Source organism: Mobula birostris, chromosome 28 (assembly GCF_030028105.1).
Source record: "Mobula birostris isolate sMobBir1 chromosome 28, sMobBir1.hap1, whole genome shotgun sequence".
Lineage (NCBI taxonomy): Eukaryota > Metazoa > Chordata > Chondrichthyes > Myliobatiformes > Myliobatidae > Mobula > Mobula birostris.
The window spans coordinates 12181065-12251472 of NC_092397.1; the positions used below are offsets into that span (position 1 = coordinate 12181065).

The 70408-nt window shown below is 48.6% G+C and overlaps 4 protein-coding genes across 5 annotated transcripts in view; 1 reads left to right on the forward strand and 3 right to left on the reverse strand.

Moving 5' to 3' along the window:
• Positions 1 to 12345: 12345 nt before the first annotated feature.
• LOC140189067 (leucine repeat adapter protein 25-like) lies at positions 12346 to 17871 on the reverse strand. The gene is made up of 2 exons (XM_072245772.1): positions 17390 to 17871; positions 12346 to 16217 (listed from the first exon to the last, which is right to left on the reverse strand). The coding sequence occupies exons 1-2, from the start codon at positions 17624 to 17626 to the stop codon at positions 15948 to 15950; spliced, it is 507 nt and encodes a 168-aa protein (XP_072101873.1). The 5' UTR covers positions 17627 to 17871; the 3' UTR covers positions 12346 to 15947.
• A 4099-nt stretch (positions 17872 to 21970) lies between these two features.
• On the reverse strand, positions 21971 to 30850 carry znrd2 (zinc ribbon domain containing 2). Its single transcript, XM_072245759.1, has 4 exons — positions 30809 to 30850; positions 29642 to 29793; positions 27329 to 27413; positions 21971 to 24386 (listed from the first exon to the last, which is right to left on the reverse strand). The coding sequence occupies exons 1-4, from the start codon at positions 30822 to 30824 to the stop codon at positions 24034 to 24036; spliced, it is 606 nt and encodes a 201-aa protein (XP_072101860.1). The 5' UTR covers positions 30825 to 30850; the 3' UTR covers positions 21971 to 24033.
• Positions 30851 to 30902: 52 nt separating this feature from the next.
• srr (serine racemase) lies at positions 30903 to 56991 on the forward strand. Of its 2 annotated transcripts, none has more exons than XM_072245757.1 (8): positions 30903 to 31013; positions 37039 to 37211; positions 38643 to 38772; positions 42194 to 42297; positions 49685 to 49804; positions 50337 to 50411; positions 53996 to 54205; positions 55757 to 56991. In XM_072245757.1, the coding sequence occupies exons 2-8, from the start codon at positions 37044 to 37046 to the stop codon at positions 55949 to 55951; spliced, it is 1002 nt and encodes a 333-aa protein (XP_072101858.1). In that variant the 5' UTR covers positions 30903 to 31013; positions 37039 to 37043; the 3' UTR covers positions 55952 to 56991. The 2 variants fall into 2 exon arrangements, with proteins under 2 accessions (XP_072101858.1, XP_072101859.1); XM_072245758.1 differs by having other exon boundaries at positions 55695 to 55849.
• A 3960-nt stretch (positions 56992 to 60951) lies between these two features.
• Positions 60952 to 70408, reverse strand: part of LOC140188928 (solute carrier family 35 member F3-like) — a 23852-nt gene continuing 14395 nt past the window's right edge. The window contains exons 5-7 of the mRNA XM_072245579.1: positions 66616 to 66808; positions 64799 to 64888; positions 60952 to 61217 (exon numbers count right to left, since the gene is read on the reverse strand). Of these exons, the coding sequence (XP_072101680.1) occupies positions 60952 to 61217; positions 64799 to 64888; positions 66616 to 66808 (549 nt within the window). The remainder of the gene's footprint in view (positions 61218 to 64798; positions 64889 to 66615; positions 66809 to 70408) is intronic.

The following is a 70408-nucleotide window of genomic DNA, read 5'->3' on the forward strand; positions in this document are numbered from 1 at the left end:
AAACGTCTTTGAAACAAAGATGGGGCCGCCCTTGTGCTCTCTTGCCGGAGGCCAGTTCCCCATACAGCAGGTCTTTCGGGATCCTCCTGTCTGACATGCAGTGTAACCAGTTATAAACACAGTTTGAGGACTTGGATACAGTTTAGAAAATATTTTGGTTTATTGAGTTTTTCACTTTCCAGTCCCATTTTTTCTAACTTTTTTTTAAACCTTATATGTCTGATGTAGTTTTTAAGGAGTGGAATAGATTGGGTATTAAATGTTTTCATGATTTGTTTGTTGGAGATGGTCTCTCTTCATTTGAACAACTGTCAGTTAAGTATAGCCTACCAAGAACTCACTTTTTTCGATATTTACAAATTAGAGACTTTTTGCGTTCTCAAGTACAAACATTTCCTAAGCGTCCAGATAAAAATTTACTTGATATAATTTTTAATTAAAAACCCTTCCATAATGCATCTATATCCAATATTTATGGTATGTTGTTGGGAATGAGAAATATTCCTTTAGATAAAATTAAAAACCTTTGGGAACAAGATTTACAGATTTCAATTTCAGAGGACACTTGGAATGAAATTTTTAAATTGGTTAATACCTCATCGTTATGTGCCCGTCATTCCGTTCTACAATTTAAAGTGGTTCATAGAGCCCATATGTCTAAAGACAAGCTGTCTCGTTTTTATTCGGATATATCTCCCTTTTGTGGTAGATGTAGTAATGGAGAAGCTTCATTAATCCATATGTTTTGGAGTTGTCCGAGTCTTGAAAAATATTGGAAGGAAGTATTTCAAACTTTTTCAGTGCTTTTTAAAGTAAATTTTAAACCTAATCCTTCGACTGCCTTATTTGGTATTGTTGGAGGAAATGACATTATTTCAGAGTCACATGATTTGCACATTTTGGCCTTTATTTCTGTTATAGGCATTGTTGCTTAAGTGGAAGGATGCCACACCGCCTACTCATACTCATTAGTTACATGATGTTACGTCATGCTTAAATTTAGAGAAGATTCACTGTTCAATTTCTGAACCTAGATGAGATTTTTTAACATTGTGGGGACCTTTTTTGAATTATTTTCAAAATCTTTGATTTGCTATTAAGCACAGATGTTGGCTAATAATATGTTTTATTATATATTAAGGATTTCTTCCTTTTTTTTTTAACCTAACAGCTGTTTTTTTTCCTAGTAGTGGGTTTAAATTTTTTTGTACAATAAAATTATCTCTTTTCAATATTATGTTTAAACTTAATTTATATGGATATGGGGTAATTACACTTTATTTGTGATTTCAATATATTGTAATCGATATATATTATATATCCTACTGTACTCTGTATTCTTTTCTGTAAGAATTTAATAAAAATATTGAAAAAGAAAAGAAAACCTACAGCACAATACAGGCCCTTCAGCCCACAATGCTGTGGCAAACATGTACTTACTTTAGAAATTACCTAGGGTTACCCATAGCCCTCTATTTTTTTTCTCAGCTCCATTTATCCATCCAGGAGTCTCTTAAAAGACCCTATCGTATCGGCCGCCACCACCATCGCTCGCAGCCCATTCCACGCACTCACCACTCTCTGTGTAAAAAGTCTTACCCCTGACATCTCCTCTGTACCTACTTCCAAGCACCTTAAAACTATGCCCTCTTGTGCTAGCCATTTCAGCCCTGGGAAAAAGACTCTGGCTATCCACACAATCAATGCCTCTCATCATCTTATACACCTTTATCAGGTCACCTCTCATCCTCCGCCTCTCCAAGGAGAAAAGGCCAAGTTCACTCAACCTATCCCCAGTACAGACAACATCCTTGTAAATCTCCTCTGCACCCTTTCTATAGTTTCCACATCCTTCCTGTAGTGAGGCGACCAGAACTGAGCACAGTACTCCAAGTGGGGTCTGACCAGGATCCTATATAACTGTAACATTACCTCTCAGCTCTTAAACTCAATCCCGTGATTGAGGAAAGCCAATGCACTGTATGCCTTCTTAACCACACAGTCAATCTGCATAGCAGCTTTGAATCCCAAGATCCCTTTGATCCTCCACACTGCCAAGCGTCTTACCATTAATACTATATTCTGCCATCATATTTGACCTACCAAAATGAACCACTTCACACTTACCTGGGTTGAACTCCATCTGCCACTTCTCAGCCCAGTTTTGCATCCTATCGATGTCCTGCTGTAACCTCTGACAGCCCTCCACTCTATCCACAACACCCCCAACCTTTGTGTCATCAGCAAATTTACTAACCCATCCCTCCACTTCCTCATCCAGGTCATTTATAAAAATCACAAAGAGAAGGGGTTCCAGAACAGATCCCTGAGGTACACCACTGGTCACCGGCCTCCATGCAGAATATGACCTGGCGACAACCACTCTTTGCCTTCTGTGGGCAAGCCAGTTCTGGATCCACAAAGCAAGGTCCCCTTGGATCCCATGCCTCCTTACTGAAATCCATATACACTACATCTACTGCTCCACCTTCATCAATGTGTTTGGTCACATCCTCAAAAAATACCATCAGGCTGTAAGGCATGACCTGCCTTTGACAAAACCATGCTGACTATTCCTAATCATATTATGCCTCTCCAAATGTTCACAAGTCCTGCTCTCAGGATCTTTTCCATCAACTTCCCAACCACTGAAGTAAGACTCACTGTTGTATAATATCCTGGGCTATTTCCAAGCACGTGGCAGGAACAAAGACAATTGATCTGTCTGCTTCAACTGGCTAGACCCATTTGAGTTCAATGTTTTAAATCCACCATGGCCAAAACCTTACTCCACTCCATTACCCACAGGTCATGCTCTCTTCTCGCTACTGCCACCAGGAAGAAGGTACAAGTGCCTCACAGCACCCCTCAGCCATCAGGGGCTAACTTCACTCAACTTAATTTGTCCCATCGTTGGTATGTTCCCACAACCAATGGACTCATTTTCAAGGACTCTTCATCTAATTCAGAATGAAAATCAGGTTTAATATCACCGGCATTTGTCATGAAATTTGTTAACTTTACGGCAGCAGGACAATGTAATACATAATAAATAAATATAAAGATAAAAATTACCAAGTTACGTTAAGTATATATCTGTCTATTAAATAGTTAAGTTAAAATAAGCAGTGTAAAAACAGGGATAATAAAAGTGAGGCATTGTTCATGGGTTCACTGTCCATTCAGAAATCAGATGGCAGAGGGGAAGAAGCTGTTCCTGAATCGCTCAGTGTGTGCCTTCAGGCTCCTGTACCTCCTCCCTGATGGTAACAATGAGGAGAGGGCATGTCCTGGGTTATGAGGGTCCTTAATGATGGATGCTGCCTTCCTAAGGCACTGCTCCTTGAAGATGTCTTGGATACTATGGAGGTTAGTACCCATGATGGAGCTGACTAATTTTACAAGTTTCTGCAACTTATTTTGATCTTGTGCAGTAGCCAAACCTCCCCCCCCCCACCCACCCACCCACCCACCCACCCAATACCAGACGGTGATGCAGTCAGTCAGTCAGAATGCTCTCCACAGTACATTTGTCGAAGTTTTCGAAAGTTTTAATTGACAAACCAAATCTCCTCAAACTCCTAGTAAAATATAACCATTGTGTTGCCTTCTTTGTAGCTGCATCGATATGTTGCATCCAGATTAGGTCCTCAGAGATATTCACACTGGGAACTTGAAATTATTCACTTTCTCCACTTCTGATCCCTCTATAAGGATTGATTTGTGTTCCCTTTTGTTACCCTTCCAGAAGTCCACAATCAGCACTTTGGTCTTATTGATGTTGAGCGCAAGGCTGTTATGCAACACCACTCAACAAGCTGGTATATCTCACTCCTGTACGCCCTTTCGTCACTGTGTAAGATTCTACGAACAATGGTTGTATCATGAGCAAATTTATAGATGCTTTTTGAACTATACCTGGCCATGCAGTCATGGGTGTAGAGAAAGTAGACAGGTGGGCTAGGCACACATCCCTGAGGTGCACCAGTGTTAATTGCCAGCAAGCTGGAGATGTTATTTCCAATTCACGCAGATTGTGGTCTTCTGGTTCAGAAGTCAAGGATCCAGTTGCAGAGGCTTAATTTTCTTGTTTGTTGTTTATTTATTTATTATTATTACTTCTTCTTTCTGTATTTGCACAGTTTGTTATATTCTGCACTCTGCTTGAACACCCTAGTTGGGCAGTCTTTTGTTGATTCTGTTATGGTTATTATTTTATAGATTTATTGAGTATGCCCACAAGAAAAGGATTCTCAGGTTTGTATATTGTGACATATACAGTGCCTATAGAAAGTATTCACCACGCTTCCCCCCCACCCCCGGCTTGGAAGTTTTCATGCTTTATTGTTTTACAATATTGAATCACAGTGGATTTAATTTGGCTATTTTTGACACTGATCAACAGAAAAATACACTTTTGTGCCAGAATGAAAACAGATCTCTACAAAGTGATCTAAATTAATTACAAATATAAAACACAAAAGAATTGATTGCATAAGTATTCACCCCCTTCAAGTCAGTATTTAGTAGATGCACCTTTGGCAGCAATTACAGCCTTGAGTCTATGTGGATATGTCTCCATCAGCTTTGCACATCTGCACACTGCAATTTTTCCCCATTCTTCTTTACAGAACTGCTCAAGCTCTGTGAGATTGCGTGGGGATCATGAGTGAATAGCCCTTTTCAAGTCCAGCCACAAATTGTATGTTGGATTGAGATCTGGACTCTGACTTGGCCACTCCAGGACATTAACTTTGTTGTTTTTAAGCCATTTCTGTGTAGCTTTGGCATTAAAATTGGGGTCATTGTCTTGCTGGAAAACAAATCTCCCAGGTCACAGTTCTCTTGCAGACTGCATCAGGTTTTCCTCTAGGATTTCCCTGTGTTTTGCTGCATTCATTTTATTGTCTACCTTCACAAGCCTTCTAGGGCCTGCTGCGGTGAAGCATCACCACAGCATGATACAGTCACCACCATGCTTCACGGTAGGGATGGTGTGTTTTCGATTATATGCGGTGTTTGGGTTACACCAAACATAGTGTCAAGTCTGATGGCCAAAAAACTCAATTTCGGTTTCATCAGACCATAGAACCTTCTTCCAGCTGACTTCAGAGTCTCTCACATGCCATCTGGCAAACTTCAGCCAAGAATTCATGTCAGTTTTTTTCAACAGAGGCTTTCTCTTTGCCACTCTCCCATAAAGCTGCAACTGGTGAAGCTCCTGGGCAACAGTTGTTGCATGCACAGTCTCTCCCATCTCAGCCACTGAAGCTTGTAACCCGTCCAGAGTTGTCATAGGTCTCTTGGTGGCCTCCCTCACTAGTCCCCTTCTTACACAGTCACTCAGTTTTTGAGGACGGCCTGCTCTGGGCAGATTTACAGCTGAGCCATATTCTTTCCATTTCTTGATGATTGAATTAACTGTACTCCAAGTATTCAGTGACTTGGAAATTTTCTTGTATCCATCTCCTGACTTATGCTTTTCAATAACTTTTTCGCAGAGTTGCTTGGAGTGTTCTTTTGTCTTCATGGTGTAGTTTTTGCCAGGATACTGACTCACCAGTAGTTGGACCTTCCAGATACGGGGGTATTTCTACAACAATCAATGGAAACACCTTGACTGCACACAGGTGATCTCTATTTAACTATTATGTGACTTCTAACAGCAATTGGCCACACCAGTGATGATATGGTGTGACATGTTAAAGAGGGTGAATACTTATGCAATCGATTATTTTGTGTTTTTTATTTGTAATTAATTCAGATCACCTTGTAGAGATCTGTTTTCAATTTGACAGGAAAGAGTCATTTTCTATTGATCAGTGTCAAAAGCCAAATTAAATCCACTGTGATTCAATGTCGTAAAACAATAAAACATGAAAACTTCCATGGGGGGGGGGGAGGATGGTTTTATAGGTACCAATAATAAAATTTAATTTGAACTTTTCATACCGACGTAATATATCTGACTGAAAACAAGACAGGCCAGACATGGACGGTGTTTGCCGACTGGAAATGCACGAAGGATCTTGCATGGAGAATCGAGATCTCCGTTTAGTATGACGGCAGGTACCAAGCGCGTTTAGCCCATCGAGATTGCACCTCATGCTCCCATCCCCCACCCCTGCAAATTATTTCCCCTCAGTCCCGCTTTGAAGCTCCTGTCGTCTCTGAATCTCAACAGGCTCAACTCAACCCTAAACCACTGTGAGCTTCTGATATATTTTCTTTCCTTTTTATTTCCACAGGACAATTGTCACAGCCACTGGGAGCCCCAGTGAGATTAGGTTTACCTGTAGCGCAGGACGTGAGCGTTGCTGGTGAGAGCCAGTATTTTATTTTATCCTTCGAGCCACACCACCTATGAACTCATAGCCGCAGACGGTGGCGGCCAACTCCACAGATTCACCAACTTCCGGCTAAAAGTATTCCTCCTCATCTCTGTTCTAAAGGGACGTACTTCCCTGCTGTGGCTGTGCTCTCTGGGCCTAGACTCTCCCACTATTGGAAATGTACTGAGCCAGAGGGTGGTGAATCTGTGGAATTCATTGCCACAGGCCAAGTCATGGGGGTATATTTAAAGCGGAGATTGATAGGTTCTCTATTAGTCAGGAGAGTGGGGTTCAAAGGGATAATAAATCAGCCATGATGGAATGGTGGAGCCGACTTGACGTAAACTATGGGAGGAAGCCAGAGCACACCGAGGCAACTCGGGCAGTCACGGGGATCGTACAAGCTCCTTACAGACAGCAGCAGGCGGTGCAGACGACAATAAACCAGAGTCTGATTTCCACTTCATGCCCAGACAGGCGAGTGCCAACATAAGAGGTGGGGGCATGGCCAGTCTGCCCTGAATACCATTTCTTCCCTCGGCAGCACTACCCTTTAATACGTGACACTATTGGTCTCTGCCTTGCATACACTCGGTGATGGTACCTCTGCAGCAACCCCCCCGCCCCCGCATTCAAACTTCCACAGCCTGGGGGGAGAACCGCGTTATGGAACTGGAGCTGCAGCTCGATGACCTTCGTCTGGTCAGGGAGAGTGAGGAGCTGATAGAGAGGAGTTACAGGCAGGTGGTCACACCGGGGCCACGGGAGGCAGACAAGTGGGTCACGGTTAGGAGGGGGAAGGGTAAGACTCAGGTAATAGAGAGTACCCCGGTGGCTGTGCCCCTTAACAATAGGTACTCCTGTTTGAGTACTGTTGGGAGTGACAGCTTACCTGGGGGAAGCAACAGTGGCCGTGCCTCCGGCATGGAGTCCGGCCCTCTAGCTCAGAGGGGTAGGGAAAGGAAGAGGAGGGCAGTTGTGATAGGGGACTCGATAGTAAGGGGGTCAGATAGGCGATTCTGTGGACACAGTCCAGAGACCCGGATGGTAGTCTGCCTCCCTGGTGCCAGGGTCCGGGATATTTCTGATCGTGTCCCAAGATATCCTGAAGTGGGAGGGTGAGGAGCCAGAGGTCGTGGTACATATAGGTACCAATGACATAGGTAGGAAAAGGGATGAGGTCCTGAAAGGAGAATATAGGGAGCTAGGAAGGGAGTTGAGAAAAAGGACTGCAAAGGTAGTAATCTCAAGATTACTGCCTGTGCCACGCGACAGTGAGAGTAGGAATGCGATGAGGTGGAGGATAAATGCGTGGCTGAGGGATTGGAGCAGGAGGCAGGGATTCAAGTTTTTGGATTGGGACCTCTTTTGGCGCGGGCGTGACCTGTACAAAAAGGACGGGTTACACTTGAATCCTAGGGGAACCAATATCCTGGCAGGGAGATTAGCGAGGGCTACTGAGGTGACTTTAAACTAGAATGGTTGAGGGGTGGGAATCAAATTAAAGAGGCTAGGCGAGAGGAGGTTAGTTCACAACAGGGGGATGGGAACCAGTATAGAGAGACAGAGGGGTGTAAAGTGAGGGTAGAAGCAAAAAGTAGTAAGGAGAAAAGTAAAAGTGGCAGGCCGACAAATCCAGGGCAAGCATCAAAAAGGGCCACTTTTCAACATAATTGTATAAGGGCTAAGAGAGTTGTAAAAGAGCACCTGAAGGCTTTGTGTGTCAATGCAAGGAGCATTCGTAACAAGGTGGATGAATTGAAAGTGCAGATTGTTATTAATGATTATGATATAGTTGGGATCACAGAGACATGACTCCAGGGTGACCAAGGATGGGAGCTCAACGTTCAGGGATATTCAATATTCAGGAGGGATAGACATGAAGGAAGGGGAGGTGGGGTGGCGTTGCTGGTTAAAGAGGAGATTAACGCAATAGAAAGGAAGAACATAAGCCGGGAAGATGTGGAATTGATATGGGTAGAGCTGCATAACACTAAGGGGCAGAAAACGCTGGTGGGAGTTGTGTACAGGCCACCTAACAGTAGTAGTGAGGTCGGAGATGGTATTAAACAGGAAATTAGAAATGTGTGCAATAAAGGAACAGCAGTTATAATGGGTGACTTCAATCTACATGTAGATTGGGTGAACCAAATTGGTAAAGGTGCTGAGGAAGAGGATTTCTTGGAATGTATGCGAGATGGTTTTTTGAACCAACATGTCGAGGAACCAACTAGAGAGCAGGCTATTCTAGACTGGGTTTTGAGCAATGAGGAAGGGTTAATTAGCAATCTTGTCGTGAGAGGCCCCTTGGGTAAGAGTGACCATAATATGGTGGAATTCTTCATTAAGATGGAGAGTGACATAGTTAATTCAGAAACAAAGGTTCTGAACTTAAAGAGGGGTAACTTTGAAGGTATGAGACGTGAATTAGCTAAGAGAGACTGGCAAATGACACTTAAAGGATTGACGGTGGATATGCAATGGCAAGCATTTAAAGGTTGCATGGATGAACTACAACAATTGTTCATCCCAGTTTGGCAAAAGAATAAATCAAGGAAGGTAGTGCACCCGTGGCTGACAAGAGAAATTAGGGATAGTATCAATTCCAAAGAAGAAACATACAAATTAGCCAGAAAAAGTGGCTCACCTGAGGACTGGGAGAAATTCAGAGTTCAGCAGAGGAGGACAAAGAGCTTAATTAGGAAGGGGAAAAAAGATTATGAAAGAAAACTAGCAGGGAACATAAAAACTGACTGTAAAAGCTTTTATAGATATGTAAAAAGGAAAAGACTGGTAAAGACAAATGTAGGTCCCCTACAGACAGAAACAGGTGAATTGATTATGGGGAGCAAGGACATGGCAGACCAAATGAATAATTACTTTGGTTCTGTCTTCACTAAGGAGGACATAAATAATCTTCCAGAAATAGTAGGGGACAGAGGGTCCAGTGAGATGGAGGAACTGAGCGAAATACATGTTAGTCGGGAAGTGGTGTTAGGTAAATTGAAGGGATTAAAGGCAGATAAATCCCCAGGGCCAGATGGTCTGCATCCCAGAGCGCTTAAGAAAGTAGCCCAAGAAATAGTGGATGCATTAGTGACAATTTTTCAAAACTCGTTAGATTCTGGACTAGTTCCTGAGGATTGGAGGGTGGCTAATGTAACCCCTCTTTTTAAAAAAGGAAGGAGAGAGAAACCGGGGAATTATAGACCGGTTAGCCTAACGTCGGTGGTGGGGAAACTGCTGGAGTCAGTTATCAAAGATGTGATAACAGCACATTTGGAAAGCGGTGAAATCATCGGACAAAGTCAGCATGGATTTGTGAAAGGAAAATCATGTCTGACGAATCTCATAGAATTTTTTGAGGATGTAACTAGTAGAGTGGATAGGGGAGAACTAGTGGATGTGGTATATTTGGATTTTCAAAAGGCTTTTGACAAGGTCCCACACAGATTAGTGTGCAAACTTAAAGCACACGGTATTGGGGGTAAGGTTTTGATGTGGATAGAGAATTGGTTAGCAGACAGGGAGCAAAGAGTGGGAATAAACGGGACCTTTTCAGAATGGCAGGCAGTGACTAGTGGGGTACTGCAAGGCTCAGTGCTGGGACCCCAGTTGTTTACAATATATATTAATGACTTGGATGAGGGAATTAAATGCAGCATCTCCAAGTTTGCGGATGACACGAAGCTGGGCGGCAGTGTTAGCTGTGAGGAGGATGCTAAGAGGATGCAGGGTGACTTGGATAGGTTGGGTGAGTGGGCAAATTCATGGCAGATGCAATTTAATGTGGATAAATGTGAAGTTATCCATTTTGGTGGCATAAATAGGAAAACAGATTATTATCTGAATGGTGGCCGATTAGGAAAAGGGGAGGTGCAACGAGACCTGGGTGTCATTATACACCAGTCATTGAAAGTGGGCATGCAGGTACAGCAGGCGGTGAAAAAGGCGAATGGTATGCTGGCATTTATAGCGAGAAGATTTGAGTACAGGAGCAGGGAGGTACTACTGCAGTTGTACAAGGCCTTGGTGAGACCACACCTGGAGTATTGTGTGCAGTTTTGGTCCCCTAATCTGAGGAAAGACATTCTTGCCATAGAGGGAGTACAAAGAAGGTTCACCAGATTGATTCCTGGGATGGCAGGACTTTCATATGAAGAAAGACTGGATGAACTAGGCTTGTACTCGTTGGAATTTAGAAGATTGAGGGGGGATCTGATTGAAACGTATAAAATCCTAAAGTGATCGGACAGGCTAGATGCAGGAAGATTGTTCCCGATGTTGGGGAAGTCCAGAACGAGGGGTCACAGTTTGAGGATAAGGGGGAAGCCTTTTAGGACTGAGATTAGGAAAAACTTCTTCACACAGAGAGTGGTGAATCTGTGGAATTCTCTGCCACAGGAAACAGTTGAGGCCAGTTCATTGGCTATATTGAAGAGGGAGTTAGATATGGCCCTTGTGGCTAAAGGGATCAGGGGGTATGGAGGGAAGGCTGGTGCAGGGTTCTGAGTTGGATGATCAGCCATGATCATAATAAATGGCGGTGCAGGCTCGAAGGGCCGAATGGCCTACTCCTGCACCTATTGTCTAATAACCTCATCTCGCTCTTTATTTATAAAAGGACTGCTTTGTAAACTGTATTGTAAGTTCCTGCCATCCCTGGGAGTGGAGGTGTGCTTTCCCTTTGCAAGTAATAAAGGCACTTGATTAAGATCCACTCAGTGTTGGTATTGCGTTTCGTGAGACTTAGCGGAGAAAGTCTCACAAAGTCTCGCTGCGAAGTGGTCCCCAGTCCTGCCCGCTATTTGCCCCACTCTGTATGGCACTGAGGCCGTGAGGCTGCTCCAGGCTTTGTCCCTGCGAGCTTCGCGTTGATTTGCCCTGCTGTGTGATGAACTGACACTGAGGCTGTGGGCCTACTCTGAGCTTTGTGTCTATGGACTCAATTTCATCCTGAGTGCTGTTGCTTTGCTTCTATTGTTTGCACAATTTGTTGTTGTTTTTTCTCTTTCTCTGTGCATTCCAGGTTGTTTTTTTTTACATTGGGTTCTTTTGGGTTTCTTGTTTCGTGGCTGCCTATAGGCAGACAAATCTCAAGGTTGTATAATGTATACATACTTTTGATAATAAATGTACTCCAATCTTAGAGTTGATTTGCATTCTGGCACCGGACCGAACCTAACAAGGTCCATGTGACGGCCACCCCTGGATCAGCGTTCCCAAAGTCACACACAGGCATCCACCATTGAGCCAATCCGCCCTAACATCCCGGATTAAGTTCCGTAGAGAAGGGGGGGAGCGCTTTGGGGTTGTAAGCATTTAACTGTCATTCATTCTTTGGGGCACTCTTCTGTTTTCGTGGATGTTTGCGAAGAAAAAGAATTTCAGGATGTGTATTGTCTACACTTCTCTGACATTAAATGTACTTATTGAACCTATTGTGATGCAGACTCAGGATTGGCCTCTACAGCCACCCGAGGACCCAATAGACAGCCCCTTAGAGCAGAGGTTCCCAGCCTGGGGTCGAGGGACCCCTCGGTTAAGGGTAGGGGTCCACAGCGTTAAAAAAAAGAGGTTGGGAACCCCTGCCTCAAGGTAACATCATACTCAACTGGAATGCCCGCAATACTACCGTGTAGCCGGGAGCCACTGTTGAAAGATACGACGTTTAAGATGGGTGGCAACCCTCATCCTCAAAGGGGCCTTTAAGGCGCTGTAGGCAAGAGGCCGGACAATGACTGTGGAATTGTGGTTACACCACGATCACACCAAATGGTAGAGCGGGCTCAAGGGGTTGAGTGGGATCTTCCTGTGCCTGGGTCACATGCTCGTACAGCACAGGGAGGAGTCAGCAAAGGGGGTTATCCAGTGAGGGTAAAAGACATTGGAGGAGGGCTTCAGCATTTGGTGAACTGATGTTATCAATGTGTCTGTCAGTACTTCCAGTTGAACTCCCTTTTTGTGTGTTTCCTGTCACGTGATCGGCAACAATGACTATATCGAGTCAGGATTTATAAACAAACAAGCATTTATTAATGAAAAAAAAAACAAACGGAAACCTAACTGGAAGTAAACTGCTATGCGGCCATTCATTAAACCGCTACTCAGTACTAGCTCTTAAAGTGATAAATGAGAAACCAGTTCTTAAAGTGATAAATTCAAACACAGTTCTTCAAATGGTAAATTTTAAAGTCCAAGAGATTTATATGAGAGACTTTCATGAAGTAGCGAATTCCTCAAAGACACGACGTCACTGCCACTCCCAGCCGGATCCCGCCTCGTCCGCAGGATTCACGACGACAACGGAAATAAAACGGTTTAAAGGCACGGACCTTCCTCCTCCGTAGAATAGATCCTGCACAGCCTTTTCTGCCACTTTTAGCAGAGGCTATCTCATGCAGATTACTCTTTCTTGAACGAATTCAATAATGGTCGATCCTTTCCAAACCCGTCGAACATCTCCTTCAGGGTCCCGTCTTCACTCTCCAATGTTACTGAAAAGATACATTAACAAACCTGGCAGCAATTGGTCAAACTGCCGGCCCAGACTTCTGTACCTTACAATAGAACATAAAACTCTGTTTAAAATCAAAACTGCGTCATAATGCAAATATGCAGCGGAGTGGAGTATCTCATTGACGTTCTAACTGGAAAACTAACTGCGTCACCAGGGGTCTTCCCTTTTATACCCGTGGCGAACATGTCATCTTGTGACCTCACATCGGCGGGAAAATTACATCAGGTGACCTCCAAAAGACCAGTACATCATTCTACAAGAAAGTCACAAGATCTCCATGAGGTATGTAACATTCCCCCTAGCTGTCAGTCTGTGGGTTTTGTATTGCCATGTGCTCCTGCTCTACTCCGGCCCCTGTATCACTGAGTACTCTGTCTCTCACCTGTTTCTCATTATTACCTGTATTGCTGCCGCCTGTGTCTCATTGTGCTCCACCTATCATCTGCCTCTCTGTTTATTGCTCAGTGTATTTCAGTCCTGTGTTTTCACCTGTTTGTTGCTAGATTGTGCCAGTGAATTTTCCTGAGCCTTTCCAGCATTTGTATCTATACTCTGTCCGTCTGAATATCGACTCTGCCTGTTTCCCGATTCTGGTTTTTGGATTTCTCTGGATGTTTTGATCTCTGCCTGAATGAACTTTGATGCCGACTTCGTTTGCACCTCGGGATTTGTTACTCAGTAAATATCACAGTGCACATAGTACTGGACCTGTGATTGCATCCCTGCTCCAGCATCCTGACAGTCTCATTTAATTATTCAGTGTAATTATTTAATTATTCAATGTAATTAATTATTTAAAGATATAGTGCAGAACAGGCCCTTCGAGCCACGCCGACCAGCAACCCATCTATTTAATCCTGGCTGAACCACAGGACAATTTACAATGACTAATTAACCTGGCAACCGGTATGTCTTTGGACTGTGAGAGGAAACCCACACGGTTACAGAATGGACTCCAACACCCCGAGCTGTGACCTCACTGTGCTGCCTTAACTTGGATAAGCAAGTAGATCAAAAACGGAAATTATAATCAACATAGTCCATTTCGATGAATTTACACTCATAGGGATAGACGGCCAGTGAAGCTCCCTCTACACTGTCCCATCACACACTCCCGGGGTCAGATGCAGACTGAAGCTCCCTCCACACCGTCCCATCACACACTCCCGGGGTCAGACACAGAGTGAAGCTCCCTCTACACCGTCCCATCACACACTCCCGGGGTCAGACACAGACTGAAGCTCCCTCCACACTGTCCCATCACACACTCCCGGGGTCAGACACAGAATGAAACTCCCTCTACACCGTCCCATCACACACTCCCAGGGTCAGACACAGAGTGAAGCTCCCTCTACACCGTCCCATCACACACTCCCAAGGTCAGACACAGAGGGAAGCTCCCTCTACACCGTCCCATCACACACTCCTGGGGGTCAGACACAGAAGCTCCCTCTACACCGTCCCATCACACACTCCTGGGGTCAGACACAGAATGAAGCTCCCTCCACACCGTTCCATCACACACTCCCGAGGTCAGACACAGAGTGAAGCTCCCTCTACACCGTCCCATCACACACTCCCGGGGTCAGACACAGAATGAAACTCCCTCTACACCGTTCCATCACACACTCCCGAGGTCAGACACAGAGTGAATCTCCCTCTACACCGTCCCATCACACACTCCCGGGGTCAGACACCGAGTTAAGCTCCCTCCACACCGCCCCATCACACACTCCTGGGGTCAGACACAGAGTGAATCTCCCTCTACACCGTCCCATCACACACTCCAGGGGTCAGACACAGAAGGAAGCTCCCTCTACACCGTCCCATCACACACTCCCGGAGTCAGACACAGAGTGAAACTCCCTCTTTACTGTCCCATCACACACCCCCGGGGTCAGACAGCTGCCCCACCTACTTATATATGGTCATCCAGTAAGGAGAGGGGCACAGAGGGATGAGGATGTCCTTGTCAACTTGCTCCTGGGGCTGGCGAAATCAGCCATCCGTGGGTCTTGGGAACGGGTGGTGGGAGGATCTGCCCGGTTAGACTGCCTGGCAACGTTTAGGGGGTGTATTCGTGCCCAGGTAAATATTGAGAAGGAACACGCGCTGTCCACGGTGACCTTAAGGCGTTCCGGGACCATTGGGCTCCATGGGGAGTTATTGCTATCAATGACAGAGATGGAGATGTTTAAAGTGTATTGTCTATTTGTAGTGAAGTAATTGTGTTCGTCACTGTTTTGTATATATAGCGCTGAATTTGTAATAAAGATATTTTGTATTTTTGAAAAAGGGGGTCAGTCACAGACTGAATCTGCTCCACACTGTCCCACCAAGCCTTCCCAAGTGCCTGAGGGACCACTTCTGTATTTCCCACGTCAATCTGCTATTCTTGTGGCCTTGCCCCACCGCCACTGACCCAGAGGCCAGGGAGCGCCCAATCCTTGGGGGACTTCATTCAAATCTACCGAATCCTGGACGTAGTGAACGTGGAGAGGATGCTTCCATCGGTAGGGGAGTGCAGGGTCCCAAGGCACCGCCACAGACGAGGAGAATGTTTCAACCCTCGGGCCGTGAACCTGTGGAATTTGTTGCCACTTAGATGGTGGAGGCCAAGTACTTAAGACAGAGGTTGACATGTTCTTGATTGGTAATGGGTTTAAGGGTCAGGAAGAGCAGGTTGAGAAAGGGAATTAGCATGTTTGAATGGCCTGAATGCACTAACTCTGCATTTGATACCTTAGGGTGTAAGTTTTATTTACGTATTGAGATACAATGTGGAACAGTCCCTTTCGGCGCTTCAAGTCGAGCTGCCCAGCAATCCCCCGATTTAATCCTGGTCTAATCACGGGACGATTTACAATGACCAATTAACCTACCAACCGGTACGTCTTCAGACAGTGGGGGGCCCCCGGTGGACATGCAGGCGGTCACGGGGAGAATGTACAAACACCTCACAGGCCGCTGGTACAGGGACGCGTCGCGCTAACCGCTACGCTTCCCAGTGAAGTCAAGGGGTCAGACAGCAGAACACAAAAGGCGACCAAAACCAGTTTTCAGAACGGAAACTACCAGTCCCAATGGTTTCTACTTCATATGGTGATGTGGAAGGAGTCCTCCAGCCACTTGTCCCGGGAGTTCTGGGTGTGGGGAACCTTCAGACTGCTGCGTGGTGCCTCGTCCCCCACCTGCTCGGCCTCGTATTCCTCCTCCTCCTCGTAGTAGCTGTTCTCTGGGGAGAAGGGGCCCTCGGGGGCCGCGGCGGCGCTGGCGTCCTGGTACAGGCCCTTGTATTCCTGGATGGCCTCGTAGAGCGACCAGAGCTTGCACAGGAGGGACATGTCCAGCTGCCGGAGGCCCACCTGCGGAGGGGAGAGGACAGCACTGGTGAGGGACACGGCATGGCCTGACAGGGGGCCCAGTAGCCAGCTTGTTACCGACACAACTGCCCTGTAACCCCTCGGGGAGGGGGGAGAGAGGGAGGGAGAGGGGGAAGGAGAGGAGAAGGGGGAGGGATGGGGAGGGAGAGATAAGGAATGGGGAGGGGGAGGGAGGGATAGGGGATGGGGAGAGGGGGAGGGGGAAGGAAGGGGAGAGGGGGGAGGGAGAGGGGAGAGGAGGGAGTGAGGAGCAGAGGGAGAGGGGGAGAGGGAGAGTGGGGGGGGGGGAAGAGAGGGGAAAAAAAAAACAGCCAGGGTTCCAGCTCTCCATCACGACCGGTCCACCCCTGGGTTAGAGAGAGAGGGGAATCAGTCAGGTTTCCTGTTCCCCGTCACTGACCGGTCACCCCTGGGTTAGAGAGAGAGGGGAATCAGTCAGGGTTCCTGTTCCCCGTCACTGACCGGTCACCCCTGGGTTAGAGAGAGAGGGGAATCAGTCAGGGTTCCCGCTCCCGCTCACTGACCGGTCACCCCTGGGTTAGAGAGAGAGGGGAATCAGTCAGGGTTCCTGTTCCCCGTCACTGACCGGTCACCCCTGGGTTAGAGAGAGAGGGGAATCAGTCAGGGTTCCCGCTCCCGCTCACTGACCGGTCACCCCTGGGTTAGAGAGAGAGGGGAATCAGTCAGGGTTCCTGTTCCCCGTCACTGACCGGTCACCCCTGGGTCAGAGAGGGAGAGGAAATCAGCCAGGGTTCCTGTTCCCCGTCACTGGGTTAGAGAGAGGGTGGGGGTGAATCCGCCAGGGTTCGGCGAGGCAGATAATGATAATGAAGTAAGCAGGCAGCAGCTGCCCGGAGCGGGTAACCGTGTCAACCTCGGCACCTGCTGGGTCCTCTCTCCTTTCTCGTATCACGCTCTCACTTCCCTCAGCGGCTACTGCCGCATCCTGTGTAGGAGCTGGGAGAGAGACGGGGCAAACGCACCCCTCGGGCTCAGCTCCAGAGTTCCCAGCAAGTTCACCTCTGCTTGACTTCCAATGGCTGGGAGGGTCAGTGGTGGATGGGACACATTTCCTATCCCCCCCCCCCGGAGGTGAGAGAGAGAGAGAGAGAGATCCCCCCACTGTCTGTGTGTGTGTGTGAGAGAGAACTCACCATCTCCTTCCGCAGGGACGCGAGCGCCGCGTCCAGGTTGGCCGGTCTGCTCCGGCGGAGGTTGCCTGCGGCCGGCCGGGGACGGCTGAGCTCCTCCTGGATCATAGTCTTCTTGGTGTAGAGCCGCTCCATCTCCCTCCAGGAGCCGCCAGCCGAGTTCAGGATCCCGCTCAGCCCCTTGGGCAGCGGGGGGAGCCCCTCGATGCCGGCCGCTGCCTCGGCCTGCGCTGTCGCCATGTCCCCAGCGGGGTGAGGCAGCGCTTGGCAAGTTCCCCTAATCGTCCCGCGAGCCTCGCTGCTTCCGAGCTAATCCGGCTTCCATCCGGTTTATCGATGCCCCCTTCTCCAATTTAGTCCATCGCGGACTCCCGGTCACGATTTGGAACCTTCTCTCCCCCCCGCCCTTCCTGTGCGTTCGGTCTCTCCACCCCGGCTTTCCCCTTCCGAGTTGTGTGGTTACAGCCCTCTCGTACAAAGCGCTCCCAATCTCTTTGTTCATTGAACGGCACGCCCCGAGCTCAGCTGCCAAGACAGAGACGCCGCCACTCGCGACTTCAAAACTTTGATTTTGTTTTTCCAACACTTCCTTCGCATGGCTTATTGTTGCACTAAACGCCCAGAACTAGCGAGGGCCGTCTCGCTTATTTTTAGAAAGTAAAACGTCTGATTTTCTTTTTACAAATACGAGGAAATCTGCTGACGCTGGAAGCCCAAAGCAGGACACACAAAACACAGGGGAACTCAGCGGGTCGGGCAGTATCCACGGAAATGAATAAACAGTTGACGTTTCGGGCCGGACCCTTCTTTATTTTCTTCTAACCTGAGGCGTTTTAATTTTATTTTGAGGGGACTCTGTGGAGATTGCTTTCTCCAGTTAACAGCCGGTGGAGATCCTCGGGCCGATGCTGAGTCACTCCTCCAGTAAATTGGTGGAGTTTCTTGTCAGACGGGAAACGCGACAATGAGCACAGCAGGATCCCACCTAGACATTAGCACCATCTCTACTTGCTTAGGGAGGTTCTTCATGACATCAAAACAGTGACAAACTCCTATAGATGTGTAGTGCAGTGTATTGACACCAATGCCTTTAATGGAAAATCCTACAAAAGGTAGTGCGTCCGGCCCGGGCAATCACAGGTAGAGCCCTCCCCGCTATTGAGCACGTCTACATGAAACGCTGTCGTGGGAAAGCAGCATCCATCATCAGAGACCCCCACCACCCAGGCCGCGCTCTCTTCTCGCCGCTGCCATCAGGTTAGAAGGTACAAGAGCCTCAGGACTCGCACCACCAGGTTCAGGAACAGTTACTACCCCTCAACCATCAGGCTCCTGAACAAAAGGGGATAACCACACTCATCCCACAACCAATGATCTCACTTTAAAGTCTCTTCATCTCATGTTCTCGTTATTTATTGCTATTTATTTATACTTGCATTTGCACAGTTTGTTGTCTTCTGCACTCTGGTTGATCTTTCATTGATCCTGTTTACAGTTACTCTTCTGTAGATTCGCAGAGTATGCCCGCAGGAAAATGAATCTCAGGGTTGTATGCGGTGACATGCATGTACATGGATAGTAAAATTAACTTTGATTGTGGAGGGTTTACAGTTGCCCCACCTTCCCTTAATAGGATTTTCCCGTGAGGGGGGCAGTCATGGTGCAGGTCGAGGGGAATAGGCAGTGTAAAAGGGTCGGCACGGATTAGATGGGCCAAAGGGCCTGTTTCTGTGCTGCACTCTTCTCTGACTCTACAGCGCCCCCGTCTGGAAACACTGCAGCCCAATCTGAGTGCTCCTCTACCCCCACCCCACCCCACACAACACACCGAGAGATGTATTTGCACTATATTCTTGCCAAGATCTTCCCTGCTTGATCACTGTTCGCCCCTTCCCTCCCAGGATTTGGGAACTCTGTTCTGTGGTTAATAAGGACCATCAGGGTTCCTGAACGGAACCAGTGTGGATGACTTCACTCACCTCAGCACTGCCCACTCACTTTCAAGGACTCATATTCTCAGTATTATTTACTTTGTTTTGTATTTATAGTTTGTCTTTACATGTCAGTCAGCCTTTGTGTGCAGTTTTTCATTGTTTCTATTGTATTTCCTTGTTCTACCGCGAATGCCCGCAAGAACAGGGTTCATAGGCACCTTCTGTACAAGATAAAGTGGCCACTTTTGTGTACTTGTGGTTTTCTGCTGATTCAAGGTTTGACATGTTGTGCGTTCAGAGATGCTCTTCTGCACACCACCGTTGTAACGTGTGGTTATTTGAGTTACTGTGAGCTTGAACCAGTCTGGCCGTTCTCCTCTGATCTCTCTCATAAACGAGGTGTTTTCACTCACAGAACTGCCACTCGCTGGGTGTTTATTTGTTTCTCGCACCCATTCTCTATAAACTCCAGAGTCTTGTGCGTGAAAACCCCAGATCAGCAGCTTCTGAGATACTCAAACCACCCCATCTGGCACCAACAATCATGGTCACTTAGATCGCATTTCTTCCCCCATTCTGATGTTTGGTCTGAACAAGTGAACCTCTTGACCGTGTCTGTGTGCGTTAATGCACTGAGTTGCTGCCACACGATTGGCTGATTAGCTATTTCGATATTAGACTCCGCGGGCACGATAGCACAGAATCAGCGCGACGCTGGGGTGGCGCCTGGGAGTGTCCTCCCCGTGGAATGTGTGGTTTTTTCCCAGGTGCTCCAGTTTCTTCCCACAGCCGAAAGGTGTACCGTGTAGGTGAACTGCTTATTGTAAATTGCCCCGTGATTAGGTTAGGGTTAAATTGGGGTTGCTGGTGCGATGTAGCACGAAGGGCCAGCTCCGCACCGTATCACCAAACAACTTTGCATTAGCACGCAGGGGTACCTAATAAAGTGGCCACTGAGTCTATACATACTCAAGACAATAAATTCTGAACTTTAAATCCAAACTCTTTATTAGCTTTAAATTAAAATTCAAAAACGAGGATCGTGCTTTACATTCATTCTCGGCGGGGCGCTGTTCTACAATGAGTGGAAACACTTGATCCCAGAGGCCGATGTCCATACAACACTGAAGCTACCTAAAGACCGCAATTGGCTTCAAACTTGGTCAAGACTGAATTATGCCCCAACTTACTCTGGCCTGATCTCTTTTTTTTTTGCAGAGTAATACTTCCCGTCAAAGAGAATACGATTTAAGGTTCTCCCTCACGGGCGGCTGGCAGCCTGGATTCCCCCACGGAGAAAAGTTTCTCCCAGGAGTACTGAACAGATGCGCAAGGTCAAAGGTTACAGCCCGACTGACCTTAACTGCATCTTCCTCCCCTCCCTATCATAAATCCGCACAGCCGTGTTCAACCCTCCTTTTGAAACGTTAGCAAGTCTGCACGAAGGCAGAGTAACACATACGGACCGCTGGAGGATCTCAGCGGGTCAGGCAAGGGATGGGAGTAAAGCATTGGCGTTTCAGACTGACACCCTTCGTCAGTCTAACAGCAGAGCTCTCCATTTGAATGGCCAATGCTCCAGAATTGTCTCAGACACCAAGGAGTAAATATTAATGCCGGCACTGCCACCAATAATGCATCAAAGTCACCAACAAAATATGTTTTGACATTTTGAGTGTAGAGAAGATGGGATTAGTTGACAAGGCAGGACACTTGGTCTTGCATTGAAACTTTCATAAATATGTCTGTGATGTTGGCCGGTACACAAAAAAAAAAATTGAAGTCCACAGGCTGTCTTGAGGTAGCGAATGGGTTCGGATTTTACATCAGTCACTTTTGGCTGTAATATATTTACAAACTCTCTCAGTACCGCAACTCCGTTGTGTAATGAATGGTGCCAGAAACACACAAGACTGAGAAGAAAGGGCAAATACCGAAAGTGGAGGGAGGGGACTAATTCTGCCGTTTGCAGAAACCAACATTAGGGCGTATTCTGGAGTTATGGAATGCAGCAAATATCAATTTCAACAGCAACTGGTCTTCAGATCTGAATGTGAATTGCAGACTGAATTTAAAATGCAGCTCAGAACAATGGTCTTCCTGGAGTTGCAGGCTGGGGTCAGTTGCAGACCAGGAAACATCCCATTGACCTGAGATGTCTACATATGCATGAATGCAATAAACACCCCACTGGCCTGAGATGTCTGCATATGCATGAATGCAATAAACACCCTACTGGACTGAGATGTCTGCATGTGCATGAATGCAATACACTCCACTAGCCTGAGATGCCTGCATATGCATGAATGCAGCTCAGAGACAGCAGTAAATAACATTCAATCTAGTGCAGTGGTCCCCAACCTCCGGGCTGCGGACTGATATCAGACCGCGAAGCATGCAGGGGGGCAGCAGTAGCCGGGATGCACCCAGCACATCTTTAAGAAAAAGGCCGAAATAAACAAGCTAATTAATTAGGTGCCGCCTTGCTCTCTGTCACATGATCTACGCAATCGGCAATCTCCTCTGATCTGGGCTGACATTTATGTGCCGGGGCGGCACCTAATTAATCAGCTTGTTTATTTCGGCTTTTTTCTTAAAGATGTGCTGGGTGCGCTCCAGCTACCGCTGCACCCCTGCATGCTTTGCGGATCGGTATTGGTCCGCGGCCCGGAGGTTGGGGACCAGTGCGTCTGGAGTGTTCGTGTGAAGGTCTAGGTGTTTTGGAAATTATATGTAACTCAAAGAAGGCATTGTCAACCCAAGGTATTGAAGCAAATGATGTTATTGTAACTATTGATCCTGGTTAAGGTTTAAATGTATTGAGTTACAATTGATCTTAAGGGTATAAAAATGTGATGTGCTTTGAGTTTACGAGCCTCTGTCCAAGTATGAGAATGATTTGGGTATCCTGATAGACTCATCACTGTCAACTAGACAATGCACAGAAGCGATGAGGAAAGCGAACAGAATGTTGGGCTACATAATGCGCCCAGTGAGAGTTCAAGTCTAGGGACGTTCTCCTTAAGCTGTATAATGTACTTATGAGGCATTTTGGTCTCCATGTTGAGTGAAGGATGTAAGAGCAGAGAAGGGCGATGAGACTCATTTCGGGTCTGCAGGGTATGAGCTATGAAGGAAGATTGAAAGGATTAAATCTGTTTAGCCTAAGTAGATGTAGAATGAGAGGAGACATGATAGAAGTGTTCAAAATCATTAGGGGTAGAGGTGAGGTGGATGCCAGCTGCTATTTCAAAATTAATCCATCAATGAGGACATGGGGCCATAGGTGGAGACTGGTTAAGGGGAGATTTCAGATTAACCTCAGGAAACATTTCTTTACACAGTGAGTTGTGGACACAGGGAACAAACTACCTAGTTGCGTAGTTGAGGGAAGTAACTTAACAGACTTTCAAATCTAAACTTGAAAGTTATTTCAACACACTGTGTGAATAGGAATTTGGCTAGCTTTATTGGGCCGAATGGCTGGTTCTTGCCAAAAACTTCCCGATGTTCTAACGTCTCCGGTACGACGCCTGCTTGTGTTGAATAAAGACTTCCCGATCCACTAGTGTCAGTGTCTCTCTGCTGATTTTGTTTGCAGTAACAACACCGAAGCATACACTTACGTCAGGCGACAGAATTTAATACTGCTGTGGGTGCCCGCTCCTGCGTGAGGCTGTCAGGAAGTTTGGGCTGGAGGCACTGCAGGGCGTCGGGCAGTCCTGATGCAGAATCCCAATCCAAAATCTCCACTGTCCCTCTACCTCCACGGATGCTGCTTGTCCTCGTTGGGCTCCTCTAGCAGCTTGTTTCGTGGCTGGCCCGGAGTCGAACCCAAACTCGTCGGATCAATGCGGCTTTTAACCAGGCTTCCAGCATTGGTTACGTGATGTCTTGGTGGTGGGTGGTTGGTGGTGGGTGGTGGGTGGTGGTGGGGGGGGGGTGGGCACCTTCACTCCAGTGGCAAGAGACGCAGGGTGGGGAGGCCTGTGAAGTGGAGCTACTGTGGAACCTCCTCCTCAGATGCTCACGTTCCAGCTCCCTGGAGCCCAGACGTGGAATCGCAACGACCGCTTCCGCGGGGAGCAGGACAGTGGCAGGGTTCAGGGACCTACACGGGGAGCGTCAAACAGCAGCTACGCGGCACATCAAGGCAATCGCGTGCTGCGGGGGCGGGGTTTGTCCAAGGGTGGGGGGTGGGGTGTGCTCAGCACTAGCAGGGGGGGGGGGGGCCACATGTCAAGCCCTCTGGAGTTTGGGGTGCACTGACCGTTTCAAACGATAGCCCTTAGCTTCAGCAGAGCGTGGAAATGCTGGGGGGGGGGGCAGGAGAGGAAGAGGGTCTGCGGAGGCAGGGTCAGTGCGAGGAGGGCCAGGAGCGTGACCGGCCAGAGGGAGACTGAGGGCGTTCTGCCTGGTGCTGAGTGGACGAGGCCAGCGACCCCGGGGTGGGGGGGGGGGGTGGAGGAATGAGGAGGCGTGACTGATTCCAGGTAGGTGCGGCCAGCGATGAGAAGGGGTTGAGGGCCGTAGCGAGTGCAGAGTGGGTGTGGCCTACGTCGAGAAGGACCCCCGGCGGGTTCTGAGCGCTCCTGAGCAGCGGGTCCGAGGGCAAGGCCACCGCCCAGGGTGGGAAGCAGGAGGGGCGTGACCATTGCTGGGTAGGCGCGACCAGCGCCGGGGGGAGGCAGGGACGCTCCTCACCGCCCGCGCCTACGCCAGCCGCTTCAGGCTGTGCAGGGAATCGGCGCAGCTCCGGATCAGGCCGCAGAGCTGCGCGCTGTACTCGACGGACGCGGCCCGCTCCAGCTCGGCGCAGGCCCAAGCCAACTTCCGCAGCACCGCCCGCTCGGCCTCGGCGGGGGCGCCGGCCTCAGGGGCCGGGGGAGGGGGGGCCGCGGCGTCCGGCGCCGCCAGATGGGCGGCGGGGAAGGAAGCCGCTGGCTCGGGCCGCTCCTCCACCTGCAGGTCCGGGGTGGGACAGCTCCTGTACGGCTGCTCGGGCTGGCCGTTGTAGAGACGTTGCCGCTCCCTCACTTGGGTCAGTGCTGCCTGCGGGTTCAAGGCTGTGGGATGAAGAAGGCATGAACAGCACCCGTTAGACTTGCATCTGTACAGCACCATCACCGTCCCATAGACCAAGCAGATCGCCGGGTCTCTCTTCCACATTTACTGGGGGGCGTCATAGATGGAGGGCCCCTGCCACGCGTCCCACAATCTCTTTGACCCTCGACAGTCAGGAAGGAGGTACAGGAGCCTCAGCACTAGGACTGCCAGACTGGTTAACAGCTTCTTCCTTCAGGCTGTGAGGTTAATGAATACCCTGCCACTACCATGGTCTCGTCACCGAGCTGTTTACTGTCTGTCTGTCTGTCCGGCGCCCTACAGGCATTCTGAATTATATTTTAATAACTTATTTATGGTAATATTTTGTTTGACGTCCTGTGTGCGATATACATTCTGTGCTCCAGAGGAATGTTTTGTTGCGTTGCATACCTGTACTCAAGAATCGAGTTTCTCCTCTTCCTTCCCACGGGGGGGTGGGGGGGTCCCAGTTTCTCCACCGTGCTCCCCTCAAGGTGGTAAACCAGTAAATCACCACAAGGCCGGGCGTGTGTGGCAACAGGCCACGGGGACAGGAGAGGCACGGGAGGGTGCGTTTGACAGGGGTAATATATCACTCTACCCCTCCCATTTCACGTGTCACAGGGTACCGCAGCATCAGGACAGGCCTTTCGGCCCATCTAGCCCCCTGCCGACCTCACCCCCGGCTCACATCCGCCCAAAACTTCCCTCGAGCGTTACAGCCGAACTCGCGCACACCACCTCTGGCCGCCGGCAGCTCGCTCCACGTTCGCGCTGCCCTCTGAGGAAGCTGCCCCTTAATACTTCACCTTTCACCCTAAACCTGTGACCTTTAGTCTCACCTGAGCTGAGGAGTGGGGCGGGGGGGGATGAAGCCTGCACGCAATTACCCTATCTATACCCATCTTACACACACAGGGGATTCTGCAGATGCTGAAAATAATAAGCCACACACACAAAATGCGGGAGGAACTCAGCAGGTCGGGCAGCCGCCTACGGAGGCGCGAAACGTTGACAGTTCATTCCTCTCCACGGATGCTGTCTACAGAACACTGAGGCTGTCTACAAGAAGGGTCAGAGCTGTCTCTATTTCCTGAGGAGACTGAGGTCCTTTAACATCTGCTGGACGATGCTGAGGATGTTCTACGGGTCTGTGGTGGCCAGTGCTATCATGTTTGCTGTTGTGTGCTGGGGCAGCAGGCTGAGGGCAGCAGACACCAACAGAATCAACAAACTCATTCGTAAGGCCAGTGATGTTGTGGGGGTGGAACTGGACTCTCTGACGGTGGTATCTGAAAAGAGGACGCTGTCCAAGTTATATGCCATCTTAGTCAATGTCTCCCATCCACTACATAATGTACTGGGTGGGCACAGGAGTACATTTAGCCAGAGACTCATTCCACCGAGATGCAGCACAGAGCGTCATAGGAAGTCATTCCCGCCTGTGACCATCAAACTTTACAACTCCTTCCTTGGAGGGTCTGACACCCTGAGCCAATAGGCTGGTCCTAGACATATTTCATTATTTCCTGGCATAATTTACATATTACTATTTAACTATTTATGGTTCTATTACTATTTATTACTTATGGCGCAACTGTAACGAAAACCAATTTCCCCCCGGGATCAATAAAGTATGACTATGACTGTGCTGCCTGACTTACTGCATTTTGTGTGTGTGTGTCGCTCAGAGTGACTCTTTATGCCCTGCCCTGTACTGTTGACACGGCCACCATCGTCATGGAGATGGATTGGGGACGTGATGAGAGGAGAGGCCAACATCATCGAGACAGCAGTTGACTGGACCCCCGAGGGATTGAGGAGAGGTGGGAGACCAAGGACAACCTGGTTCTGTACCGTAGAGGCAGAAGTGAGGACCCCGAACCACACCTGGGGCACCATAGGGAAGATAGCCGAGAACAGGCAGAGACAGGGGACCTTCATCGCTGCCCTAAATGCTCAAGCAGCATAACAGGGTGAGGAAAATGGACTGTATTGCTGTCACCAACTCCAGCAGATTTCTGCAGATGCACCGAGGAGAGCATTTTCCAACTCCGGTACTGCACAGGACTGGGAAAGAGTTGCAGAGGGTTGTGAAAACTCAAGACAGCTCCATGAGGACACCCTCAAAGAGCAATGCCTCAAAAAGAGGCTTCATCCTGCTTTGAGGACCCCCGCCACCCGGGACATGCCCTCGTCTCACTGCTACCGCCAGGGGAGGGGATACAGGAGCCTCGCCGTTTCTTCAGCGTTTTGTCTGTTTTTTTTTAACGAGGCCGAGTTGCTAGCCCGACACTGCCGGCCTTGTGGTGACTTACCAGTCTACCACCTGGGGGGCACGACAGAGAAACTGGAGGAAAGTGCGCAAGGGGCCGGCCGGATTTCAGCCGGGGACCGCCTGCCCCGAAGTCCAGTGCTGATGCCACACCGCCGGCCGGCTGTACCGCCTACATAGCCTGATAATTAACTTTGAAGTTTTCTGTACCGTTAGCACCTGGCTGGTGGCGTAGTGGCATCAGCCGCCGGACTTCGGGATGAAAGGTCCCGAGTTCAAATCCAGCCGGCTCCCTTGCACGCTTTCCATCCGTGCTGGGTTACGAGCTGGTGATCTCACCCTGCAGTAAACCACTGCCGTAACTTCCCTCGTACGCGGTTCCCCACTACGTCAGAGAGGCGTGGAGGGAAATCGTCCACTAACTGGAGAAACTCTGAATGCGACGTACCTTTCCCTTATACCACTGGCAAATCACCCCACAGCCTCTGAGAAAACAGTTTGTCCAGCTTACCCCTGCGCTAATGAACCAACCGAGGCTTGTGAAGCTCCAACACCCTCCCCAGCACCTCACTTTCCTCCCGCGCCAACGCAACGCCCCGCGACACTCAAAGTGCGATCCGAGCATAATCGCACTGACGCTCCCTTTACCTGGGTTGTCTTTGTCCACATCAGAGTTCAGCTCCTGGCAGGCCACACAGTAGGTCTTCTGCTTCTTGTCCTGGAGAAGGACGGTCTGCGGAGCGGAATGGGTAACTTATGAATAGAGAATAGGTGCAGGAGTAGGCCATTCAGCCCTTCGAGCCAGCACCACCATTCACTGTGATCATGGCTGATCATCCACAATCAGTACCCTTTTCCTGCCTTCTCCCCATATCCCTTCACTCCGTTATGTTTAAGAGCTCTATCTAACTCTTTTTTGAAAGAATCCAGAGAGTTGGCCTCCACTGCCTTCTGAGGCAGAGCATTCCACAGAACCACAACCCTCTGTGTGAAAAAGTTTTTCCTCAACTCCGTTCTAAATTGTCTACCCCTTATTCTCAAACTGTGGCCTCTGGTTCTGGACTTCCCCAACATCGGGAACATGTTTCCTGCCTCCAGCATGTCCAATCCCTTAATAATCTTATATGTTTCAATCAGATCCCCTCTCATCCCTCTAAATTCCAGTGTATACAACCCCAGTCGCTCCAATCTTTCAACATATGACAGTCCCGCCATCCCGGGAATTAACCTCGTGAACCTACGCTGCACTCCCTCAATAGCTAGGATATCTTTCCTCAAATTTGGAGACCAAAACTGCACACAATATTCCAGGTGTGGTCTCACCAGGGTTTTGTACAACTGCAGAAGGACCTCTTTGCTCCTATACTCTACTCCCCTTGTTATGAAGGCCAGCATGCCATTAGCTTTCTTCACTGCCTGCTGTACCTGCACGCTTACTTTCAGTGACTGATGTACAAGCTCATCATCAAGCTTATCAGCTCCGTCCGCCAGAAAAAAGCGGGGTCTCCTGGTGGCCACCCATTTTAATTCCACTTCCCATTCCAATATGCCAGTCCGCGGCCTCTTCCACTGCTGGGATGAGGCCACACTCAGGTTGGAGAAACAACAGCTTATATTCCATCTGGGCATGAACATCTGGGAAACAGTCATAGTCATACTTTATTGATCCCGAGGGGAAATTGATTTTTGTTACAGTTGCCCCAACCTAGAGTATAAAACACAACCACCCCACCCCCGCCCTCTCTGACACCATTCCCCATTCTCATTTCCCTCTCTCGCCTTACCTCCATACCTCCCCTCCTACTTTTCTTTCTTCCATGGCCTTCTGTCCTCTCCTATCAGATTCCCCCTTCTCCAGCCCTGTATCACTTTTGCCAATCGACTTCCCAGCTCGGTACTTCATCCCGCTCCCCACCCTCCCGGTTTCACCTATCACCCTGTGGTTCTCTCTTCCCTACCCCACTTCCCTTTTAAATCTATTCCTCAGCCTTTCCTCTCTGGTCCTGCCGAAGGGTCTTGGCCCGAGACGTCAACTCTTTACTCTTTTCCAGGGATGCTCCCTGGCCTGCTGAGTTCCTCCAGCATTTTGTGTGCAATGAACGAATTACCCACCAGGTGAACCACCAGAGGAGCCATGCCAGCCCTAATGAGCCTAAGACCGAATTCCATCTCTAGAGCATTAAATACTGCAGTACCGTCCAGGCCCTTGGCCCACAATGTTGTACTGGCCGTTTAACCTACCTCAAGATTAATCTAACCCGGCCCCCCCCCCCACCCCACTAGCCAGCACTCTGTCGTTCCCTCACCCGCGTGCGGCACGGTCAGGGCAACACGGCTGCAGAGCCAGCGGCCACTCCTCGGGGTTCCCCTCTGCCGCCGCCCGGAAGGAGTTTCAACGTCCTCCCCGTGACCGCGTGGGTTTCCCGCGAGCGCTCGAGTCTCCCCTCCCACCCCCAATCCCGAACCTCATTCGAAAGGTCAGCGAGGTGAGGGCACGTGACGCGGGCGCCGGACGCGAGGCGATGCCCGCGGGCCACCCGGCATAACGCTCGCCAATGTGACTGAGCAGGAGCGCTGCATTTCGATGCACGCATCACAAATAAAGCTAATCTTACCCAATCCTAAACGTCCCTAACATACCAGCTGTTACTGTCACCCCAGCAGTGCATCATAGGCACCCAGCACCCTGTAGAAACACTTACATCTGACAACCACCCCCCCTGCCCCCTGGCATAAGCTAATTCTGCCATGGGATTGTTCAGAGACGTTGGCATGGATGGGGGATATCTGGAGGTCTACGTACACCTCTTATCGTCTGGTATCCCCCCCACCCAATCAAGTTACCTCTCATCCTCCTTCTCTCCGAGTCACTGTTTATTCAGGGTGAGGGTCAGTCACTGTTTATTCAGAGAGATAAGCACTGTGGGTGAAGAGTACAGTCAGCAGTTGTACAGTACTCACCCCGCACTCCGCACAACAGTCTGCCAGCATCCGGTAGCCCTTCAGCAGGTAGTCCCCCATCAGCTTGCTGATCTTGTCCTGGCGCTCCCGCCGAGCCTCGATCACCTTCATCTCCGCCGCCGTGGGGGGTGTCCAGGCGAACTCCTCGTCACCTGTGGGACACACAGCCAGAAAGCATGTCACGGCCAGCCCCTTCCTTCACCGGTCAATCACGCCCAAGGGAACAACACACAACCCACGGGGCTGTCACTTGTGAACCACCATCTCTGGCCTCCTGTCCCACGGGGTACTCACCCCTGAACACCCTAACTCCCTGCTCGTACACCCCCACCCCACCACCCTTTCACTCTCACTTCACCCCTATAATATGGGGCCCATATTCAAGTTCAAAGTAAATTTTATTATCAGGGTACATGTACGTCACCACAAATTGCGGGCACACTCAGGAAATCTATACAACAGGATCAGTGAAAGATTAGCTAGAGTGCAGATGCAAATATAAAGAAATAGCAATAAATAACGAGAACATGAGGTAAAGAATCCTTAAAGTGAGGTCATTGGTTGTGGGAACATCTCAATGGATGGGCAAGTGAGTGTAGTTATGTTCGGGAGCCTGATGGTTGAGGGGTGGTAACTGTTCCTGAACCTGGTGATGCGAGTCCTGAGGCTCCTGTACCTCCTTCCTGATGGTTGAGGGGTAATAACTGTTCCTGAACCTGGTGATGTGAGTCCTGAGGCTCCTGTACCTCCTTCCTGATGGTTGAGGGGTAATAACTGTTCCTGAACCTGGTGGTGCGAGTCCTGAGGCTCCTGTACCTCCTTCCTGATGGTTGAGGGGTAATAACTGTTCCTGAACCTGGTGGTGTGGGACCTGAGGCTGTTGTATCTCCTTCCTGATGGTTGAGGGGTTAATAACCGTTCCTGAACCTGGTGATGCGAGTCCTGAGGCTCCTGTACCTTCTACCTGATGGCAGCAGCGAGAAGAGAGCATGGCCTGGGTGGTGGGGATCTCCAATGCTGCTTCCCTAGCTCTTGCTCCGCTAAATTTCTGAAGGCAAGTCTTTCCCCATCCTTCTATTTCCCCCGTCCCCGAAATCTGGGCGCCCCCTTCACGTCCGATCCCCGACCCCCATGACCCCGGGATTCCCAAAGACGCCCAGACACTACCTCCACTCATTGCCATTCTGCCTCCAGGTCGTTCCCACCCCTCAACCACGCCGGAAATGACATCACCGTCACGTAGCGCGGTGGGGGCGGAAGTGAGTGGAGGAAGCGGGGCTGCCGCCGCTTGGCTCGGCCCGCGTCTCCATGGCGACGCTGCGGCCTAGTGGTCGGGGTTAAGCGTTTCTGCCCAAGGTCTGGGCAGTGGCGGGTAAGGTTGGCGTCTCCGCCTGTGGGTTGGGGGAACCTCCTTCATACCTGGGCCGTCGTTACCCCTCACCCCCGGGCTGCTGGGTGTAGAGAGGTTTTCATGTGTTCCCGTCAGCGCTCCCTCCGTGCAAACTGATAGGGGCTGAGGGAGCGCCGTTCTAGGAGAGGGGCGCTGAAGAGGGAGCCTCGCGTTGCGTGAGGGGCGCTGAGGAGGGAGCCTCGCGTTGCGTGAGGGGCGCTGAGGAGGGAGCCTCGCGTTGCGTGAGGGGCGCTGAGGAGGGAGCCTCGCGTTGCGTGGGGGGGGCGCTGAGGAGGGAGCGCACCCCTGAGAGAGTGGTGAGGAGGAGGGAGTGCCGTATTGGAGGAGGGGTGAGGAGGAGGGAGTGCCGTATTGGAGGAGGGCTGGTGAAAGAGCGTCAAGTTGGAATGGGTTGGTGAGGAGGGAGCGCAGCCCTGAGGGAGCACCATGGTTGGGGCGGGACGGTGTTGAGGGAGCCTCACATTCTGAGGGAGCTGCACATTGTGAGAGGTTGTGAGGAGGTACCACATTGTATGAATGAATGAAAGAAATTTATTTCCGTCAGTACAAACATAACAGAAAGCATCATTTTCAACGATAATTTCACAGGACAAAATTACAACAGAAACCAGATGTTCTTTAAAACCCCGAAAGGGTGTAGACTGAAGCTACAGCTTATTATGCCTTACCCCTCTTACTGAAACAACAACATAGCTGGCGTCAATCATCACATCAAAACAAATTACATAATCCTTTAACACAAAATCCAATTCCAAGTATCATTTACATTACTCCCATTCACTTTAAATCACGTATTTTATATTTGTTCAGTAAATTATTTTTAAATTTTTTTAAACTTGTTAAGTGTGGTGCATGTTTTTAAATTCTCACGACAAATGTTCCATAGATTCAACCCTCTGACTGAAACACAATGATTTTTTTTTACATTTGTTCTTATCCTTTGTTTTTGAAACATACACGTTCCTCTCAAATCATGTCGGCTTTCTCTCATTTTAAACAACCTTTGGATACTTTGTGGTAGCTGTCCATTTTTTACTTTATACATAATCTGTATTATTTTAAAATCTACAAAATCTCGTAATTTTGAGGTGTTTAGTCGAATAAATAGTGGATTGGTTGGCTCACAATAACTTGCCTTATTTACAATTCGTATGACTGTCTTTTGGAGTAGAAATATTGAGTTTATATTTGTTTTGTATGTATTTCCCCATACCTCTGCTCAGTAAGCACCACATTGTGAGAGGGGTGCTGAGGAGGGAGCTGCACATTGTGAGAGGTTATGAGGAGGCACCACATTGTGAGAGGGGTGGTGAGGAGGGAGCACCGCCATGTTGGAGGAAAGCTGTTGAGGGAGGCTAACATTGTGAGACAGGTGGAGAGTAGGGAGCGCAGCCCTGAGGGAGGGGGGCTGCTGGAAAGCCTCGCATTGTGAGGGGGTGGCGAGGAGGAAGAGCAGTCCTAATGGAGAACCGCAGTCTCAGATGGATGAGGGGGCGTTTACAGACGGTTTACAAATAGTCCAGTGTGATTAGTCCATGCAGGTACAGCAGGCAGTGAAGAAAGCTAATGGCATGCTGGCCTTCATTACAAGAGGAATTGAGTATAGGAGCAAAGAGGTCCTTCTGCAGTTGTACAGGGCCCTGGTGAGACCACACCTGGAATTTTGTGTGCAGTTTTGGTCTCCAAATTTGAGGAGAGACATTCTAGCTATTGAGGGAGTGCAGCGTAGGTTCACGAGGTTAATTCCCGGATGGCGGGACTGTCATATGTTGAAAGATTGGAGCGACTGGGGTTGTATACACCGGAATTTAGGAGGATGAGAGGGGATCTGATTGAAACATATAAGATTATTAAGGGATTGGACACGCTAGAGGCAGGTAACATGTTCCCGCTGATGGGTGAGTCCAGAACCAGAGGCCACAGTTTAAGAATAAGGGGTAGGCCATTTAGAACGGAGTTGAGGAAACACTTTTTCACACAGAGGGTCGTGGTTCTGTGGAATGCTCTGCCTCAGAAGCCAATTCTCTGGATTCTTTCAAGAAAGAGATAGAGCTCTTAAAGATAATGGAGTGAAGGGATATGGGGAGAAGGCAGGAAAAGGGTACTGATTGTGGATGATCAGCCTTGATCACAGTGAATGGTGGTGCTGGCTCGAAGGGCTGAATGACCTACTCCTGCATGTATTGTCCATCGTCTTCAAAGAAAAGCAGTTGTTCTGACTGGAGCCAAATGTTAAGCTGTTAGCCACCGTTACGGGAATGGATGAGGTCATTCAGTACCACCATGTCTGTGTTTGGCGGGGTCTTGGGCAAGGTTTAGTCGGTGCAGTTTGTGGATTGAGACTCTGTGGTTCATGTTTCTGCTCACTCCCGCACTGCTATTTTGTGCCATTTTGATGGGGGTGGACTGGCACTGCAGCCACTAAATGGAACTAAGCCTGGACTGTTCAGTGACTCTATGGTTTGGTGCTTAGTGCTCGCCTGACTTGAGTTGACTGTATTTCTTACATCCTTCACGTACATGAGGAGTAAAAATCTTTACATTACCTCTCAGTCTAAACGTGCAACTTACAGTGATTTATAATAAATAGCATGTACAACAGGACAGACAATATAACATAGAAATACAGTTGTATCAGCATGAAATAATCAGTCTGATGGCCTGGTGGAAGAAGCTGTCCCGGAGCCTGTTGGTCCTGGCTTTTATGCTGCGGTACCGTTTCCCGGATGGTAGCAGCTGGAACAGTTTGTGGTTGGAGTGACTCAGGTCCCCAATGATCCTTCGGGCCCTTTTTACACACCTGTCTTTGTAAATGTCCTGAATAGTGGGAAGTTCACATCTACAGATGTGCTGGGCTGTCCACACCACTCTCTGCAGAGTCCTGCGATTGAGGGAAGTACAGTTCCCAAACCAGGCAGTGATGCAGCCAGTCAGGATGCTCTCAATTGTGCCCCTGTAAGAAGTTCTTAAAATTTGAGGGCCCATACCAAACTTCTTCAACCGTCTGAGGTGAAAGAGGCGCTGTTGTGCCTTTTTCACCACACAGCTGGTGTGTACAGACCACAAAAGATCCTCGGTGATGTGTATGCCGAGGAACTTAAAGCTGTTTACCCTCTCAACCTCAGAACCATTGATGTGTATAGGGGTTAGCCTGTCTCTATTCCTCCTGTAATCCACAACCAGCTCCTTTGTTTTTGCAACATTGAGGGAGAGTTTGTTTTTTGACGCACTGTGTCAGGGTGATGACTTCTTCTCTGGAAGGAGAATGTGGAAGCAATCCACACGGGGAGAAAGTAAACTTCCAGACAGAGCGGGAATTGGGCTGAAGTGCCTTTTTCTATGTTGTGTGGGTCAACGTCTGGAGGGCTGACGCCTTACTTTGTGATCTGTAATTCTAGACATCCCAGCTAGGGGGCAGCATGATGCCGATCAAGCCCCATGAGAACTTTTAAATTTTACCTTTTGAAGGTTGGAGTCCAGTTCAGTATTCTCCACGGTCGAAGGCCAGTGATCCTGGAGGAAGTAGATCGGGTCAGTGGGCCCAGAGTTCTCTGCGGTCGAAGGCCAGTGATCCTTGAGGAAGGAGGTTGGGTCTGTGGGCCCCGAGGAGCCTGTGATCCTCAGTGGGGAGGGGGGCTAGGAAGGGGCTTGTTTTGCTGTTGTTGTCTGCCTTCCCGTACATTAGCTGCGTGTTGTTCCGCTGAACACTGTGCGCAGGTGTGGCAACGCTCGCAGGACATCCTTAGGGGTAGCTTGACATTTGGGCGAACAGCATAAAACAGGCTGGTATGCTGGAACATGGTGACATTAAGAAAGAGGATGCGCTCTATTCATGAAGGTGAGAGGATTTTAGAGAGGTATTTGGTGAAAGGATTTTAGAGAGGTATTTGGTGAAAGGATTTTAGAGAGGTATTTGGTGAAAGGATTTTAGAGAGGTATTTGGTAAGATTTCCCATGTCAGGCTCATTCAGAAAGTCGGGAAGGATGTATTCTAGGAGAACTTGGCTGTCCAGATTAAGAATTGACTTGCCCATAGAAAGCAGAGGGTGGTTGTAGATGAAGCCCTAATGCAAATGACGCATTTCACTATATGTTTGATATAGGTTCAAAGTACATTTATTATCTATGTACACCCTGAAATTGTCCAGCAGACAGCCACAAAATAAACACAGTGGAACCTGTTCAAAAGAAACCCCAAACACCCGAAGTGCAAGAGAAAAGAGCAAATCGCACAAATGGCAATAAATAGGAACTGAACCTCCCTCAGTCGCAGGACTCTGCAGAGAGTGGTGCAGACAGCCCAGCGCATCTGTGGATGTGAACTTCCCACTATTCCAGACATTGACAGAGACAGGTGTGTAAAAAGGGCCCGAAGGATCATTGGGGACCCGTCACCCCAACCACAAACTGTTCCAGCTGCTACCATCCGGAAAGCGGTACCGCAGCATAAAAGCCAGGGCCAGCAGGCTCTGGGACAGCTTCTTCCACCAGACCATCAGACTGATTAATTCAGGCTGATACAGTTGTATTTCTAAGCTATATTGACTGTCCTGTTGTACATACTACCAATTACTCATTTAGACGGAGACGTAACGTAAAGATTTTTACTCATGTATGTGAAGGATGTAGGAAATAAAGTCAGTTCAATTCAAAGGGGTACAGTTCGGTAGTTAATTGCTCACATGAGTAAATTAGGCAGTGCGGGCTCACTGGGTCTATCACGGTGCTGTATCTAAATAAAATTTAAAAGTTTTAAAAGAACGGCAAATTTTGCATCCTATAATTCAGTAATAATACTTGTTGGGCACAACAGTCACGTAGCAGTTAGCGGGACGCTATTACAGCTCGGGCATTGGAGCTCGGAGTTCAATTCTGACGTTGTTTGTGGGCAGTTTGTACGTCCTCCCCGTGACTGCGTGGGTTCCCTCCAGTTTACTCCCACAGTCCAAAGGCGTACCGGTCGGAAGGTTAACTAGTCGTTGTAAATTGTCCCGTGATTAGGCTGGGGTTAAATTGGCAGGTTGCTGGGTGGTGCGGCTTGAGGGACCGGAAGGGCCTGTGTGTGCCCTGTCGCTAAATAACTAACTGAGTAAAGAGACCAAGATGCTCATTCAAGCTCACTTGCCCAGCTTTGCCCCATATACATCTAAACCAGGGGTCCATGGGCCCCTCAGTGAATGGCAGGGGTCCACGGTGTAAAAGGAAGGTTGGGAACCCCTACAACCTTTCCTAGCCATGTCCCTTCCTCTAGCTGCTGGTTTCACCGAAGTGACAGCCTCTGTGTGAAGAATTTGCCACTCAGGCCCGTTTCACATCTCTTCCCCCCAATACCTCAAACCTATGCCCTGTCCCTGGGGAAAAGACTACACACATTCACCCTGGGTAGGCCCTTTATTTAATACACTTCCCTCCGGTCACCTCTCAGTCTTAACTGTGTAGCAGATGGTCTAATGCTATCACAGCACCAGCGACCCCGGGTCAGTTTTACCAGGGTCGTGACCGAGCGGGTTTGCTCCGGGTGCTCTGGTCTCATCCCACGTTCCAGAAGGTCACGTGGACGTAATTGGGCAGTGAGGGGTCATTGGGCCAGAGGGGCCTGTGGCCGAGCTGTATCTCCAAATTGAAAAGAAATAGCCCAGCCTCTGCCTATAACTCAGGCTCTTGATTCTTGAAAACGTTCTCATTTGTTGATGAGAGGCATTGATGGTGTGATAGCCAGAGGCTTTTTCCCAGGGCTGAAATGGCTAACATCAGGGGGCACAGTTTTAAGGTGCTTGGAAGTAGGTACAAGGGCCCAGTTCTGCTCCTGTGTTTTAGTCTTATGGTCTGTTTTCAAAGCAGAAACAAACAGACTTTTGAATACTAATGAACGTGCAAGAAAGCAGTGCAGAGTAGACTCTACCTTATGGACGGGCAGGGTGAGTACAAAGCGGCCAAGTGGCCTACCCCCTGATTCACAATGTCTTTTCGCTTCCTGTCGTTCCAGGCAGGATGCTCCCTCAGTACTGCGTCTCGCTGGCCAGCGTGCAGAAGGCTCAGGCCACCATCGATGGCTTGGTCCACCGAACCCCTGTCCTCACCAACTCCACCCTGGACCGTCGGGCGGAGCGGCGGGTCTTCCTCAAGTGCGAGCTTTTCCAGAAAACGGGATCGTTCAAGGTAGGACACCTCTGGCCAGACCTCTGCAATCCTCTGAAGGCAAATGGGGACGGTATTCGCTTTCTCTTGCAACTTGGCTGTGTGTCAGTCTTTACGTATAGTTAATTAGGTCAACGTTCGGTCAGACGGCGGCGCGCATGGTCGCAACTGCCACTCTGGGTCCAACCAAAGGACTCCATGCTGGGTTGGGGGGGCTGCCCCTCTCCGTCGATGCTGCCCTCCAGTGTTCGCTCACTGGCAGATAAGCTGGATTGCGTTTGTCTGTGGCTGCACCAGTAAACTGCTGGGGGCTTGTCATTGCCGACAACATCCATGCATCCTCAATCTACAGGACAAGACACTCAGGGACTTGGGCTATATTATATTTTTTTGTGTGACTGTATATTTACTGCTATCTTACAGGTGCGATGTGTACCTTGTGCTGTGTATGACTGATGATATTGTGTTTTGTACCTTGGCCCCGGAGTAACACTGTTTCATTTGGCTGTATTCGTGTATGGTTAAATAACAATTAAATTGAACTTAAATTCAAACTTGATTTGGATAATGGCTTTGTGGCCAAATTTGCGGACCATACAAAGGTAGATGGAGGGGTGGTCGGTGTTAAGGGAGCTGAGGTCTTGGATAGATTAGCGGAATTGGTAAAAAAAAGTGGCAGATGGAATACACTGTATAGTCATGCACTTCAGTTCAAATGATAAAGGCATAGAATATTTTCCAAGCAGGGAGCAAATTCGGAAATCCAAGATGCAAAGGGACATTGTAATCCTTATGCCGGATTTCCTAACAGTTGAGTCAGTGGTGAGGAAGGCAAATGCAATGCTAGCGTTCATTTCTAGAGGGCTGGTATATAAAAGCAAGGGTGTGATGCTGAGGCTTTATAAGGCACTGGTCAGACCGCACCTGGAGTACTGTGAGCTGTTTCGGGCCCCAAGTCTAGCTGGCATTTTAGAAGGTCCAGAAAAGGTTTGCGAGAATGATCCCAGGAGTGAATGGGTTAATGTATGAGGAGCATTTGGTACCTCATGCTGGAGTTTAGAAGATTGATGGGGCGGGGGGATCTCATTGAAACATTGAAAGGCCAAGATAGAGTGGATGTGGAGTGTATGTTTCCAGTAGTGGGGGAATCTAGGACCAGAGGGCACAGGGTCAGAGTACAAGGACGTCCCTTTCAAACAGATAAGAAGGAATTTCTTTAGTCAGAGGGTGGAGAGTCTGTGGAATTCATTACCACAGATGGCTGTGGAGGCTGTCATTGGGTATATTTAAAGTGGGGGGTGATAGGTTCTTAACTAGTGAGGATAGCAGGAGAACAGGGTTGAGAATGACAACAATTCACCCATGTTGGACTGGCTGAGCAGACTCGATGGGCTGAATGGCCTAATTCTGCTCCTGCGTCTTACAGTCTTATTGGTGTACGTGTTGTTGCAGATCCGAGGAGCCCTGAATGCGGTGTCCGGCCTCGCTGAGAGGGGGCAGGAAGGCCTCCAGGCCCGAGCGGCGGTGACCCACAGCAGTGGCAACCATGGACAGGCGCTGGCCCTCGCTGCCCGAATGAAAGGTGCGGAGGGCTGGATGTGGCGTGGAGGCTAACCTTTCCTGCACCACGGTGCTGTACGGTGTGAGAAGAAGGCCCCATTGTATACAGTGGCACCAGTACTGGAGCTCAGCGCACTCAGTCATAGAGATCGGGGGTAATGGGATGGCAGAGGGAACGCCCCGCGTCTCTTTAACTGGCCACAGCACGGCCACCCCTTTAATTGCCTGTGCTGGCCCTGTTCCATTATCCCATAAGCTATGACTGAATGTCTTCACATCACTGCACGTTCCTTCATAGAACATAGAAACCTACAGCACATCGGAGGCCCTTCGGACCACAGTGTTGTGCCAACCTCGCAACCCACTCTAGAAGCTGCCTTGAATTACCCTACCGCATAGCCCTATATTTTTTTTAAACTCCATGTACCTATCTAAGAGTCTATTAAAGGACCTTATTGTATCTGCCTCCACCACCGTTGCCCGCATTGTACTCCACGCACCCACCACTCTCTGTGTGAAAAACGTATCTCCAAGTACCTACTTCCAAGCCCCCTCATGTTAGCCATTTCAGCCCTGGGGAAAAGCCTCTGACTATCCACATGATCAATGCCTCTCATCATCTTGTACACCTGTATCAGATCATCTCTCATCCTCCATCGCTCCAAGGAGAAAAGGCCAAAAGTTCACGCAACCTATTCTGATAAGGCATGCTCTCCAATCCCGGCAACATCCTTGTAAATCTTTCCTGCACTCTATGGTATCCACATCCTTCCTGTAGTGAGGTGACCAGAACTTAGAACAGTACTCCAAGTGTGGTCTGACCAAGGTCTTGTATAGCTGTAACGTTACCTCTCAGCTCTTGAACTCAGTCCCACGGTTAATGAATGCCAACTCACCATACACCTTCTTAACAACACTGTCAACCTGTGCGGCAGCTTTGAGTGTCCTATGGACACGGACCCCATGATCTCGCTGATCCTCCACACTGCCAAGAGTCTTATCATTAACATTATATCCTGTCTTCAAATTTGACCTTCCAAAATGATCATCTTCTAACTCAATGTGTTTGTTTATCTGAGATGTGGCTTGTTCACTGTCCTACTGTACAGGCATTGCCCCTTTGAAAGAGAGGAGGGGATTAGGTGAGGGGAGAGGATGGAGAGAGGGGCTTGAGGGAGGAGTTAAGGGGAAAGAGGGAGGGGCTAAGGGGAGGGTGGAGTTGGAAAGAGGGAGGGGGTAAGGGGAGGAAGGAGCTGGGGGAAAGAGGGAGGGTTTAGAGAAGATGAGGGAGGAAGAGCGGTTTAAGGGAGGCATTCAGGGGGTTAAGGAAAGAAGTTTAGGGAGGGGGATTAGTGAAGGAAAGGGTCAGGGGAAGGGAGAGAGGAGGACTGGGGAGGGGGTTTATAGGGAGGGAGGCAGATTCGAGAAAGGAAGGAGATTAGAGGAGGGCAGGAAGGGTTTTAGAGGAAAGGGGTGATTAGGGAAGGAGGGTGTTAGAGGAAAGGGTTTAGGGGAGGGAGGAATTGAGAAAGGAAAGGGTTAGGTGATAGGAGGAAGGGGGTTAGGGAAGGAAGGGGTTAGGTGAAGGAAGAAAGGGGGATTTAGAGGAAGGGAGGAAGGGAATTGGGGAGGAGGGGGTTAGAGGAAGGGGAGAAGTGGATTGGGGAGGAAGGGGAGGGAAGAGGATTGGGGAAGGAGGGGTTAGAGGTAGGTGGGGGAGGGGGTTTGGGGAAGGAGGGGATTAGAAGAAGGGGGAAGGGAATTGGGGCAAGAAGGGGGTTAGAGGAAGGGGAGGGAGAGGATTGGAGAAGGGGAGGAGGGGAGGGAGGGGCATTGGAGAAGGAGGAGGTTGAAGGGGGTTAGAGGAGGGGAGAGGCATTGGGGAAAGAGGGGTTAGAGGAAGGGGAAGGGAATTGGGGAGGAGGGGGTTAGAGAAAGGGGAGGTTAGGGGATTGGGGAAGGAAGGGTTAGAGGTAGGTGGGGGAGGGTGTTTGGGAAGAGGGGTTTAGAGGAAGGGGTGGAGGGGGATTGGGGAAGAAGAGGGTTAGAGGAACGGGAGGGAAGAGGATTGGGGAAGGAGGGGTTAGAGGTAGGTGGGGGAGGGGGTTTGGGGAAAGAGAGGATTAGAAGAAGGGGAAAGGAATTGGAGAAAGGGGTTAGAGGAAGGGGAGGGACGGGGATTGGGGAAGGAGGGGGAGGAGGGGGTTAGAGGAGGGGAGGGAGGGGCATTGGGGAAGGAGGGTTTAGAGGAAGGGGAAGGGAATTGGGGAGGAGGGGGTTAGAGAAGGGGGAGGTTAGGGGATTGGGGAAGGAGGGGGTTAGAGGAAGGGAAAGGGAATTGGGGAGGAGGGGGTTAGGGAAAGGGGAGGTTAGGGGATTGGGGAAGGAGGGGGTTAGAGGAAGGGGAAGGGAATTGGGGAAGAAGGGGAGGGAAGAGGATTGGGGAAGGAGGGGGTTAGAGGAAGGGGAAAGGGAATTGGGAAAGGAAGGGGTTAGAAGAAGGGGAGGGAAGAGGATTGGGGAAGAGGGGGTTAGAGGTAGGCGGGGAGGGGGTTTGGGGAAGGAGGGGATTAGAAGAAGAGGGAAGGGAATTGGAAAAAGCGGTTAGAGGAAGGGGAGGGAAGAGGATTGGGGAAGGAGGAGGTTAGAGGGGAGGGAAGAGGATTGGGGAGGAAGGGGTTAGAGGAGGGGAGGGAAGAGGATTGGGGAAAGAGGAGGTTAGAGGGGAGGGAAGAGGATTGGGGAAGAGGGGGTTAGAGGAAGGGGAGGGAAGAGGATTGGGGAAGGAGGAGGTTAGAGGGGAGGGAAGAGGATTGGGGAAGGAGGAGGTTAGAGGAGGGGAGGGAAGAGGATTGGGGAAGGAGGAGGTTAGAGGGGAGGGAAGAGGATTGGGGAAGGAGGAGGTTAGAGGAGGGGAGGGAAGAGGATTGGGGAAGGAGGAGGTTAGAGGGGAGGGAAGAGGATTGGGGAAGGAGGAGGTTAGAGGAGGGGAGGGAAGAAGATTGGGGAAGGAGGGGATTAGAGGAAGGGGAGGGAAGAGGATTGGGGAAGGAGGAGGTTAGAGGGGAGGGAAGAGGATTGGGGAAGGAGGGGATTAGAGGAAGGGGAGGGAAGAGGATTGGGGAAGGAGGAGGTTAGAGGGGAGGGAAGAGGATTGGGGAAGGAGGGGTTAGAGGAAGGGGAAGGGAATTGAGAGGAGGGGGTTAGAGAAAGGGGAGGTTAGGGGATTGGGGAAGGAGGGGGTTGGAGGAAGAGGAGGGAGGGGTTAGGGAAGGGAGTGCTGTGAAGGGGAGAGTTTGAGAAGGAGATGCCAAGGGAGGAGGAGGAGGGAGGATGGGGTCCCTGCTCTGCTGAGGGAGGGCCAGTTAATTCACCTAATGACCTCAAACTCCTTTCTTGCTGCATTTCCAACCATTCACAACCATACCTTTGAACCTCCTCAGGAATTCCCTCGTACGTGGTTGTACCTCGAACAGCCCCAGCCTGCAAGAAGGCCGCCATGCTGGAGTACGGCGCACACCTCCTGGAGTGTGAACCCACCGACGAGGTGAGGAGGTGCCCGCTGGGAGTGTGGATTGAGGGTTGGGAAAGGGCCAGACTGAGGGTGAGGGGCAGGAGAACGGGAGAGGGAGGACTGTGCCGAGGGGAAGGAGTAAGGGAGGTAGGAGACTGGATGGAGGGAACAGAATCTGCAAAGAGAGGTCAACCATTCCAGTTAGCCCCCCACCCCCTCTATCTGTTACCTCAGTCACCGCACTGTAAACACTTCAAACCAGTTTTTATAATGCTGTTTACTTTGTAAATCCATGCCGGTATTCAACAGGTCAGGCAGCATCTATGGAGAGTCAACGTTTTGGGATGACAACTTCGGCCCAAAACATTGTCTCTATTCCTTTCCATTGATGCTGCCTGACCTTCTGAGTTCCTCCAGCGCTTTGTGTGTGTTACTCTGGATTTCCAGCATCTGCAAATTCTGTTGTGTTTATGACATACTAGCATTTATATATTTATGTACATTTAATTCACTATCCATAGAGGAAGGGAATGAGGAGAAAGAAAACACTGATTCTAAATCTCCGCTGCCTTGCGGCCACACCCACCCATGGGAAAGGCTTCGGGGGTAAACCCCGGGAAAGAAATCCGGAGCCAGGGTCCCTCAGGCTGTTTGACGTTGGCAACCTCTGTGATGACACTGGCACCAAGCTATATTGTTGCTTGCCCTTCCCTTGGACTACATCGGTGATGTGGCGAGGGGGAGCCCGCTGCATGGGCCACAGCTGGTTCCTCAAATCTGCCCTCCCAGGCTTGCGCCCTGGAGAGGACACTGTTCACCAGAGGCGCAAACCCATAATCCCCTGGGGTTGACGGCTACTTACTCACTACTCACTTCTAACTTATTTTATAGAATTCTTTATTCTCTATATATGCTGCATGTTGTTTTGTGTTGCATCTCGCACCGACACACCACAGCAAATTCCTAATACATGTAAATGTATCTGGTGAATAACGTTAATCCTTGACAATGAAGGGATAAGGCAGAGAAAGGGAGTAAGGAGAAGAGACAGAGGTAGAAAACGTTGGACTATTGTTTGCGTACTGTTGGGGGGGGATAGCATACCTGGGGGAAGCAACACTGGCCATACCTCCGACACAGAGTCCGGCCCTGTAGCTAAGAAGGGTAGGGAACGGAAGAGGAGGGCAGTAGTAATAGGAGACTCAATAGTCAAGGGGTCAGATAGACGATTCTGTGGACGAAGTCCGGAGACCCGGATGGTGGTTGCCTTCCTGGTGCCAGGGTCCGGGATGTTTCTGATCGCATCCAAGAGATCCTGAAGTGGGAGGGAGAGGAGCCAGAGGTCGTGGTACATATAGGTACCAATGACATAGGTAGGAAAAGGGGAGAGGTCCTGAAAGAAGAATATAGGGAGTTAGGAAGGGAGTTGAGAAAAGGGACCGCAAAGGTAGTAATCTTGGGATTACTTCCTGTGCTACGCGACAGTGAGAGTAGGAATGCAATGAGATATAGGATAAATGCGTGGCTGAGGGATTGGAGCAGGGGGCAGGGATTCGTGTTTTTGGATCATTGGAACCACTATTGGCGCAGGGGTGACCTGTACAAAGGGGACGGGTTACACTTGAATCGTAGGGGGACGAATACCCTGGCGGGGAGATTTGCAAGGGCTACTAAGGTGACTTTAAACTAGAATGGTTGGGGGGAGGGAATCAAATTAAGGAGACTAGGAGAGGGGAGGTTGATGTAGGGGAAAAGGCAGAAAAAGATAACAAAGTTTGCTCCATTAAGGATAAACAGAGAGTGGGAGGTGGAGAGTTTCTTAAATGCATCTATTTTAATGCTAGGAGCATTGTAAGAAAGCTGCATGTGCTTAGAGCATGGATTGATACCTGGGAATATGATGTTGTAGCTATTAGTGAAATGTGGTTACAGGAGGGGTGTGATTGGCAACTAAATATTCCAGGATTTCGTTGCTTCAGGTGTGATAGAATAGGAGGGGCAAGAGGGGGAGGTGTTGCATTGCTTGTCAGAGAATGTATAACAGTGGTGCTCTGGCAGGATAGATTAGTGGACTCGTCTAGGGAGGATATTTGGGTGGAATTGAGGAATAGGAAAAGTGTTGTGACACTTATAGGGGTGTATTATAGACCACCTTATGGGGACTGAAAACTGGAAGAGCAAATTTGTAAGGAGATAGCAGATATTTGTAGTAAGCGCAAGGTTGTGATTGTGGGAGATTTTAATTTTCCACACGCAGACTAGGAAGCCCATTCTGTAAAAGGGCTGGATGGTTTGGAGTTTGTCAAATGTGTGCAGAGTAGTTTTTTGGAGCAATACATAGAGGTACCAACTAGAGAAGGGGCAATGTTGGATCCCCTGTTAGGGAATGAGACAGGGCAGGTGACAGAGGTATGTGTCGGGGAGCACTTCAGGTTAAGTGATCACAATACCATTAGTTTCAGTGTAATTATGGAGGAGGATAGGACTGGACCTAGGATTGAGATTTTTGATTGGAGAAAGGCTAACTTTGAGGAGATGCGAAAGGATTTAGAAGGAGTGGATTGGGACAGTTTGTTTTATGGGAAGGATGTAATAGAGAAATGGAGGTCATTTAAAGGTGAAATTTTGAGGGTTCAGAATCTTTATGTTCCTGTTAGGTTGAAAGGAAAGGTTAAATGTTTGAGAGAGCCATGATTTTCAAGGGATATTGGAAACTTGGTTCGGAAAAAGAGAGAGATCTTCAATAAATATAGGCAGCTTGGAGTTAATGAGGTACTCGAGGAATATAAAGAATGTAAAAAGAATCTTAAGAAAGAAATTAGAAAAGCTAAAAGAAGATACGAGGCTGCTTTGGCAAGTAAGGTGAAAATAAATCCAAAGTGTTTCTACAGTTATGTTAGTGGCAAAAGGATAGTGAGGGATAAAATTGGTCCCTTGGAGAATCAGAGTGGACGGCTATGTGCGGAGCCAAAAGAGGTGGGGGAGATTTTGAACAATTTCTTTTCTTCGGTATTCACTAAGGAGAAGGATATTGGATTGTGTAAGGTAAAGGAAACAAGAAGGGTAGTATGGGAAGTATGACGATTAAAGAAGAGGAAGTACTGGCGCTTTTAAGGAATATAAAAGTGGATAAGTCTCCGGGTCCGGACAAGATATTCCCTAGAATCTTGAGGGAAGTTAGCGTAGAAGTAGCAGGGGCTCTGACAGAAATATTTCAAATGTCATTAGAAACGGGGATGGTGCCGGAGGATTGGCATATTGCTCATGTGGTTCCATTGTTTAAAAAGTATTCTAAGAGTAAACCTGGCAATTATGTCCTGTGAGTTTGACGTCAGTGGTGGGTAAATTGATGGAAAGTATTCTTAGAGATGGTATATATAATTACCTGGATAGACAGAGTCTGATTAGGAACAGTCAACATGAATTTGTGCGTGGAAGGTCATGTTTGACAAATCTTATTAAATTTTTTGATGAGGTTACTAAGAAAGTTGACGAGGGTAAAGCCTTGGATGTTGTCTATATGGACTTCAGTAAGGCCTTTGACAAGGTTCCACACGGGAGGTTAGTTAGGAAGGTTCAATCGTTAGGCATTAATATGGAAGTAGTAAAATGGATTCAGCAGTGGCTAGATGGGAGACACCAGAGAGTAGTGGTGGATAACTGTCAGGTTGGAGGACGGTGTGTAGCGGTGTGCCTCAGGGATCTGTACTGGGTCCAATGTTGTTTGTCATATATACTAATGATCTGGATGATGGGGTGGTAAATTGGATTAGTAAGTATGCAGATGATACTAAGATAGGTGGCGTTGTGGATGATGAGGTAGGTTTTCAAAGCTTGCAGAGAGATTTAGGACAGAAGAGTGGGCTGAAGGATGGCAGATGGAGTTTAATGCTGAAAAATGTGAGGTGCTACATTTTGGTAGGACTAATCAAAACAGGACATACATGGTAAATGGTAGGGCATTGAAGAATGCAGTAAAACAGAGGGATCTGGGAATAATGGTGCATAGTTCCCTGAAGGTGGAATCTCATGAAGATAGGATGGTGAAGAAAGCTTTTGGTATGCTGGCCTTTATTAATCAGAGCATTGAGTATAGAAGTTGGGATGTAATGTTGAAATTGTATAGGGCATTGGTAAGGCCAAATTTGGAGTATTGTCTACAGTTCTGGCCACCGAATTATAGGAAAGATGTCAATAAAATTGAGAGAGTACAGAGGAGGTTTACTAAACTGTTGCCTGGGTTTCATCTAAGTTACAGGGAAAGGTTGAACGAGTTAGGTCTTTATACTTTGGAGCGTAGAAGGTTGAGGAGGGACTTGATAGAGGTGTTTAAAATTGTGAAGGGGAATGATAGAGTTGACGTGGATAGGCTTTTTCCATTGAGAGTGGGAGAGATTCAAACAGGAGGACATGAGTTGAGAGTTAAAGGACAGAAGTTTAGGGGTAACATGATGGGGAACTTCTTTACTCAGAGAGTGGTAGCTGTGTGGAATGAGCTTCCAGCAGAAGTGGTTGAGGCAGGTTCGATGTTGTCGTTTAAAGTTAAATTGGATAGATATATGGACAGGAAAGGAATGGAGGGTTATGGGCCGAGTGCAGGTCGGTGGGACTAGGTGAGAGTAAGAGTTCGGCACGGACTAGAAGGGCCGAGATGGCCTGTTTCTGTGCTGTAATTGTTATATGGTTGGATCTTATCCCAATTTTCCACGTGATAGAGAATTTCCCCAGGTTTAATCCTCCCCACCCCTCCCTTCACTGCCACCCAAGTAAATCACTTCTCTCTCGCTCAGGTCCACTCAGCGGTTCCTCAACTGGAACTATTTCACCTTTCCCACTTGCTCCCTGAGGGGTTTTTGTTTCCCAACAATACGAGGGGGCATAGTTTTAAGGTGTTTGGAAATGGGTACCGAGGGGATGTCAGGTGTAAGTTTTTCACACAGAGAGTGATGGGTGCCTGGAATGCACTGCCAGCGACAGTGGTGGGGGTGGATACAGTGGGGTCTTTTAAGAGCCTCTTGGATAGGTACATGGAGCTTAGAAAAACAGAGGGCTGTGTGGTAGGGAAATTCTAGGCAGTTTCTAGAGTGGGTCACATGGTCGGCACAACATTGTGGGCCGAAGGGCCTGTAATGTGCTGTAAATTTTCATGTCTATGTACTTATTTTTAAATATATTCTTAAAAATATATTTTAAAAAATATTTCTGTAGCTTATAATCTATTATTTATTTATTTATTGCACTCTTTTGTGCTACTTATGTATATTGTGTGTGTGTATATATATATATATATGTGAAGTAGTGTGTGTGTGTATGTGTGTATATATATACATATATGTGTGTGTGTGTATATATATAGATACACACACACACACACACTCACTCACTCACTCAGTGGCCACTTTATTAGGTACACTCGTACACATGCTCGTTAATGCAAATATCTAATCAGCCAGTCGTGTGACAACAACTCAATGCATAAAAGCATGCAGACACGGTCAAGAGGTTCAGTTGCTGTTCAGACCAAGCATCAGAATGGGGGAGAAATTTGATCTAAGTGACTTTGACTGTGGAATGATTGTTGGTGCTGGACAGTGTGTGCTTTGAATATCCCAGAAACTGCAGATCTGCTGGAGTTTTCACACACAATAGTCTCTAGAGCAGCGGTCCCCAACCACCGGGCCGTGGACCGATACCGGGCTGCAAAGCATGTGCTACAGGGCCGCGAGGGAACGATATGATTTGGCGATATGAGTCAGCTGCACCTTTTCTCGTTCCCTGTCAAGCTCTGTTGAGTCATTACGCATGCGAGGTCATGACCCGCGCGTCATCCATGTCAGCGCGGGAAGGAAATCAACTCCTTAAGCTTGCAAATGACAGCGGGCTGAAAAGTATGCTTGACATAACATGTCTGCCGGCATTCTGGATCAAAGTCAAGGCTAAATATCCTGAGATAGCTACGAAAGCACTGAAAACATTGCTTCCATTTCCAACATCATATCTCTGCTAAGCAGAGTTTTCTGCAATGAATGCAACGAAAACTAAATTGCGGAATAGACTGGACATAAGGAACCCCCTTCGAGTATCGTTGTCTCCCATCACCCCTTGATGGGACCGTGTTGTTGCAGGGAAACAAGCTCAGAGCTCCCACTGATTCAGCGATATTGGTGTGTTGCAATGACTTCATATGTTCATACAGGGAAAATATGTGCTGTGTGTTTAATATCCAAACGTTACTTAAAATGTTATGATGCTATTGACTTTTATAACCATATAACAATTACAGCTCGGAAACAGGCCATCTCTGCCCTTCTAGTTCGTGCTGAACGCTACTCTCACCTAGTCCCACCGACTTGCACTCAGTCCATAACCCTCCATTCCTTTCCTGTCCATATACCTATCCAATTTTTCTTTAAATGATAATATTGAACTACCTTCTACCACTTCTACTGGAAGTTCGTTCAACACTTACTTCAAGCTCCCCGTCCTCCCCGATAATTGACTTATCACTATATTCATGCCAGGAAAATATGCACTGTGTTTAATATTAAATTCGTCAGATAAATCCTTTTAGAAAGCCACTTATCACCGATATTCTGGTCGTGATTAACACCAACCCCCCCCCCCCCCCAAACAGAATCTCCAAAAACGATTTGCAGAACAAAAATCGGCAGGTACATGCATGCACAAGTCACGCGTACACAATGGTGCCGTGCAAGGCTTCATGGTCATTGTAGTCTTTCTTGGGGTAAACACAACGTATTTGACTGCTACTCTTGGCCGTTGGCAACCCTACCCCCACCCACCTCGGGTCTGCCGGTCCGCAAGAATATTGTCAATATTAAACCGGTCTGCAGTGCGAGAAAGGTTGGGGACCCCTGCTCTAGAGTTTTTAGAGAGCGGAAAATGCCTTGCTAATGACAGAGGTCAGAGGGGAATGGCCAGACTGATTCAACGTGATACGAAGGCGACAGTAATTCAGATAACCACACGTTACAACAGTGGTGTGTATAAGAGCATGTCTGAACCTTAAAGTGGATGGGCTACAGCAGCAAAAGACCACGAACACATATAAATACGGTCAGTGGCCCCTTTATCAGCGACAGGAGTTACTGAATAAAGTGGTCACTGAGTGTATATCAGTGATAATAAACCTGATTCTGATTGTGAAGGAAGTTTCTCATCCTTCCCCTTCAGCTCTGACTCTGAGATGGTTCTCTAAAATGGCTCAGCAATCACCGCGTTCAACGCCAGCCAGCGTCAGTAATAACATCCAGTGACTGAATAAGAAAACTAATGTTCCGTTTCGTTCCAGTCAGGCTGACCCCTGTAGGCACTTAGTAACCATTGCGTTCAAATGCTGTGCGGAATGAGTACACACGGGGATGTGGCTGGTGGCCAACTCACACTCTCCTTCTGTTAGTCTAGAGCGGAAACCGCGTCCAGAGCGGTCATTGAGACCCAAGGAATCCTTGTCCACCCCAATCAGGATCCTCTCGTGATTGCGGGCCAGGGCACCATTGGATTGGAGATTTTAGAACAGGTAACGGAAGGGGTTGGAGAAGGGGTTTGGAAGCCTTGGGAGCAATATCATCAATAAGACTGAAAAGGGTGGAGAAAATTTACAAGGAAAGGTTGAAGAGCTTAGGACTTCATACCCTGGAGCGTTGGAGAATGAGGGGAGATTTGATTGAAAATCTACAAAACTATGAAGGGGATAGATAGGGAAAATGCAAGCAGGCTTTTACCACTGAGGTTAGATGGGACTAGAAATGGAGGTCATGGGCTAAGGGTGAGAGGTGAAATGTTTAAGGGGAAACTTTTGTATTCAGAGGGTGGTGAGAGAGTTGAACGAGCAAGTGGTGCATGTGAGCTCGATTTCGATGTTTAAGAGAAGTTTGGGTAGTACATGGATGGGAGTGGTATGGAGGTCGATGGGAGTAGGCGGAATAATAGTTTGGCAGGTACTAGATTGGCCGAAGGACCTGTTACACTGTTGTAGTGCTCTGACTGAAAGAACTACCGTATATATGCTTCGATGATAAAATTTACTTTGAACTTTTCCATGTCCGCAGGTCCCAGATGTCCAGGCAGTGGTGGTACCGGTTGGTGGTGGAGGTCTGATATCGGGGATTGCGGTTGCCGTCAAGGTGAGATAGGTGAACCAGAGGTTCAGTCTGCTAACCGGGATAATGCCCCATACTGAGATAAGGGCATCTAATATCCAGTAATGACGTCTTTTTCAGTGATGGATTATAAAGACACGTGCAGTGATGGGTGCAGGTAATTTTCAGTCAGGTGGTGGGCACTGTATCTATTAACAAAGTTCATTTTATATCCAGTATGGAATATATACACTCCAGAGCAACACACACACAAAATGTTGGAGGAACTCAGCAGGCCAGGGTAGCATCTATGGAAAAAAGTACAGTCGACATTTCGGGCCGAGACCCCTCGCCAGGACTGGAGAAAAATATCTGAGGAGCAGATGTGGTGGAGGGAGGGGAGAACGAAACACCAGGTGAAACCAGGAGGGGGAGGGATGAAACAAAGAGCTGGGAAGTTGACCGGTGAAAGAAACCAAAGGCCACGGAAGAAAGAAAAAGGGGGGAGGAGCACCAGAGAGAGGCGATGGTCCCGCAAGGAGATAAGGTGAGGGAGGGATGCAGGGGATGGGAAATGGTGAAGGAGAGGGCATTACTGGAAGTTTGAGAAATCGATGTTCATGCCATCAGGTTGGAGGCTACCCAAACGGAATATGAGGTGTTGTTCCTCCAATTTGAGTGTGGTCTCATCACGACAGTGGAGGAGGGCATGGATGGACATTCTGGGATGGGAAGTGGAATTAAAATGGGTGGCCACTGGGAGATCCGGCTTGTCCTGGTGGACGGAGCGTAGATGCTCGGTGAAGCGGTCTCCCAATCTACGTCGGGTCTCACCGATATACAGGAGCCCACGCCAGGAGCACCGAACACAGTAAATCACCCCCACAGACTCACAGGTGAAGTGTCACCTCACCTGGAAGGACTGAATGGTAGTGAGGGAGGAGGTGTAGGGGCAGGTGTAGCACTTGTTTTGCTTGCAAGGATAAGTGCCAGGAGGGGGATCAGTGGGGAGGGACAAATAGACAAGGGGGTCACGTAGGGAATAATCCCTGCGGAAAGCAGAAAGTTGGGGGGATGGAGAGGGAAAGGTGTGCTTGGGTGGAATCCTTATGGAGATGGTGGAAGTTACAGAGAATTACCTGCTGGACAGAGGCTGGTGGGGTGGTAGGTGAGGACAAGAGGAACGCAACCCTGGTAGGGAGGTGGGAGGCTGGGATAAGAGCAGACGTGCGTGAAATGTAGTTGAGGGCAGTGTTGATGGTGGAGGAAGGGAAGTCCTTTTCTTTGAAGAAGGACATCTCCTTTGTTCTTGAATGAAAAGCCTCATCCTGGGAGCAGATGCGGCGGAGCCAGAGGAATTGAGCGAAGGGAATGGCATTTTAACAAGTAATAGGGTGGGAAGAGGTATAGTCCAGGTAGCTCTGCGAGTCGGTGGGTTTATAATAGACACCGGTGGATAAGTAGTCTACGGAGTCAGAGATGAAGAAAGGGAGGGGAGGTGTGGGAAATGGTCCAGGTAAATTTGAGGGCAGAGTGGAATTTGGAGGCAAAGTGGATGAAGTCGATGAGTTCAGCACAAGTGCAGCAAGCATGGATTACCTGCTGTTCGCATCAAAGTTGCCGGTGAATACAGCAGGCCAGGCAGCATCTCTAGGAAGATGCTAGAGACATCTAGCATCTTAGATGTCTAGGTTTCGACGTTTCGGACCAAGACCCTTCGTCAGGACTAACTGAAGAAAGAGCTAGTAAGAGATTTGAAAGTGGGAGGGGGAGGGGGAGATCCAAAATGATAGGAGAAGACAGGAGGGGGAGGGATGGAGCCAAGAGCTGGACAGGTGATCGGCAAAAGGGGATACGAGAGGATCATGAGACCAGAGGCCCAGGGAGAAGGAAAAGGGGGAGGGGGGAAAAACCCAGAGGATGGGCAAGGGGTATAATGAGAGCGACAGAAGGAGAAAAAGGAGAGAGAGAAAAAGAATGTGTGTGTATAAATAAATAACGGATGGGGTACGAAGGGGAGGTGGGGCATTAGCGGAAGTTTGAGAAGTCAGGTTGGAGGCTACCCAGACAGAATATAAGGTGTTGTTCCTCCAACCTGAGTGTGGCTTCATCTTTACAGTAGAGGAGGCCGTGGATAGACATATCAGAATGGGAATGGGACATGGAATTAAAATGTGTGGCCACTGGGAGATTTTGCTTTCTCTGGCAGACAGAGCGTAGGTGTTCAGCGAAACGATCTCCCAGTCTGTGTCGAGTCTCGCCAATATATAAGAGAAACCTGGTGTTTCTCTTTCCCTCCCCCACCTTTTAAATCTACTCCTTAGCTTTTTCTCTCCAATCCTGCCGAAGGGTTTCAGCCCGAAAAAATCGACTATACTTTTTTCCGTAGATGCTGCCTGGCCTGCTGAGTTCCTCCGGCATTTTGTGTGTGTTGCTTTGGATTTCCAGCATCAGCAGATTTTCTCTTGTTAGTGATTTTATACATTCAGTGGCTATTTTATTAGGTAGAGGAATGGAATCCGGCATGGTCTTCTGCTGCTGTAGCCCATTCCCTTCAAGGTTCAACATGTTGTGCATTCAGAGTGCTGTGGTAATGAGTTACTGTCGCCTTCCTGTCAGCTTGAACCGGCCTGGCCATTCTCCTCTGACCTCTCATTGACAAGCTCTAGAGCAGTGGTTTCCAAAGTGAGTGATATCACCTCCCTGAGATGGTGGTAGTTTCTAAGGGGGCGATAAAGATAAAGGGTGTGGTGGGAGGGCGCTTGGTAGCGGGGGGGGGGTGCGCAGCTGAAGCATTACAGGCTTAATTTAAGAAGTGAATTATACAATATAAGCATTTGATCCTCAGTGCTTCATAATCAATTACAATAATCACATATCACTCTTGCAAACCTGCCATTCTCTCAAAGCGTACCACAGTTTTTGAAGAGCAAAGTGACACTTCTGTATTTGGCATATCATGAGAAGCCTGGACTGAAGAAATCGTGCTATTTCCGGGCCAGCCTACGGCATTTGTGCCATTCACTACTGTGGTACAGTGTTAGCTAGTATGATTCCCATACTCTAATCACGCAGTGATGAAATTTCTGTGAATCAGGGTATGATGGTCAATGGGGTAAAGTTCTGAATATGGTCTTGACCACAGTTCTCTAGTTCGTGGCCCAAGCAATTATTTATCACTGTTTTTAATTTCTACTTCCTGTTTTCTTTCACTGTGCATCGAAAATCAAAATTCTTTATAGTTTTTAAGTAATGGCCGGAAAGAGAGGGGTGCACTGGGGATGTGGTCTGGGAGCTAGAAATGTTTGGGAACCACTGCTGTAGAGACTGTTGTGAGTGAAAATCCCAGGAGATTCATCAGTTTATGAGATACTCAAACCACCCCGTCTGGCACCAACAATCATTCCACTTAAATCATATTTCATCCAAATTCTGATGTTTGGTCTGAACAACAACTGAACCTCTTGACCATGTCGGTATGCTTTTCTGCACTGAGTTGCTGCCACATGATTGGCTGATGAGATATTTGCAGTAACGAGCAGGCGTAGCTAATAAAGTGGCCACTGACTTGCACAATGCCTAGCTTGGCGTTAACGTCTCAACTTCCATCTACCCCCTACCCACCGCAGACACAGCACCCGCATGTGAAGATCTACGCGGCAGAGCCAGAGAATGCGGATGACTGCTACCAGTCAAAGAGGAACGGCCGCTTGACGCCCAACGCAAGCCCTCCTGTGACACTGGCTGATGCAGTGAAGACCAGCATTGGAACAAACACCTGGCCCATTATCAGGGACCTGGTAGATGATGTGTTCACCGTCAGCGAGGAGGAGATCCAGGTATTGTATCTATCCTCCCCCACCGTCCCACAACTCTGATGCACCCTATTTCCGCACCGGGCGATATATGCAGCAACACACACAAAATACTGGAGGAACTCGGCAGGTTAGGCAGCATCTGTGTGGAGGGGAATAAACAGTTGATGCTTTGGACTGAGATCCTTCATCAGGACTGGAAAGGAAGGGGGTTCAAGCCAGAATAAGGTGGAGAGTGGAGAAGAAGTTCAAGCTGGCAGGTAAAAGATGAGACTGGGGAGTGGGAAGGTGGGTGAATGGGGGAGGAGGGATGAAGAAAGAAGCTGGGGAGGGGGAGGAATATCTTCAGCCCTTTGCCTCTTCTACTTCCCATCCCACCTACCTACCTTCACCCTCACCTGGTCTCACCTATCACCAGCCAGCTTGAAATCTCCCCCCCGCCACTTAATTCTGCCCTCTTCCTTTCCAGTCCTGATGAAGGGTCTGAGCCCAAAATGTCGACTGTTTATTCCCTTCCATAGCTGCTGCCTGACCTGCTGAGTTCCTCCAGCATTTTGCGTTCGTCACTCAAAGATTTCCAGCGCCTGCAGGATTTCCTGTCTTTCGTGCACGCTGTTAAACCCCCAGGTTTGCCCCATGAAAAATACGGCACGCTATCAGCCCGAGCCGAAGAGCAGGTTTCTCCTGATGAGCTTCAGTGTCCTATTTCAGAATGGTTCCGGAGTTATTTCCCAGAAGCTGGTAATTCCGAATTCACTGGATAAACGTCAGTAAGTGTAGCAGAAGCCCACTTTAATGGTCGCGTCCCCCAGCTGTCCCCACTCCAGCCCCTGGCAAGCAGCAGGGGTCTGAATTAGCCTGCTTCCCTTTCGCCCTCGGGTCGGGAGACCACCGTCTCAATCCCCACCTCGGGGACCGACTCCAGGCCAACCCTCCGGTGCTGTATCCTGGGAGTGTCACACTGGCTGAGGTGTGGGGAGCTAATTGAAACCCCGCCCCGCCCCCCACCCCAACAAACCCACTGGTGGATCTTAAAGGTCCCACGACCACTTGGCCTGATTACAACTCGTCGTTATCAGTTTCGTCCCCCGTCTGTGGGCAGATCTCTGGCAAATTCCTTAAACATTTACGGGATCTTGCTCTGCATAATGTTTGCAGTGGTTAGAACTAGCGATTAAAGTTCAATTCCTGCCGCTGTTTGTTTGGAGTTTCTACGTTCTCCCCGTGATTGTGCAGTCTGCCTCCCACATTCCAAAGACATGGATTAGGGTTAGTAAGTTGAGGGCTTGTTATATTGGCGTCAGAAGTGTAGTGACTCTTGCGGGCTGTTTCCCCTCCCCCCCCCTTCCCCAGCACATCTTCAGACTGCGTTGGTCGTTGACGCAAACATCGCATTTTACTGAATGTTTTGATGTTCCGACGTGACAAATGATCTTCATTTTTAAATTAGCTACTGCCAGCCTCATATTATAAACACGACTGTGGCACAGGGTTTGTGTTTCATTTGCTGTAGAGGGCTTTGTGACGACATGGAAGGCGCTGTATAAATCTGGAGGGGTGATCTGTCTTCCGCAGCGGGCCACACGCCTGATCTGGGAGCGGGCGAAGCTGGTGATCGAGCCTACGGCTGGGCTGGGCGTGGCGGCAGTGCTGTCCCGGCGTTTCCGAGACCTCCCCGTCAGTCTCCGCAACGTCTGCGTTGTGCTCTGCGGCGGCAACGTCGACCTGGACTCCCTGGGGTGGCTCCGCGCACCCAGCGACGCCAGTTGAGAAGGTACCGACCTCTTCGGCGGAAGGGCGGGCTGGTGTGCCAACTGCGTCTGTAAGTGGAGCCCGACGCGCCACTGGGCAGGGGGGCTCGTCGTTGAATTTACAGTGAACAAGAAATTGGGGTGGTAATCAATACTTAGATCAAAGAGACGGGCTAGAACCGATCGTGGACAAAATGGCATTATGTGTGCAAAGGGTGCTCTGGGGCAGAGTCGGGGAGCTGAATACTCTGATTAAAAACAAAAGCTCTGATAGCCGGGCACAGCCGGGGTTTACCAGGACAAAAGAGGTTCTGCAGATACTAGAAACATTGAGTAAGGGGTTCACATCCTGGGATCCACAGAGCCCCTCGGTTAATGTCATGAAAAGTTTGGAAACTTCTGTTGAAGAAGGACCCAGCAGGTCAGGCAGCATCTATGGAGAGAAATAAGCAGTTGATGCTTTGGGCTGAGACCCTTGGTCAGGATTATCCTCCTCACCTTATTCTGTATTCTGCCCCAGTCCTGATGAAAGATCTCAGCCCAAAACACCGACAGTTAATTTCCCTCCATTGATGCTGCCTGACCTGCTGGGTTCCTCCAGCACCTTTTGTGCGTGTTGCTGAGGGATTTTACGGATATTGGATGTTCATTGTGCTTTTTTTCCTGATGGTATGCCGTTATTCTCGTCCACCAGGGAGACTTAACTGGGACTGGGGTGCTGATGAGTGGGGAGGGAACGCAAGGACCAGCAGCCCAGTGGGTAGAGATGGAGCACAGGGTCCTGGAGGGTGAGTTGGGAAGGTGGAACAGCCTCCCCTGTGGGCAGGAAGACAGGATGGCAAGCATCACTTAGTGAGCCAGCGGGATTTCTGACTCATCAGATAGCAGGTTATCCGAGTCTAACCAATCATGTTTAGGTTTACATCAGGACCAAGTTCCAGACCTTGTCTTAGACGTTGTTGACTTTATTGAAAGGCACAATGGTGAGATTAACTTTGCTGAGATAACGCTCAATAATGCTTAATTGTATGTTTGCTGATTGCTAATAAAGGATTGGAATAGGGAATTTGACTCTTTGCAGCATTCATTGGAGTGGTGGGTGTACCATGCGAGTATAACAGAGCAGCTGTTTTGATTTTGGATCAGTTTTTGCCGTGACAAGTCAGACCAATGAACTGAACTCCAGGGCCGAGGTGAGGGGGAGACTGCCCTCGTCGCCAGGACAACGTCTGATGAAAATGCGGCAGCCAGGAGCCTGGGATAAAACAGAATTTAGTCAGCGGACGTCCAGGAGAAACTCCCCTCCACCGTCTGGAGTCATATAGTTTGTTGTGTTTGCGTGCGGGCCAGTGTCAGAGCCCCAGGACATGGCTGCAGGAGTTACGTGGGGCAGCGTCCTGGGCCCAGCCATCTTCAGCTGCCTCATCCATGACCTTCGTCTTGTCTTATCAGTATATTCAATTTATTTATTTAGAGACATTGCACGGGGCAGACCCTTCCAGCCCTTCGAGCTGCACCCACACAGCAACCCTCCTGTTTAACACCAGCCTAATGGCAGGACAATTTACAATGACCAATTAACCCCCTGTCCCGTGCATCTTTGGACTCTGGGCGGAAACTGGATCACTCAGAGGAAACCCACACAATCAGGAGAACCGCTCACAATAAGCAATCTCATTCAGGTAACGGATCCCCCTCACAAATTTGCAATTTTTGTTCGCATAACAGATCTCACTCACACAACTTATTTCAATCACTGAAACAAATTCAGGGCAAGTTAGACTCGGTAAATGCTTTATTCCATTCAGTGGTACCAGTGCATGGAACACTGACTAATTTACCTTTGGTCGTGGGAATAACAATTCAAAAAAATAGTCTAGAAGACATTTCATTTCATTTCCTTAGGAGTCTGCGGAGGTTCAGCACGATATCTGAAACTTTGACAAACTTCTATAGACATGTAGTAGAGAGTATATTGACTGGCTGCATCACAGCCTGGTACGGGAACACCCCTGAAAGGAAAATCCTACCAAAGGTAGTGGATTCAACCCAGTACGTCACGGGTAAAGCCCTCCCAGCCATTGAGCACTTCAGCATGAAATGCTGTCGTAGGAAAGCAGTATCCATCATCAGAGATCCCTACCACCCAGGCCATGCTCTCTTCTCACTGCTGCCATCAGGTAGGAGGTACAAGAGCCTCAGGACTCACACCACCAGGTTCAGGAACAGTTACTACCCCTCAGCCATCAGGCTCTTGAACAAAAGGGGACAACTGCACTCATTCTACTTCTGGTGTTCCCACAACCGGTGATCTCACTTTAAGGACTCTTTATCTCATGTTCTGGTTATTTATTGCTTTTTATTTATATTTGCATTTGCACAGTTGTCTTCTGCACTCTGGTTGATCTTTCATTGATCCTGTTTACAGTTACTATTCTATAGATTTGCTGAGTATGCCCGCAGGAATATGAATCAGGTGAATGCACTGGTACCACTGAATGGAATATAAATTAGGGTTGTATATGGTGACACATATATATATATATATATATATATATATGTATATATATATATATACTCTGATAACACAATTTACTTTGAAAGGTGTAAGTTAAACGCATAACACTTAATTATGACCATGACTATAAGACCGTTCAGCCCCTTTACACTGTTCAGCCATTCAGTGAATTTGCAGATTAAGTCTACAATCCCACCTCACCCGCCTTGTCCAACAAAGGTCTATCAGTTTCAGGTAATGAGAGGATTCTGTCTATACAGAAGTAAGAGACAGATTGTTAACATAGAATGCTGCAAGGCCGATTCACTGATTTATTGATGGACGTCGGGGGAGCAGCGTGGCTTCGGTCGTAGTGGGGACTAGGCCTCAAGCTGCGGTGTCACCTGTTTACAGCCATCCAGACCCAAGAGAGAAGTGTAGGGAGTTGGTGCCCTTATATTCTGTCTGAGTAGCCTTCAACCTGGTAATTTCTTCTCCCCTCCCTCCATTTCACATTGTGGGTCTCTTCTCGCCCGTTCTCCTCACCTCCCAATCCTCCTCCCCTTTCTTCCCTGGCCCATTGTCCTCTCTAACAAGATTCCTGCCACTTCAGCCCTTGATCTCTTCCGCCTACCACCTCCCAGCTTCCTGCTTCATTCTCCCTCCCCCACCCAGCCACCGGATCTCATCTGTTACCTGGCAGCTTCCCTCCCACTACCTTCCCATTCTGACTTCTGCCCCCTTCCCTCCCAGTCCCGATGAAGGGCCCCGTCCCGAAACGTCGACTGTTCCTTCCCTCCCAGCGACCTGCTGAGTTCCTCCAGTACTTTGAGTGGATGTCAGTAACTCCATTTTGTCCGTAAGTGAGAGAGCAAAACTCACCAGCTGACGGTAACCACACCTTCAAAGTTCAAAGTACATTTATTAGCAAAGTATGTATACATTATACAACCTTGCGATTCATAATCCCAACAGGCAACCACAGCACAAGAAACCCAAAAGAACCCATTAAGAAAAGGACCTACAAACACCAAATGCGGGGTTGGGGAGGGAGGGAGAGAGATTGCAACTGGTTCTGCTTGTACACGTGTACTTCAGAGTTTTGGTGGGGGTTAAGAGGCTTTTAGATAGAGACGTGAATGTGAAGGGAATGGAGGGATGTGGGTGACACAGGAGGGTGATGTTTAGTAGTAATTAGCATCAAGGTCATGGACCGAATAGCCTGTCCAGTGCTGTACTGTTGGTCTATGTAATAATTTTATGGGAGTTCGTTGGTCTGTAGGAATGAACTTAAAGCAGGTGTTTGTAACCTGGGAACTGCCTGTATTACTCCCTCACATTACCGCTCCCCCTCCCCACCCAATTTCAGCTGCACCACTCTCCCACCACCCTTTGACACGGTATTCCGTGACATCTTTCCTGAACAGTACAATTGTATCCTCCTTTCTTTTGGGCTCCTTCTAGACACAGTTTCTATTCGAAATAGACATGGAGAGGATGTTTCCAATGGCGGAAATGCCCAAGACCGGATGACACTACCTCGGAATAGAGGGGTGTCCTTTTAGAACACAGATGAAGAGGAATTTCTTTAGCCAGAGAGTGGTAAATCTGCGGAATTTGTTGCCACAGGCAGCTGTGGAGGCCAAGACTTTATGTATATTTAAGGTAGAGGTTGATAGATTCTTGATTGGTCCGGGCATGAAGGGAGACGGGGAGAAGGGCAGGAGATTGGGCTGAAGGGAAAAAAGGATCAGCCATGATGAAATAGCAGATCAGATGACGGGCCAAATGGCCTAATTCTGCTCCTTTATCTTACGGTCTTATGGAAAATCCCTATCAAATTCCTAGCCTACAATTGGATCTTCTATCTTTATTCTCTGGAGCGTAGGAAAGTGAAGGGAGATTTGATTAAAGTTTAAAAAAAAGACTGAAAGGTATAGATCAGGTAAATGCAAGCAGGGTTTTTCCCCCACTGAGGTTGGGTGAGACTAAAACTAGAGGTCATGGGTTAAGGGTCAAAGGTGAACTGTTTATGAGGGGACCTCTTCAATCGGTGGTGAGAGTGTGGAACGAGCTGCCAGTGGATGGGGGTCCGATTTCAACGTTTAAGGTAAGTTTGGGTAAGTACATGGATGAGAGTGGAATGGAGGGCTGTGGTTGTTGGGACTAGGCATGGACTAGATGGGATGAAGGGCCTGTTTCAGTGCTGTATGTCCATGGCATCATTGTCACAGACAGCTGTGAAGGCCATATCACTGGGTACATTTAAAGCAGAGGCTGATAGGTTCCTAATTAGCGAGGGTATCAATAGAAAAGGCAGGAGAAAGGGGTTGAGAGGGATAATAGTCAGCCATGATGAGATAGCAGAGTAGATGGGCTGAATGTTCTCATTCTGCTCCTATGATCTTATTAACCCTTTTAGCTTTGTGTAACTTGGAGAATTTATCCGCTCAAACATTGATGGTACAGCACTAAATTTTTTGGAGGAGCCAGAAGACCCATTGTTAAGGAACCAGATGATCTTACGTGCTTGGGGCATCCTTCATCTCTGAGCACCTGGGACCAGGTATGGTAGCGGGCCAGCCGCCGGCCTGCAAGTTGCCCTCTGAGTTCTCAGGGCCTGGATCCTCCTTGGCCATTCGGCCCCTCAGCCTGGTGAGGAGCCCCAGGGCTACGGTGTCCCACTCCCCTGGAAGCAGCAGCAACAGGAAGGCAAGGCAGAGGACGAACAAGGCGGAGAGTCGCACCTGCCCAGGTCCCCAGTCCGTGCCGTGATACACATCGGCGGCTGCGGAGGAAAAAGCGACAGACTCAGTCAGGATTGGGAAACGCTGCAGAGGGCTGCAAAACTCAGCTCCTCATGGGCACTAGCCTCCCCACCATCGAGGATATCCTCAGAAGGCGATGCCTCCGAAAGGTGGCATCCATCATATGCCCTATTCTCATCAGAGAGCAGGTACAGAAGCCTGAAAGCAGACACTCAGTGTTTTAGGAACAGTTTCTCTCCTGCCATCAGATTTCTGAATGGACAATGAACTCATGAGCACTTTTTTTTTGCGCAATACATATATATTTCTTATTGTAATTTATAGTTTTTTTAACGTATTGCATTTTACTGCATCACAGAGCAACAAATTTCACAACATAAGCCAGTGATTTTAAAGCTAATTCTGATTCTGAGGGAATATTGTGGAAGGTGACAACTTAACTGGTTCATAGACTCTGTGTAGGGTCCCTCCCAGGATAGAGAATTGGTTATTTGGGGTGGCGTGTTGGCATAGCAGTTCGCAGGATGATTTACTGCGCCAGCAATCAGGATTCCGTTCCCATCGCTGGCTGTAAGGAGCTTGCACATTCTCCCCATGACCGTGTGGGTCTCCTCCGAGTTCTCTGGTTTCCTCCCACAGTCCAAAGACGTACCGGTTACGGTTAGTAAATTGTGGACATGCTATGTTGGCGCCGGAGGCGCGGTGACATTTGTGGGCTGCCCCCAGCACATCCTCGGAGTGTGTTGGTCTGTGAGACAAACGAGGTATTGCATTGCATGCTTCGATGTACATGTGACAAATAAAGCTAATAATCTATTCTTTTTTCTGTCAGTCATGCTTGCTGTGAGTAAGAACTGACTTTATCCAGGGTTCCAGTCCTCCCCATTACAAACACACAATTTAACAGATAGATACGCCGAGTGGGAAACCGGTAGGATTGATTTCACAGCTGCTGAAGGATTACAGGAATCTTCTGACGGGTGGGAACCTGGTTTGCGGATGCATTTTTAACTTGCAAATTATGGGACCTGAACAGATGATAGCAACAGAACACAGGTGTAACCTGGAGACGGATGGCCTGTGCTTGCAGCTTGGAGCTGTCTTCCATTCATCACATTGTTGAACAGATCCCTTTCGCTTACAATGGACAATAAAGATTTTCACCTCCTGAATATTTTTGGATTTTGGACTGCTGATCATTAAATTTCACAATCTCGTCCTTTTTTTAAAAAATAATTTTATTTGTTATTTCAATACATAATCTTGGCATCAACTATTCTGACTTGAATTAAGGAAGGTGCTTTTGTTGGTCCACAAATCAAACAGGTCATCAATGACAGACAATTCGAAGAACTACTAGAGGGTCAGGAGAAAATCGCATAGAAGGTATTCAAGGATGTTGTTGGTAATTTTTTTGGCAACTACAGAGCACCAAACTATGTGCAGCTGGTTGACAACATGCTTTAAGCATACAAAACCATGAAGTGCAACATGTCACTAAAGATTCACTTTCTGCATTCCCATTTAGACCTCTTCCCTGTGAATCTTGGCACTGTCAGTGACGAGCACGGTGAAAGGTTTCACCAGGACGTTGCGGTCATGGAGAAACGGTATCGGCAACTGGAATCCATCAATGCTGGCTGATTATTGTTAGACACTTAAGTGAGAAGCCCCAGACGCAGTACAAATGAAAATCATTAACAAAACGTTTATAGCTTAGTTGAACTATTGCAAAGCGCTGGCACCGTCATGCAATTAAATGCATTATATTCAATAAAAGTTAACTTCTTGTTTCTCCAAATTCCTATGTGATACAAGTAGTCTGAAATGATATTTATGCTCAGCTTCAAGCGCTCTATCATCAAGAAAACAAAATTCTGAGGAAGGAACTCTTCCAAAAAAACTTGTTGTCCAGTGTTATTTTTGAGTTATCCTTGATACTTATGGAGGCTCCTAAGAAGTAGTTTGTAGACTGTTGACTGCACTCTGCCATGCATTTAGGCTCTATAGATGGCTCCGTTGGCTGTTTCAATAACCAGACTTTTGCAGTGATGCAGATCATTTGGTCTGACGTATTATAGACAGGGGCTGGCATCAGCTCCGGACTTCGAGGCGAGCGGACCTGGGTTCAAATCAGCCAGCTCCTTGCACGCTTTCCATCCGTGCTGGGTTGAGCGTTGAGCTAGCAACTTGGTCTTGTTTCAAAAGTAAACGGACAAAATGCTAAAGAAATGGCAAGTTTGCCGCCTGGTGCGGCGAGGGGCGAATAGAAAATAGTAATTTCTCCTTTTTTATTCAAAAGTAACTTTTATTTTAATGAAATAATTATTTACTATAATAAACTGCAGTGCCTTTTCATTCTTACAGGCATAGACAATGCATTAAATATTGTTCAGTTACGTTTCTTAAACCAATAGGGCTGTTGCTGCTCATGTGGCCCCCTGGAGTGATAAAACTACTACTAACCCAGGCCCTCCCTGCCCAATAGGGGAAGAACCCCACACTGTGACCCTCCCTCCACTGAGCCCTTGTGGTGGCTGCACCAAACGTCAGAGCCTCCCTCAGCAGCTCAGAATATCCGGTTGGCAGCTTCTCTCTTTAGGTGTCTCGGTGTGCTGGCAAGCCAACAGGTTTCAGGCTGACCAAAGTACCCCCCCCCCCACCAATGTAACTCAGTGACCACTGTAATCCATTACAAGCAAAGCTCTCCCCACCACCGGGCAGGTCTACAAGGAGCACTGCCACAAGAAAGCAGCGTCCATCATCGAGGACCCCTTCTCCCCCCACCATCCAGGCCGTGCTCTCTTCTCGCTGCTGCCATCAGGAAGGAACTACGGGAGCGTGATGAACCTCGCCTCCAGGTTCAGGAACTGTTATTACCCTAAAGCATCAGGCTCCTGAACCAGTGTGGATAACTTCACTCACCTCAACTCTGAACTGATTCCACCACCATGTTTGCACGACTCTACAACTCATGTTCTCAGTTTTATTTATTGATATATCTAGCTTTCTTTCGATTTTTTTTTGTATTTGAACAAATAGTCTTCTTTCGCACATGGATTGTTTGTGTGTAGTTTTTCATTGATTCTATCGTGGCAGGGCAGAGATACGTCTCTACCAATGGAGGTGTAAGGTGTTCCTTATCTCAGCTAGCCTGTAGGTCACCCTTGGGCAAGGTGTAGCCCACCCCTCACTGATCAGGGTCAGGTGAACCCCATGGGAGCAGGTTGTCTGAGCAGCCAGTGCAGATCACAAGTCATGGTTATGCAACCGCTGACCCCAGGCAGACAGTCTCTGAAGAGTATCGGTAATGGCTTGTGAAGACACTGCCCAGAAGACAGCGATGGCAAAACATTTCTGTAGAACAATCAGGTCAAATGACAGGGCACCTAATGATGATGTCTATCAGAAAATGGATATCAGGATAGTAAATACACACTTTGATAATACTTTTACTCTGACTTTGAATTGGACATTTATCAGGAGCAGAAACCCGGCTTCATTCCAACCCCCCCTCCCCCTTTCACGTTTCCCTCCTCTCTCACCCAGATGCGACTGAGGACTCCAGTTCATATTCAGCACCTCACTCGACGTTCCTTACCAGTGTTTAGAGGTACACTCAGGAAGACCCCCAGCGACACGAGGCTGGGCGAGGTCACGGCAGCTCCGCAGTTGATGAGAATGTGGAACACTGCAAGAGAAAGAAGCCTGGATCAGCTCATTACAGGAGTGACCTAACATTCTCTATGCATGGGATTCCCAACGTGGGGTTCACGGACCCCACGGCTAAAAAAGGTCCCTCCTCCCCCGCCCCCGGTCTACACCATCTGATCAAATTCACCCAACACACATATTGTATGCATTGGACAGTCAGTTCCTCAACGCCACCCTGTCCTACGTACCCATGGCAGAAACACCAAGTTTAAGTACAGAGTAAAGCTCCCCCTACATTTTACTATTGCACGTTCCCTATGGCAGGCACAGCACAGGTCAGATACATAGTCAATTTACTTCACACTGTCCCATCACACACTCCCGGGGTCAGACACAGAGTGAAGCTCCCTCTACACCATTCCATCACACACTCCCGGGGTCAGATACAGGGTGAAGCTCCCTCCACACCGTCTCATCACACACTCCCGGGGTCAGAAACAGAGTGAAGCTCCCTCTACACCGTCCCATCACACACTCCCGGGGTCAGACACAGAGTGAAGCTCCCTCCACACTGTCCCATCACACACTCCTGGGGTCAGACACCGAGTGAAGCTCCCTCTACACCGTCCCATCACACACTCCCGGGGTCGGACACAGAGTGAATCTCCCTCCACACTGTCCCGTCACACACTCCCGGGGTCAGACACCAAGTGAAGCTCCCTCTACACCGTCCCATCACACACTCCCGGGGTCAGACACCAAGTGAAGCTCCCTCTACACCATCCCATCACACACTCCAAGGGTCACACACAGAGTGAAACTCCGTCTACTTTTCCACCAAGCATTTCATAAGTGCCCGAGTGACCCTACCCGCCTCTGGATTTCCTACATCAATCGGCTTAGCCTCTGAGTAACTTGCCAAATTTAGCGCTGTTCCTGGTGCTATGCCCCATCATCACTGACAATAAGGTCAACTGAATCTGTGGAATCCATTGCCATAAATTTGGTGGAGGACAAATTACTGGGCAGAGATTGATGGGTCCTTCATTTGTAAAGGGGAGGGGCTGTCAAAGTCATGGCAAGAAGGCAGGAGAATGGGGTTGACAGGGAGAATAAATGGTGGAACAGACTCGATGGGCCAAATGGCCTAATCCTGTTCCTATGTCCCATGGTCTTACGGAATCTGTTCGCACTGAGATACTTCTTGGCCCATCACCTCTACCTGGGTGTGGGTAACCAACAGTAGCTTGCCAGGGTCCTCCGTCCCAGGCCAGTCTTTCACGTTATCTCCACGCATAGCCTATCTTCTCGGTGTATCCTTCCTCACCCAGGGAATGAAGTCTTCAGAGCGTCTGTTGGTGTTTCTGCAGCACTGGACTTTTACAGGATGGGGTTGCTAGCACCACGCCCAACCCTCCTCCCTTGCATCCGGGTTTGGTGCCATCCACGGCAGAGGCTTTGCACAGAGCTGGTGGAGGCCAAATCATTGGGTATATTTACGACAAACATTGGTATTACAGGGAGAAGGCAGGAGAATGGAGTTGAAAAAATGGCTGCAATTGAATGGTGCGAACAGACTCGATGGGCCAAATAGCCTATACAGCTCCTGCATCTGATGGTCTTATCCGACATCACGTGGCCTTGGGCAGTGGGGAGCCCAGGGGTCCTTACACCAGCTACACAAACACAAAGGCGTTCTTCTGTTTACCACCCCCCAGACGGCTAGATGGACCTGCGCTGACCCAGGGGAAGTCACGCACTCACCGAGGAGGAGACCGGCCAGCCCGCACAGACGACCCCAGGGCACGAGACTGGCAGGTGGCCAGGGCTCCACCCCGGCGAAGTGGAGGCCGACCGAGACCCAGGTCAGGAAGAGGAGGCTGAAGACGCCCACTGAACTGAGGAAGAACATAACTTCGCCAAACCTTGCAGGGCCGAGCAGGAGCTGAAACAGGATCTGTGGACCAAGGAGAGGTAAGGTACAGGGCGTTAGCAACAAGATCATGTGACCAGGAGACAGAGGAGCAGAATAATTTGATCATGATTTATTACCCCTCTCAACCCTGCTCTCTGCCCATACCCTTACCAATCGAGAACCACCACTTTAAATACACCCAATGACTCAGCCTCTACAGCTGTCTGTGGCTGTGAATTCCAAAGATTCACCACCCTCTGGCAAAAGAAATTTTATCCTCATCTCTGTTCTAAAGGGACGCTGTTGTATCCTGAGGCTGTGCCCTCTGGCCCTCAACTCCCCCACTAAGGAAAACAACTTCTCCACGCCCGTTCTATCTCGGCCTTTCAATGTTCGATAAGCTTCGATGGGATTTCCTGCTACCACCCTGCCATTCTTCAAAACTCCAGTGGGCACAGGCCCAGAGCCATCAAACGCTCCTCAAATCAGAACCAGATTTATTATCACTGGCATGTTACGCGAAATTTGTTAAATTGGCAGCAGCAGTTCAATGCAAAATGGAAGAAAAAAATAATAAATAATTCAATCAATCAATTACAGTATACGTATATTGGAGAGATTAAGCATCGTGCAAAAAACGGAAATAATATATATCTAAAAAGTGAGGTGGTGTCCATGGGTTCAATGTCCATTTAGGCATCAGAGGGCAGAGGTCAAATGTTAACCCTTTCATTCCCAGGGTCATTCTTGCGAACTTGCGCTGGGCCCTCTCCAACACCAGCACATCCTTTCTCACTGCTCGCAATGATTCGAATGGCTTCTGGCCAATGCTTCATGAAGCCTCTGCATTCTACGTCCTTGCTTTTACATCCTGCTCATCTCAAAATGAATGCTAACGTGATCTGGTATACCGATGTCCAAAGGAACCCAGGACGGGCGACGTGCAGGCCAATAAGTATGTGCTTAGGAAGGAAAACAGCTCAAGCACCTCTAAGATTAACAATGCCATTCTGCGATTATATTCAATTGCATTTGATTCTGCACATCTTGCTAGAACATAGGATGTAGAACAGTGCAGCACAGAACAGGCCCTTCGGCCCACAATGTTGTGCTGACCCTTTAACCTACTCCAAGATTAATCTCACCCTTCCCTTCCTCATAGCCCTCCATTTTTCTATCATCCATGTGCCTATCTAAGATTCTCTTAAATGTCCCTAATGTATCACACTCTGTGTACCTCTGACATCTCCCCTAATTTTGCTCCAAGCACCTGAAAGTTATGACTTACTGTCCATAATGCCGCTAGAGCTCAGGGCGACAATGAAGTTCCTCCGACTCTGTCTGTCCATGCAGTTTCATACAGATATTAAAGGATTCTTCGTTGCTGTTTCTGTAACAGTTTTGTTTGACCAGTCAGGGTTTTTAGCCCCGAACCTGGAGGACTGGTGGGCCACTTTTAGTCTGGCCTCCACCCTTTGACTTGTTTGGCATGGGTGACCCTACCAAGCGCCAAAGCACAAAGCCCTGACCCCAGCCAACACAGCTCTTCAAGTCATTGAGGTCCAAAAGCCTCCAAACCCAACAATAAGGTTGTGTTCCTCTCGGAGGACCTTAAAGTTATGTCCCCTCACCTTTTCTGCCCTGGTAAAAAGCTACGCTCTCAGTCTACACCTCTATCAAGTCACCTCTTATCCTCCTTCACTCCAAAGAGAAAAGCTCAACCACGCCTCTTGTTACAGGGACCAGGTGGAGCCTTTGGAGAGGTTCACCAGGATGTTCTCTGGATTCAAGCAGTAGGTGCTACAAGGAGAGGTGGGTCAAACTTGGGGTGTTTTATCTGGAGCAGCAGAGTCTGAAGGGAGATCTGATAGAGATTTATAAGATTGCAAAAGGACTACATCCTTGTTGTTGGGTTTGGAGGCTTGCGTGCCTCAATGATTCGGAGAGCTCTGTTGGCTGGAGTCAGGGCTTTGTGCTTTGTCTCTTAGTCAAACAGATCAAGATTGATTCCAGAGATGAGGGGGTTAGACTATGAGGAGAGATTGAGTCGCCTGGGACTGTACTGACTGGAATTCCGAAGAATGAGGGGAGATCTTATAGAAACATACAACATTATGAAAGGGATAGATAAGATAGAGGCAGGAAAATTGTTTCTACTGGTAGGTGAGACTAGAACTAGGGGACATAGCCTCAAGATTTAGGACGGAGATGAGGAGGAACTGCTTTTCCCAGAGGGTGGCGAATCTTTGGAATTCTCTGCCCAATGAAGCAGTGGAGACTACCTCAGTAAATATATTTAAGACAAGGTTGGATAGATTTTTGCACAGAAGGGGAATTAAGGGTTATGGGGAAAAGGCAGGTAGGTGGAGACGAGTCCATGGTCAGATCAGCCATGATCTTATTGAATGGCAGGGCAGGCTCGACGGGCCAGATGGCCGACTCCTGCTCCTATTTCTTATGTTCTTATGTGAAAGGGTAGAGGCCAGACTAAGAGTAGCCCATCAGTTTGGGGGTTCAGCTCAGGGCTAACAACCCTGACTGGTCAAACAAAACTGTTAGAGAAACAGCAGTGAAGAATCCTTCTACATCCGTGTGAGATGGTATTCCTGACAGGAGTGAAAGCCGAGAGGAAGCCATTGACAGGATGAAGGAAGCCCTGAGCACCGCCAGAGATGGGGGACCTCCATTGCTGCCCTCAGCGGCAGCAGCGTAACGGGGAGCAGACACAGGTCGGGTCAACAGCCGGTCATACTTCAACTCTGCTTCCCATTCCCATTCGGGTATGTCCGTACGTGGCCTCCTGTACTGCCATGATGAGGCTAAACTCAGGTTGGAGGAGCAACACCTCATATACCGTCTAGGTAATCTCCAGCCCCTTGGTATGAACATAGAATTCTCCAACTTCCGGTAATTCCTTCCTCCTCCCTTCCCCTATCCCTATTTCACTCTGCCCCCTCCCCCAGCTGCCTTCTACCTCCTTCTACTACCCATTGTGTTTTCCCCTATTCCTTCTTCACCTTTCCTGCCTATCCCCTCCCTGCTTCCCCTCCCCCACCCCTTTATCTTTCCCCTTACTGGTTTTTCACCTGGAACCTACCAGCCTTCTCCTTCTCACCCTCCCCCCACCTTCTTTATAGGGCCTCTGCCCCTTCCCCCTACAGTCCTGACAAAGGGTTCCGGCCCGAAACGTCGACTGATCGTTTCCACGGATGCTGCCCGGCCTGCTGAGTTCCTCCAGCGTGTTGTGAGTGTTGAGTCAACAGCTGGGATCGCTTTCCCCGGGGCCGAGATGTCTGACACTGGGAGCGTGCGTTTAAGGTGAGAGGGTAAAAGTTCAAAGCAGGAGTGTGCGGGGCAAGTTATTTTTGACAGCGAGTGGTCGATGCATGGAACGGACTAGCTGGGGTGGTGGCGGAGGCCGATACGATTGGGGTGCTGAAGACAGGCACTTGAATGCGCAGAGAACGTGGGAATACAGATGTGTGTAAGCGGCAGTGAGTTAGTTAGGCATTTAATTACTAGTTTAGTTAGCTTGGTACTGTATTGTGGGCCAAGGGGCCTATTCCTGTACTGTACTGTTCTAGAAGTTGGTATGTATGGACTTACTTCCTCTTACACCGCTGGCATTTAGGGCAGCAATGA

Excerpts from the sequence above, each read along its gene's own strand:
- LOC140189067 (XM_072245772.1), bottom strand. The coding sequence starts at position 17,626 with ATGGCGACAGCGCAGGCCGAGGCAGCGGCCGGCATCGAGGGGCTCCCC. Across the intron at positions 16,218-17,389 it reads CGTCCCTGCGGAAGGAGATG|GTGGGCCTCCGGCAGCTGGA; the intron begins GTGAGTTCTCTC and ends TCCCCTCCGCAG.
- znrd2 (XM_072245759.1), bottom strand. Across the intron at positions 27,414-29,641 it reads ACTGTTGTGCGGAGTGCGGG|ACCGTCCTTCTCCAGGACAA; the intron begins GTGAGTACTGTA and ends TCCGCTCCGCAG. Across the intron at positions 24,387-27,328 it reads TGTGGACAAAGACAACCCAG|CCTTGAACCCGCAGGCAGCA; the intron begins GTAAAGGGAGCG and ends TTCATCCCACAG.
- srr (XM_072245757.1), top strand. The coding sequence starts at position 37,044 with ATGCTCCCTCAGTACTGCGTCTCGCTGGCCAGCGTGCAGAAGGCTCAG. Across the intron at positions 42,298-49,684 it reads AGTGTGAACCCACCGACGAG|TCTAGAGCGGAAACCGCGTC; the intron begins GTGAGGAGGTGC and ends TCCTTCTGTTAG. Across the intron at positions 54,206-55,756 it reads TCAGCGAGGAGGAGATCCAG|CGGGCCACACGCCTGATCTG; the intron begins GTATTGTATCTA and ends TGTCTTCCGCAG.